A 72,089-nucleotide genomic window follows, 5' to 3' on the forward strand; every position below is an offset into this window, starting at 1 on the left:
CTAATACAATACGTTACACCTAAGATAATCTTCAATTGAATGAATGTGTACAGTAGCTACTGAGCTTGTGGGCCAAGCAGAGAAGCTTGATTTTGTGAATGCCTCGTTCTAAAAACAGTCAATCTCAATATCTGAAGAATACCTCCATGCTCAAACTCTATTTATCAATTCACTAATAAAGCGTCAGATGGGTTTTATTGAGAATGCAAGTGGGAACGAACTTCAAGTTTTTAAAAATACGCCAATAATTGTTGTACTCACTTGCGACTCTAGTAACAAGGTCAACTTCGTTCTGACGTTTTTGATCATGCATTAATTAATGACATCATAAATAAATTTTGTTTAACTTTCTATAAATTTTATTTTTATGCTATTTTTAATCCATTTTATAAGCTTACAAAATATCATTTGCATCATATTTTTTTACTCCACTTTATTACATATTGCTATGCCTAATAAAAAATATCGATCTATGAAAATCTGCATGATCCTATTGGGCTGAACGATAAAATAAATAGTTATTGGATGTGGGGCTATATCGGTCACAGGGGCCTTTAGTGGACCTTCATTGATTGGTGAAAATGATCACGTTAATATTCTCATCATTCTCATCATTCTACCTCATCAATGATTAGCGGGCGATTAACTTCAGATTATAAAGGTTTATCAACTCACCATGTGCATTAATTCGATCGGCTCACATATGAAAAAAAAATGAAAAGATAAAAATAAAATATACAGTATACTGTATATGTACAAAATAATATATTATGATTATTATTTATATAAAATTAATTAATTTTTACTTTTTTATTTTGTTGGAACGAATAATAGATTTATATTAATAATTTCTTTGTCTTTAAAAATAATTATTCAAATGTATACAAGTCTAAAGAATTACATATCCAATTATTAATGTTTTCGTAAACAAATATATATATATATATTAAAGGTTAATCCAAATCTTAAAGAAGCATACAATCTCAACGATACAGTAAACACTATACTAAAAACGTAATGACAATGGATCGATATCTGAAACTTCAAATGATGATAACTCACTTGCAAATGATTCGAACCTGAAACAGCAAAAGTGAGGAAGATCGATGATATCAAAACATGACAAACTGAAACTGCAAGTGAAAAAATCCCACTTGTAAATGGTTCAAACCAGAAGGAAACTGAAACTACAAGTCAGGAGAAATGCAATCAAATTATTGAAAGAGTTATTTGCAATTAGGATCAACTCTAATATTTTTACTAAATTTAATTTTATGATATGAATTATATAACATTTAAATAATAGAATTTTATCATCGTTTATATGCATATGATGTTTCAAAGCATATTTATTTTTTGTTTATTTTTACTAAAAGGATTGTTGTTGATCGACATCCAGTAATTTACACACGCTAAAGAAATTTCTCTGCAACTTGTAGATTAAGTATCAAAAACGGAAAATTTTATTTATAGATGATCTGCAAAAGAGGTTTAACATGATAAGATTTAGAAAATGATTATAAGCCGATTTATTAAATGATATACAATCATGTTTCGAAATTTAACAACGTCAAAAAAAAGATTCCTTTGAACGATTATTTGTCTTCAAATCTTTTTAATTGAAAGGTAATTCCGTTATTTATCCATATATGTCCTGTGTCCTGTTTCAACTACTTTTACCCCTTTAACTCTTCATTAATTATAAAAAGGCCATAATCTGGCTTCGAGTAAATTATTAACAATGTAAGAACAAAAATTTTCAAAAATTATGCGTAAGAAGTTGTTTATTACGACTTTCTTTTAATCTCCTCTCCAGAAAAAAAAAAAAAAAAAAAAAAAAGGTTTGCTAAAATAAATATATTAAATTACATTAAGTTACAATTCATAACAAACATCAACTAAATAATCCTTTATTTTGTAACTTCTATTGTATCAAATAGTCGAAATTCGCGCCAAACTCTAATCCTTTTCACGCCAAACTTTTAATTCATTTCATAGACGAAATTCGCGTCAAACTTCAAATGCCAAAATTCAATCCTTTTTAAAGACGAAATTCCCGCCAAACTTCAATCCACTTCACCTCGTTTCAATAGATCCACCTCTCAGCTAACATGCTAACATTTCACTGTTATCGCCTTGATCATAATGATAAAATATAAATACTTATTGGTCAATGATAAAATGGGTCTATTTAAACCTTTTCGTTTATATCATTTTTATGATAACATTTATTTTTTCGAATAACTTCGTATTTTTTATATTCCTTTTATCGTTTAATATTTTATGCCGGCCGGCTTAAACATAATTTTCCACAATCTACGTTTTTTTTAATCATCGAAGAAGAAGTTAAATTTTTTCCACCATTTACGTTTTTTAAAAATGAAACAAATCATCGAAGAAGAATTTTTATATATTTTTTTTTTTATTACTTATAGTTTATATATATTTTTGCATATACATATCTTTTATTTTATTTTATTTTTTTCTTTTTCTTTTATAATTATTATCGTTTTTGCTATCATAAAATAAATATCAAATAATGGATTAAATAGTACTCCAATTTTTACGTGAAATTTTTTATAAAAAAACTACTAAATATAAATGAAATCACTAACACGATTTGAACTTTACAGTTTATAGTAATTTTAGAGAATTTTCATGACGTTTTGCGCCCAAATTCGATAATATTAAAAGACTTATAAATATAGATCATTTAAATTTATTTTTATTAACATAAAGAAAAAATTTGGAAATTTTTTTTTTTCTTTTTTTGCTTTAAATGGAAGTCGCCCACCAACATAAAGATTTGATGATAATAAATTGTTTTATATATAATTGTGAAAGAATAAATGAATCTTACGGAGATGAGATTCCTCAATTATAATTAATTCATTTTGTGCGAAAATATGAAAATATGGGAAATGAGCGTTCGTGTATTGCGTGTATTGTATACATCAAACGTGATTTGTCTCATGAAAACCTTTTTATCTTTGTCATCTCATTTATTTCCATTATTCTTGTCTACTTTCATAGAATTTAAAATTTTTTTTTGTATTCTTTGGTTTGAATATTCGAAGTAAAATGAACTCAAGTCGTCAAATCATATATACGTAAGGATCATCTAAGGTCAAAACCATGTAGTACATACCACTGCCAGCATATCAGTATATCAGTATATCAGCATATCAGCATATCGGCATATCACAAATCAAGTATATCAGCATATCAACATATCGGCATATAATAACAAACACGTTACGTACAGTACGTTACACTTGTTCATTTGATTTCATGTCACTACATGATTTGCCATTCGATCTAAATAATGAGTTAGTGCATTTTCAATGACTAACCTTAATTATAATCTCTTTTTAAAACCTTTTCGGGTTAAATAAAATTCCGTCAATTCCGTCAAAAAAAAAAAAAATGTTTTCGCTACAAAATCAAGAATCATGGCTTATTGTGCAGAATAATTGATGTCGTACAACAAGGAGGAATTTTCTATCTATCGAGATGTCTATCGAGATGTTGTGGCTTATTTCTTGTTATATGTATCAAAAAAGATTACCGCATCTTCCGTAGAAAATTCATAACTTTAAACGATCCATTTTTTTTTGTACCTTTGAAATTAATAAATACTTGATAAACGGATAATACACAAAAAAAAAATGGATTATTTTTATTCTTGTCTTTTATTCCTTTTACAGAATTTCACTAAACTGAAAAAAGTTTCATTTATAAAGTGTACTTTCGAAGATCCTACTGTTTTATCGGTTCGGATGTTACGTTTTTAATACGTACCCATAAATAAAAAGGTCATTTGCCCCGATTTATATCCATAATCAGTATCTATTTGCCATAAATGTAGAACAAGATGAGAAAATCATATTTTGAAATGAAATTTTGTAATTTATAATATTCTTAATTAATAAAATATTTTATTCTTTTCTTTGTATCGAAAAAAAAAATACAAGTATTCTTTTCTTTGTATCGAAAAAAAATACAACAGATATTCTTTTCTTTGTATCGAAAAAAAAAATACAAGTAAACTACTGCACATTGGGAACTTCTGATAAATAGTTTATTATTGCTTCTTCAACTTTGACACTTCGTACTATATACAGTATATTTATATTACCAAAATTGGAAACAATTACTAAGCCTACTAAGCCATTACTTGGATCGAGTACAGATGAGTATTACACCAATTACCTCTATCCGTGAATGTGGCTTATTATTTGTGTGAAAATTTCATATGAGTAACAAAATATTATGAAAGTAATTCCTGAACCAGAAGGAAATAAGCCCATCAAATAAATCTTTATTTTTACAAACCAAACCATATATGATAATCTATATCTGAACATCCATTCTTCATAATAAATATTCAAGTCGCCAAGCCTTAAAACCCTAATAAGATAAATTATTGTTTTTGATCACCAAACACGTTGCAAATTTTTTAAATTTTTTTCTTATATAAATTTCCGTTTTAACGGTGAATTTATTCTTTTCTTTTCTTTATTATTATTCTTTTACATTCCTTTTAATAAAAAATAACTTAATTCTTAAATGATTAAGCTCCACTTTCTATTACAACCAACAATATAAATCCACAAAACTTTTTTCATGATTATCAAACCAATGAATTATTGATATCAAAATTTTACACGTGATTTAAAATTAATTGGTATTGAAAAAGTTGTTGATTGTTATAAACCATTGAATTATTAGAAAATGTTCTACCTTACAAGAATTTGAGATGATGAACCAAATAGTCGATCTTCCATGAGTGAATGTTCGATGTTTAGCCGGGCAAAGACTTTTACGTGCTTGTACCGGCTACAAGCTGGGGTTTCAAACCCTTCTTATACCTTGGGTTAAATTGGTGATAGAATTATTATGGATTAGTATACTACTAGATGGTGAACCAAATAATGTAGCCGGGCTAAAAGACTTTTACGTGCTTGTGCCGGCTACATTACGCTGGGAGTTCAACAAGCTCTTCTTATACTTCAGTTAAATTGATGAAAATTATAGAATTAATGATTAATAATTATATGAGAGTGTAGATTATGAGATAGTGAACCAAATAATGTAGCCGGTTAAAGACTTTTACGTGCTTGTGCCGGCTACATTAACGCAGGAGTTCAACAGTAGTTCAACCCTTAAACAAATACCCGGTACAACATTCCCGAAATCTTGAATTTTTAATCAAAGATACCCGTGAATTTGATGCATCACATCAGCCACAGATTGACAACAAATATAAATAAAACCCGTATTGTTCTAGAAAGAGAATTTCTTATACCCTTAGTTAAATTGGTGAAAATTATAGAATTAATATTTAAAATAGGAAAAGTTTTTTAATAAAAATTTTTGAATCAAAGAACACTTTGTAATGGCAACAAATTTTTAAATCTATTGAATTGTATATTTTGAATAAAGATACTTATTATTTTTTTCTATAAAAAAGAATTCCATAAGTTAGATGTTGAAAAATTATTATTTTTTAAAATAATATCATACGTAATAAAATAAATTTCATTTTAATAAATTTATCATTACATAAATTACGAGTTATTCATGTGAAAATTACGGTCAAACAAAAAAATAAAAAGAATTCTTCAATAAAAATATTTCATTGTATAAGGTTTATTGTAAAATTTTTCTGATATGATCCTTCCTATATCTTCCAAGTTCCAATAAAAGAATATAACTATAATTCTCATTACAATCATGTGCTTTCTTCTCTGTTCAGGCTCGAAAAAGTTCGCAAGTGATAGTTAGAAACAAATGATTTCAACAACTTTTGATTTGTTGGATTTGTTGCTGAAATAGATAAATTTTTTAATTACTGATCTGATGGATACCGAGAATTTTACGAAAATTAAACCTACATTAATTCTCTGAATTTTTACTGTAATACGAAATCTTTTAAATCCCACGTCCTCAACTTCTGAATTTCGGCGGACGCGTAATTTCCAAAGAAATAGTCATAAATGTATCGATTAGTCTAACCGATTAACCGATGGAATTAATAAGATAATATATTAATTAAACAAATCACGATAAATGATAAAACTGATAAAACTGCACAATAAAGCCATCGATGAGCAATTACTCACAATGTAACTCAAGCTCTCGTTTGGCTAATTATATCAAGTCTTATAGCAAATCATATTATGATTGTTTTCCGTATTCACTAAATATAAACATTTGATAAATAATAAAAAAAATAAAAATAAAAATTAGTAATTTAAAAAAAGATCTCTCGCGTAATTCTTATATGAATATTAATACCACGTAACTACTTACTACTAATAATTCTTTTTAAAAAATTATTTTCTAATTTCTATAAAGAAATTACCAAAAGATGGTACTATTATTTACGAATTAAAAAAATGGAAATGGAATAGTTAGAGTTTACTTTGTACAAAATTATTCTGTTCCTGATTAAATGCGTTAAGAAATAAAATATAATGATATATACCTTCAAATTTGTATATATTTATTTAAGCAACCTAAAAAAAAAATTCAGAATTTTTTTTTAAAAAATTTTTTTTAAAAAAAAAAGAAAAAGAATTTAAGAATTATTACTTACATACCGAAATCAGTCTATTTGTCCCTCTAATCAGATTACAACCTTCTCCTTTTATCTTTATCTATAGTTCATAGTTATGTTATAATTAACGTTAAAAATTATGATTCCTTACTTTCTTTTCCTTTTTTTTTATAAAAAAAAAAAAATTTTTTTATTATTAAACTTACTGATTATAAAATTTTAAGAATTTTTGGTATCCTACTTCTATTGATAGTATTTTGTGTGTAATAAGACAGGATTATTATTTGACGTTTTCTTTTGTGTAATTAATGGAGATGGCGAAGATATACAGTATGAGTTGAAGGGATCTACTTCTTTATTTGCTTTTGACTCTTAGCTTCTTAGTTAGTAGAAGAAATATGCTTTACTGATAATTTTTGAATCGAAAGAGATATAGAATCTACTCAATAACTTCGTGCTATATTCCCATAGAAAAGAAATTGAAAAAATCTATTATTAATAAAATAATTGATCCGATTAAATTAATAATATTATATAAGAATGCAACTTTTTGAAAAGAATACCAAGTGTTGATTAAATATTAAATTAAAAACTTACTGATAACAGTTCAATTAACAATATCATCTATTTTACGTGTTGAACTAAAAGATTATGTATGCCATACCGTCATCTCATCATTTTGTAAAAGCTAATATTTAATTGTATCTAACAATAACTTTATCTAGTACTGAAAACATGCCTCGCTATATCTAACATTTTCTTGGATTCGATCGAACATTGATCTACTATTATTTAATAGACGCTAAATGTAAAATTCATCAAAAAATCTCATTATAAACCAACTCCCATTCAGTGTGTTGATGCTGCATCTGAGTAATTAAATCACACGTTATCTTAAAATGTAACCTTCCCACTTGAGATAGCTTGAGGTTTAAATAAAGAAATGAAAAAAAAATCACCCACCGTAATTATACCTTTTAACTAGAAAACATGATGCGGTAAATTGTCCGATACAGACCAATGACTACTAAGTGCGTGAGAATTTTGTTGTGTTTTAGGCATATTAAAGTAACCATCTAATAGAGAAGATTTGTTGTGGCAAACAAATGACTCCAAAAGGGAAACAGATCTTTTATATGATCGATTACTTAACTTGCTAGTGACTTCTTATCCAATCATTTGATCCTGTAGCCCAACGATATATTATATTATAAATTTTATCTTTCAAATCAAGTAACGAAATAATATTGTATGCGTTTTATTTCCTAATTACAGTATATTGGAACATTCTGTAGTTCTTAAATAGGTAATTACAATAGCATTATCTTATCTTTATGATCGCTAGTCTTGATTTTGTCATACAATTAAAAAACAGTATTAAACTAGGAGAGATTTTCTAATCTACTAAACGCTAAAAATTCGTTGATAAAAAAAAAGTACAACTTAGACATTATACAATTTTTAATATCAAAAATCCACTAACATATTTGGCTGATCATATCTTCGGCGCTTGTTCTTAAATATTGAGTATTGCGGTTCGTTCACTAACCTAAAAGTCATGAGCAGATATACAGAGTACGTTAAATAATTTATGTTTAACTTAATAGATTTTTAATTTCCTTTAAAAATTTTAAATTTTAAATTTATCTTATTTTATTCTATTTGCTGTCTTTGGGTTTACCGTTTACAAGTCTTAAATTGGAGAAATTAGAATTCTGCAAAAATAATAAAAATATTGCGAAATTGTATTAATTTAAATTTGATCCTATTATAGAAGATTATGTGGTAGATGTTGATGATCGAAGAATAGAGGATTTTATGATAGATGTGTTGGGGGACTATATATAGATGTTGAATATATGATAGATGTTGTCATGTTTGATGATCAGATCCCTTTTCTTTAATTAAAAAAGTACAATATTTTAATCGATATTCGTATTCATTCGATATACTGTATGTGATAAAAAGGTTTAGTTGAAGCAGTTGTTGAAGCAGTTGTTGAAGCAGATGGGTTATTCAGATAAACTTATAATTAAGAATGTGGAAAATTTGGCTTCAAATCTTATTCTTTCCCGTAGATCTAGCGTAACTTTAATTATCAACTACGACAAATTTCTCATTTGTACTGTCGTATTATAAAATCCTCTTCGCAATGGATCGAAAATTTTATGTCAGTTGTCAGATTGTTGGTAAACGAAACATAACGCGCGTATATATATAATAATAAATTCTTCTTATGTATATTAAAAAATTATGTTTTTAAATAAAGGAATAAAAACAATTCCAATTTCAACCTAGCGATGTGAAAAATATGTTCATGATTTACATTCAAAACACAAAGCTTAAACTTTTTATAAATTATTTGTCGTACTAGTATGACGTGTCAAATTATTAATCGTTCTCTATCAATAATAAAATAGAAAGGATCCTCAGAAAATTCGGAATAAGATAAATTTTTTTAGTAATTTATTTCTTTTTCCGTGAATTAAAGAAAACTTTAAGATTCTACAGTAAGAATTGTTGAGTAGCATTTTGATCACAACTTTCTCTAAACATTGTTGTTATCATCATATGAAACATATGCAGAATCTTAAACTATTAAATAATATCCGATGTGCATATATGTACTGTAATCAGTCACGCGGCATTGGCATCGGTGTTTTATCTCCGACGCATTGTTTAAATTTAGTTATTTATTTAAAACCATAATTACTCCCCCTTTTTTTTCTCGTCTTTTTCTTTTCTCGTCTTTTTTTTCTTTTCTCGTCTTTTTCTTTTCTTGTCTTTTTCTTTTTCTCGTCTTTTTCTTTTCTCGTCTTTTCTTTTTCTCGTCTTTTTCTTTTCTCGTCTCGTCTCGTCTTTTCTTTTTCTTTTCGAAAATAAATATTTCATTACGGAAAATTATCAAAGAAATTTTCGGTTGTAAAAAGATTATTATTTCTTTGAAAATGAATAAAATTAACAAGGATATTCTTTTTTTGATATTTAATGAAATACAAAATGATTCAAAATTTCTATTTTCCTGTTTAATGGTCAATAAACTTTGGTGTGAAACTGCGATTCCAATTTTATGGAGAAACCCTTGGAATTATGATATTAATTATCACAAAAAAAGTTCGTTATACGATATTATTGTTTCTTATTTACCTGATGATTTTACAAAATACCTAGAAAAATCACAAGAAATTAAAATTTCACATCAACAACTCTCATTTGATTATTTGTCTTATTGTAATAGTGTTAGTTCAAACGCTATATATAAGATTCTTTCTGCTGGTACCTCTTTAGGATATAATAAATTTATTTTACAAGAGGAATTTTATAATATCTTAATTGGAAAATGTTTGAAGTTCAAATATTTGGATATGGAAACAATTAAACACCAAATATTTTATTTTTCATTGGCTAGATCTCGTCTTGAATCACTTTGTGAATTAAGATGTGATTCATCTATAGAATCTTCTTACTTTTATGGGTTGGCTCGTATCAGTTCAAATATACAGAGGCTTATCGTTATTAATAAGGACATGGACGTTAATCATGGAATTGTTAAATTAATCGATTATCAGAATAATCTAAGGTATTTTGAATGGAAAGATAATTCTAACGATGTTTATATTGCAGAAGATCCATATGAAGAGTTGCTTCATACGTTAGAACGAAAAGTAAATACTCTTAGCCATTTAATAATGTCCATTCGTTTTGATGACGATTATCAGCACTTATATCTTCAAGAGGTACTCCCAAAATTTACTAAGCTAAAAACATTAGTAATTAATAATATTCTTGGTTATAATGATGTTAATTCCGAGCTTGTGTATGGTGATCTAGAGGTTTTTAAAACAAATTATATATCATTACAAAAGGCTTCAAGCATAATTAAAAATAGTGGGGGTCATCTTAAAGATATTTTATTAAAATATGATTATTATGATTATTATTACGAAAATTATTTTGATGATTCTCTAATTTTTATTAAAAAAGTTTATGAAAATTGTCCTTTGGTTGAACGTCTATCAATTTTAGTTTCTTACTCGGATCAACATCTATTAGAATTGGAAAATTTATTAAAATCTAGTAAAAATTTGAAATCATTACTAGTTATATTAGGAGTAGAAAGAACCTCTTATGAACAAATGTTAGAAAAAGGTGATGCTTTGTTAAAAATATTATTAAAATATGCACCAACCAATTTAAGGGAAATTAGATTCTTTGATAGTTATAAATTTTCTTTGGAAAACTTGGAGAAATTCTTCGGAGGATGGAAACGCAGGCCTGCGCTTACTATAATTACGTCTGATCCTATTTATAGAATGGAGGGTTATTCGAGACTTGTTAGTAAATACAAAAATTTAGGAGTAATTAAAGAATTTAGATGTGATTCTGATAATGCAATATATTTTTGATTAGTGTAATATATTTTTGATTAGTGCAATATATTTTTGATTAGTACAATATATTTTTGATTAGTGCAATATATTTTTTGATTAGTGCAATATATTTTTGGTTATTAAATAAAGATCTATTACTACTCTCTCGTGATTAAATTTTTTTTTTTTTTTTTTTTTGACGAGAAAAAATTCATACATTTTAAATAACCAATCAAAAAAAGTCACTGACGCAATTCTTCCTTCGGGGAAAGAATCAATATTGTACGATCAACTGCATAAGGATATGACGGTTTAATATTTTTTTTTTTTTGATCACAACCTATAATGTCAATCGGTTTGAGCCGTTCGTATCAAAAATACCTAGAAGCGAATTGGACTAACGAACCGAAATAATCGATTCTGCTCCGAGTTACTCCCATCCTACCACAAGAGATTATATATATATATATTATTGTGAGGAACTGATCTAAAGGCCATAAACCCAACAGATTCGTTAATTTCACTAATTTTATTATTTTAATAGTTTGATTCACAAAAATTTATTTAATAACATTGGATTGATCTAATTAATACATTATTAGAAAAATTACAAAAAAAAAAGATAAGAAAAAAAATAATTTCTAATTTGCAAGGAGTACGTTTACACAAAAAGATCAACCCCGATTCTCGTTAATTATTTCATTAATAGAATAAGTAATAGGCATTACAGGTTGTGAATCGTACTCTTTTGTTTGATCTTTTGAAATCTTGAGTTGTTGAAGCTCTTTTATGAGGCCTTGGCGTCAATTGAAGGACTTCTTCTCTTTTTTTTGTATCATCATCATTTGTCTAATAACGAGAAAAAAATGGTATTGAATAATTTTTTTTTTGCCAGATATTTATCATAAATTACCTCGAAATTTTGACTCGAGTCGCTATTTGAAAAGGAGACCAATTTTGTTTTTCGCGTATTTATATAAAAGCTATCGAATGAAACAGGTGTACCATAACTTGGAGAGGAATTAAAGATCATTTTAATATTATTATCTTTCGAAGTAAAAAAAAAAAAAGGTAATGTAATATGATTTTTCGTAATTCGTATGTATTAATATGATTTTTTTGTATTGAACGAAGAATGAAAAAATTAAGAACAAAAGTTTCAATTTATAGATTTATCCAAAATGATTACGCATATGATATTTTACTAAATTAGATTTACGCGTTTAATTAAAGACGTGTTTAAATTGTTTACAATGATGCATTTTGATGCATTTATCGCATTCGTCAAGAAGATTACAAGATTACCAGGATAATCTTTGCGTTCGCGTTATTTATATTCATCATTCATTTCAGAGCTCTATTTGTCACTTGCATATGTCACGTCCCACCCTTTTACTAACCCATGATAATTGTGCTACCCGAGATGGTGTGATAAGACTACCCAGATTACACATTGATTCATTAAAAGAATCCTTAATAAGGATAATAAAGGTCATATGCAAAAAAAGTATTTTTTTTTTAATGGAAAGGTATTTTAAATAAAAGTCATATGTAAAAATAGTATATCATAAAATTAGGTTACAATAAAAAAAGTATATAATTTCATAAGGTTACATATTATAAAATGTATATTTTTGGAAAAAGAAATTTAATTTTACATTAAACAGATTTATACAATATAATAAATATTTACTAAAATTCACTTTATATTATACTTGTAGATTTATATTACTAAAATTTAGATAATTTATCAAAAGTTCAATATAATTACTTTTAAAATATATACACATTTTAACTTTTAACTTTAATGTTATATTGTCAAATCCAAATTCTATTAAAAAGAGCATTTAAATTTTAAATATAAGAAAAATAAAAAAAAATAAATGCTCAGAAGTAATAATACCCTTTAATTTATTATTACAGCCTAAAAGTTCTGTTTTTTATAAAATAAAAAAAAAAGAAATATGATTAGTAACATTTCTTTAATTTATTTTCAATATACCAATATATTTATAATTCTGTAGAAATAGATTCTTATAGAAAAATAAAAAAAAGAATATTAGTTATTTTTAATAAAATTAAAAATAAAAAAACTGAGATAAAAAATATTGACTTATTTATTTATATATTTCTAAGAAACAACTTGAAATCATTTTTAAATAAAAAGAAATAATTAATATTCATCTTTTTCTTTAAGAAAGTTTACACATATTATATAATTATCAAAGGGGAAAGGGGTAACCAAAATCTTACGTTATACTTAATAAAATATATAATTTATAAATATTATAATTTAATTGGTTATTAAATCTGACAAGGGAAGGAGGAAGTAAGTTTATATTAAACTAAATATTACATAATATATGTAACTTCCCTTAAAATAAAACTAATAATTTTAGAAAATTATATATATATAATTCTTTGCAGATCCTATTATAAAAGGAAATTTTATGTTACATTATTATGATTTTTTTCCTTTTTAGCTAATTAACCAATAGAATTTAAGAAAAAAGTAAGATAAAAACTATTAGTAAAGGGCTAATTTTCTACAGTGACCTTTATTATAAGTAAGCGAGTTCTAATTTACCACTCTGATTTTTACCTTCTATTATTGCAATGATGAAAGAATCAGGAACACCAAATATTTCTAATGGGTCAATTACATATACAAATGAGATTTCAGGATACGAATTTCTAATAGCAATATCTAAAACTATTGAAAATGAAATTTGAAAAGAATTATCTGATGTTGTAGCATTTGGAATAATGATTGATGAGAGTACAGATATTACGACAACCAAACATTTAGATATATATATTTCATATGTAGCTAAACGAGGAATAGTCAAAACCCATTTTTTATGTCTTATACCTTTAACTGAATGTGATGCAGAAAGTATTATTTGTGCAATAATTGATATTTTTGAAAGAAAAGGAGTTTTATCTAAGCTTGTAGCATTTGCTTCGGATAGTGCATCAGTTATATTAGGAAAAAATGAAGGTGTAGCAGCAAAACTTTCCAAAATATGCACTTATCCTTTAATTATTAATCATTGCGTAGCTTATAGATTAGTTTTAATATGTAAAGATGCAAGAAAAGAAATTGAGTTTTATAAGAAAGCTGAATTATTAGTTAAAAAAATTTATGGTTATTTCAAAAATTCATGCTCACGTATTCAACAATTAAAAGAAATTCAAGATTTTTTAGATTGTTCTATTTTAAAAATAAAGAGATTATATGAAATATGTTGGCTTGCATAGTATGAAGCTATTAAAAGTATTTGGAAGAAGCAAAGAATGATGGAGGGCTAAAATTAGTATATAATAAATTAACATCTTAGAGAATGTTGGCATTTTTATATTTTTTATGATATTTTAGAACATGTAATGCAATTGAGTAAATTTTTACAAAAAAAAATTTGCGATTTTCGGATATAGATTTAATGATATAAGTCACAATTAATTCTATTTAAAAAGAATATTCAATAAATGATCAATCACAAAAATTCGGATATAATGTTCAAAGATTTATTGATAAAACTAACCCATTTGGAAATAGCTCAATTGAATATATGGGATATAATATTTCTTTTAATGGGCGGGATTATGATAAATTCTTAATGGATATATATAGTTATTCAACAAGCATTATTTCTGAATTACAATAACGGTTTCCTAATAGATCATTATTTGTTTCTATGAAAATATTGAATTCACAAGAATGGTACAAAAACTTTCAAGATTTATTATTCTTTAGAGATAATGAATTAGAAGACTTATTAAAATATTATGAGTGTCCAAATATTCATAATAATATTCAATCATCAGCACTCTTTAATATTAATAAATGTAGACAAGAATGGACGGGATTTAATAAAATGATTGTTAGCAATAATCTTTCTTCTAAAGATATAGATACAATTCTTTCCTTACTAATTCAAGATTATAATGATATTTTTCTAAATATTATCAAATTAATTCAATTAATATATTGTATACCCTTTTCAAGTATAGAATATGAATGTGGTTTTAGTAGACAGAATTAAATTAAAACCAAAAACAGAAATTTATTAACGACAAATACATTAGATATGATGATGCGTGTCTCTTTAGAAGGACCAGAAAGTTCCAAGTTTGACTATAATCGTGTATTTACTATTTAAAATAATCAAAAAAGACATTGGTATTAAAAAATAATCTTATATTCCATTTTGTCAAATTTATTACTGAAATAAAAAGAATATTAGATCATTAAAACAATTTACCATAATACTTTCATAATGTGTCCATTAAGCAGCTGCAATATATTCACCATTTTCTTTAAATTGAAATTACCCCAGAAAATGTACTGTTCCTATAAAAAAATTTTAAAAAAGGTATATTATAAAATAAATACAACTATACAAGAGAAAAGAATACAAAATTTTGAAAATAAAGTTAAACATACCGTATTTTTAAAAATTCAAAATAATTGTTCTGTTATAATATATTGTGGAGACTTACTTTTTTCGAAATTGCTTTTGCAGTTCTGCTTTTCGCAATTATGTGGCTTAGGGAGTAAAAAATATATACAGTAACACCTTCATACTAAGTGCACGTGTGTGCACTTAAAGAACAACCAATAAAAAAATAAATCATATTACACAATTAAAAAATTTTATTTATTTAATATTATTTTCTGATTTAAACATTTTGCGAAAAATATATTTATTTAATGAAAATATGCATTAAGGTCAGTTTGCCGCATTAAGTTTGTTTTTTGACCTTAAAAATTTTTTCAATCTTTTCCACCAACTTTATATACTCTTCCGCATTGTCTTGCTGAAGCAGAAATATACATACAGTTTCTAAACTATTAATTGCAATATTAACGCTAATAATAGAACTTTTATTGCTATCATCCATTTCTTCTAATTCTATATCCTCCTTGTTAGCATTTTTAAAAAGATATACGAGTTCTTCAATAATTTGATCATCTTTGGGAACTTTGTAAATAACATTTTCTTCAGATATGTTAAGAAACTTTTCTGCCTGCATTGGATAGGGGAGATTAAGGCCTTGAAGAGCATCTGCAAGATCATTAAGTACTAAATCTTCACATTGGCGAATATCTTCTGAAATATTTCTTAAATCTACATTTGCATCAGGTAGGATTTTTGTGTGGCACCAGCAGTTACAAATTATCTCAGCATTAACCTCATCCCAGACTTGAATGATATAACGAATAGTCTGCAGAACATCCATGCGTAAATCTTCTGTATGCCCACCTGCTTCTACATATCGCAGCATCCAACTTTAAAAATAAGCAATTAGATTTGATGTTGTAATAATTAGCAGATCTAACAATATACCTTACCGCATATAAAAATGATGATAATATTGTTTGAATGATATGATTATTCCAGCATCCATTGGCTGGATTTTTGAAGTTGTGTTTGGAAGCAAAAAATAAATATCAGTGTATCGTAAGGTAAGGCCAGATATTTTGTGACTGGAACAGTTGTCAAGAAGAAATAACACGTGCTGGCCTTGATGCTTTAGATCAACTTGACAATCAAATTCTTTAATCCACTCTTGGAAGAGTGTTGTGATCATCCAGGCTTTGGTATTGTTATGGTATGTCATGGGCATGTTTTGAATATTTATGTTTTTAAAACAGCAAGGCTTTTTAAAATTTCCAATGATTAAAGGTTTTAATTTGTGTGATCCATCAGCATTTGCATATAATGCAATTGAAAGGCATTCTTTGTTCACTTTACGTCTAGAAAATCGTTTTGTTGCAAGTGTTTGATCAGGTTCTAGCCTACAAATTATCAATAATCGTGTACAATGAATTTTATGTTTTAAAATTTTTTTTTAATTAATTTAGTAAATTTACCTATAGAAAAGTCCCGTTTCATTCATGTTATAGATTCTTTCAGGAGGGTAATTGGAACAAAGTTTTTTAATAAAGGCAAGGCATTAGCGATAGCTGCTTCATCAGCAGATGAAGCTTCTCCTTCAAGTTTTTGTTGGCGAATTCCATTGTGATCCTTAAATTTATGAAGCCATCCCAGAGAAAATTATAATGCATCTTGAGGAATACCTAAGCCATTTGCAATCATTTTGGCTTTTTCAATAAGGATCGCATCACTTAATACCGTTCAATGCTGGTAGTTTAATACGAACTTCTTAAGTGCAAGCTCGACTTCTGGATAGGTAACTGGTTTATGCCATTTTGTATTTGAACTGATAGTTTCTGAATTAAAACATTTATCTGATGTTTGTAGAATACAAGTAATGGTGCTCTCATTAACTCTGACGCTCCATTTTTCTTCAATCCAATCAACATACTGAGCTCAGATTTTTTTATTATTATGAGTGTAAATACAAAGTTCTCGCTTTTATATCTCAGTAAGGGTGGTTTTTTTGACAGACATTTTTAGAGACATATGGAACATATGGCTGATTTTAATGTTATTATATAATGATGAAATCATCATCTTTTTTCGTTAATTTAGATATATGACAGGAATCCAATAATCTACTTTTTATTCTATGGGGTTTGCATCATGCACTATTTTCTTGTAAATATAATCTCCTTAAAAAATCTTCCCCAACTATACTAATTTAGGATTATTGACTAAACAAATGTTCACATGCTTTTAACTGATTTAACTTATCTTAAATGCATTAATGTATTTAATTAAGTGTAATAAAAGCGAAACAAGAGCATTACATTTGAATTTATTGTAATTATAGTTCGTAGCAATCACTTATACAAAATAATTTGATTTTTTTAATAGAATTATTAGAAATCAAATAATGTTATTTTCAGAAATGTATAAAAACACCATAATATATACAAATAATAAATTAATCTATCTATTTTAATAATTAACCGTTTTATTGTTATTGGTCAATAGTCACATGAATGCACTTATGAAGGGTATTCCAATATACCCGAGACTCAGAATTGCTTGCACATGCAGAATATAGAAGGAGTGCACTTAGCTTTAAGTTCCAAGCTTGGGACCGGACTATGATGTGCATATAAAGAGGGAGTGCACTTATAGAGGATGCTATTATGGAGGTGTTACTGTATATATAAATTCCGGCATTTGTAAAATTTACCAGAAATCTGTTATGTCATGTCCAAAAAATTTCTGAATTTAAAAAAATAACTGGATTTATTAGAAATTTTTCAGAAAATCTGGCAAATTTTGAATAGATTTTGTACAATGACTCTACGCTATACCTTCAAGTACTAAACAAAATTTAAAAATTCTGTTTTTTGTAAATATCTTATGATTTACCAATTCAATTTGAGCAATCATTTTTTTTTTTTATTTTGAAGAGCTCAATGAGAACTATCAAATAAAAAAAAGATTACTCAAATCTGATCACTAAATCACAAAATAATTGCAAAATATTCTTCTAAATACTATACAATTCTATGAAATTTTTCAAGAAGGATACCATATATAGGGGGGTATAAAGATGTTAGCTATAATTCAAAAAAGTATCATAATATAAAATTTTTATATGCTATAATTAATTAAGGCTATAAAAATCTTATAGCCATAATTTAAAATTTTTTAAAAAATAATTAAGGCTAATATCTTTAAAGGGTACTATAACCCACGATATATGATATATTTTTATTTTTTTTTTATTTTTTTTTATTAATTATACTTAAAGGAATCACAATAATATATTAATACAAAGGAGAGATCAGATCTTTAAAAAATCCTAAACGATCGAAAAAATTGCTTACCCGCTGCTGACGTGCAATGGTAAATATATCCCATGAGTATTACACCATACTAAAAAAAGGAATCAGTAGTTAAGGACTCTGAACAATATATATAAAGGTAGGTTTTGAGTTTGTTTAGCCAACATATAAAAATTTTTCCTATGTGAGATTTATTATTGCTTATTTGATAACATAATTTTTAAATAGTCAGATATAATTATATGTAGCAAAGTATTAAATTATTAATAGTCAGATATATATTTGCATAGCAGGATAGAATTTTTTAATATATGGCATAATTTCAGCCAGAATTAAAAGATTTGCAAAGAATTTCCTTTTTTGGAAATTTGAGCAATACAATTTTTTTAATTTCTCTAAAAAGTAACAGAAGATAAAATTTCCTTTTTTTAGTTTTGTGTAATATTGGTGACGAATAGGAGTAGGGTTACACAATTCAAATGACTTATTTATATGGTTAATCTAAACATAACGCCTACGTGATTGCAGTATTTTTTAATATATAGATAGATATATAGATATATAATATAATATATCAGATATATTTACATTTTTCACATTAAAAAAAATTAATAAAATATGTAAACAAAGTTATAAATATGTTTGAGTAGAAAAAATTTACTATTTTTAATACGAAAGAATAAGTTAATTGTATACGTAATACAGGAAACATTTTTAGACGTGATTGTGTAATGTGTTTTTGATAAAACAAATATGCGTCCATATAACATTAAAATTATAAATCATATACGCATTTAAAAAATATATATTAAAAATGAGAGCAACAGGTGGGTGTGAAAGGAAAAATAAGTGGTTTTCTGTTTTTTTATAATTTTACACTATAATTTTAATTTTGTAATAATCAATAAAAGTTATTTCATTTTTACTTAGAAAATTTTTTAAAAATATTTTTTTTGACAAATTTTACAGTAAATTTTAAAAATAAAAATTTCGCGTATTGGTGGCGTTACAAAAACATGAATAAATCCATAAATATCTATTCAATCATGATAAAAATTTATATGTAAGTAGATTCGAACCTGCTGAACAACTTTACTTAAGAAGAAGGTTTTGGATGTTTTCTTTGACTAAAGTGCCTAAATTACGCTCTGAAGTTACAGAACAGATATACGAAATATTTATAAGAAACATTTATAAGTTGTAATATTACAAAAAAATAATAATAGCTTTATCCATACATTATTTCAAAAATTTTTGTTTTTTTAGTTTTTTTTATATACATATTTTATAGAAAAGATTATATATAAATATAAATATGTCATAAAATAAATTGCTTAGCAGTATAAAAAATTTATAGCACTGGTCAAAATCGAGATTATCGGGTACATATCGGGTGTGCAATATGTGCCCGATATGTACAAGAAAGGAGGGTAATATACAACGTATACATACGTATCGGGTATCTGATACGTGTGGTGTTTATGCGTAAATTTGGAGATATAGTAGAATATCGGACATACAGTATATGATACACTTATCAGATAACCGATATTCTTTCTATAATAAATATCAGATAGATACCAGTCAGTGCTGATAGGTACCAAATACATGTCAGAAATGTGTCTGATAAATATCCGTATGTCAGTATTCGACATGTATAAAATATATAATATATCAATGACGGTCATTGTATCCACACACCTAATTTAATATATAATAATATATCAATGACAATTATCGTTTAATACAGGATTTTATGATATTTATCATAGTATTTTAGCAGTTCATTGTATATGGAATCAAATTAAATATAATATTTATTTATTAAAAAAATATTTTTTAAAATGTAAAAATTAATAGTCATTTTTCATTATAGGTAGTTTTAATTTTTCTAGCGAATACCACTTTAAAACAATTTAATTTTTGCATCTTGTCGGGATCGAAACTGTTTTAGAAAAATTATTAAATATATATTAAATATATAAAAATTTATTATTAATTTTCTTAAAATTAAAAAAAGCTTACCTTTTAGGAAGTTGATAGAAATTTTTTACTCTTCATTTTTTGAAATAATACTAGGGAAATGGTAAGTCTGAAGCGATAAGCCACGTGATCAGTATCTAGAACCCGTTCTCCAAAAGTAAATTTGCAAAGAAACTTTGATTCTGACACCCAAGATCTATAAAAAAAATGTAATTTGGTATCCATTATCAATCACCAGAGGCCAGAATCTATTTGTTATAGAGAAAATAAATAAACTGTTAACAAAATCATTTTTTAGAAGCTCCCAAAAATACATTCAAAACTTACCCAGGTTCAAAATTCAGAATTCCGGGATCTATAAAAAAAATTGAAACGTTGTAAACGGTCGAATATCAAGCATGAAAAGATGATAAAATTCAATCACCAAATGCAATTGCCAAATATTAAGAACAAACAAATTGATTATGAATTGGCGTAGATGGATAAATAATTAGCCGAAAAGGATAAACATTTAGGAAGAGTAATGATCTACATGATGTAATATTTATCAAATGATTGACAAAGAACCAATAGGATAAATAGAGTCGATCAATTGCGGCTTAGCAATCTTTAACAATAAGAACGATTAGAAAGAATAATTATAAGCCACAAAAGATGGATTATAAGCAAAACACATGAAGCGGATTGAAAGAACATATAAAATAATGTTGGAAAGATTAAAGAACATAAAATAATATAAAAGATAATATAAAAAGATAATACAAAGATGCTATAAAAGATAATATATATATATATATAAGATAGCATATTAAAAGACAGTGTATTTAAAATATAGATAGTATATTAGAAAGATAGTTCAAAGATAATATGTAAAAAGAACATAAAAGATAGTATATAGATAGAATAGAAAGTAGCATAAAATTTGTATAAAAAGAGAACGGAATTCAAAATAATTCCACAGTTCTCATCCACAGAACTCAATAAAAATATAAGTTAAATTTAATTATTTGTTAATGAAGTATATTATTAATTAAAGGTAATAGGTTCGCCCTAAACTTTAATTAATGTTCGCTTAATTAATTTTAATTGAATAACATGGAAATTTAAGATGAATTAAATATACACTTTTGAAAAGTAATAATTCGTAGCAAGAGCTATCGAAGTTTGAAATTAAAGGTAAAAGTGGATATAATTTGGGGAAAATTTAGAGAAGTTAATTTTATTTTATATCGTTTGATGTTTTATATTACTAACGCTATTTATGTCGTGAACCAAGAATGTTGTTGTATATTGTTCGTTGATTATGTTGTTTGTTAATTATGTTGTTGATTAATCGCTCGTTCGTTTAATTGTTCGTTCGTTCGTTCATTTGTTCGTTCGACCATGAGAATGCCCGTTCGATGTGGCAACTCTGTAAATTGATGACAGAGGGAATTGGGAGATCTCAACGTTAATAAAGCAATTCTTTAATAAATATGCAGTTCTTTAATAAAATATAAAGCTTTAAAGTTTCAAAATATCGAAACTTACCATAATGCTATCTGTCACCCAAGGATAGAAGGCCAAAACCTACAAAAAAAAAGGAAATATTAGTAAAACGCTTCCTATAAGAAGTTCTGAAATATCGAAACTTACATATCGTTCGCCAAAAAATGAAGTCTGGAATCTACAAAAGTCAAAAAAAGAAATGTCAGCACATCTCTTAAAGTAAATTCCGAAACCTCAACTCAAAAAAATCAATGTACCATCATTATCCTAAAAGCTGTAACCTACAAAATCAAAATCAAAAAAAGGAGTCAGCACATTTCTTAAATTCAATTCCAAAATTTCACTCAAAAACAATAGCTTACCGCGTTTTAAAGGAGTTCAAAAATATGGAACCTGCATAAATTAAAAAAAATGACAGTGCATTTCTTAAAGTCAGTACGTTTCTTGTAAGTAATGGCAAAATCATTCCCAACTTACCTCCAAAAGTCCTCGCCAGAACATAAAAAACAAAAAAGTACGCTCCTAGCTAACACTAGTGAATTCTCCAAATAAAACTAACTTCTGTTTTTTTTCTAACTCAGCCTTTCCAGTCTTGTTACTTCTGTAAAAAGAAAAAAAAAGGAACGTTAAGAACCATTCATTAAAATAAAAAAAAAATTAAAGAAAAAAAAGAAAAGAAAAACCTACCAAAATAGCTTTTTTTTTCTTTGTACAACTTATTTGTTTTGATTATCAATGTGATAACGTGACGCTGGAGCTTATCAGTATACAGGTAAATCATCACATCTCAATTAACCGATCGAGATAATTACGTATAATATAAGAACCAATTAAACTTCGACTCAAAGAACAACCACTGGTCAAAAACCAATATATCGGGTAGCAGATATGTATCAGATATATACCCAATATGTGTAGTATTAATGCAGAAAATCGGGTACCCGATATGTGTAAGATATGTGTAAATATATATATTGTCTACATATCATTTACATATCATATACATATCAGTACCCGATATGTATATGATATATATATTTACATATATCTTACACATATCGGGTACCCGATTTTCTGCATTAATACTACACATATCGGGTACATATCTGATACATATCTGCTACCCGATATATTGATTTTTGACCAGTGAACGGGAAATTTTATACCACTACGGTAGAATCCTTCGCTACGCTCCGGACTAATTAAATTCCTTTGTAAACATTTACCCTCAGTTTCAATGAACTTGTGGTCGTAACTGAATTTGACATTTATATAGTCCACGTCAAATGGGCTTCAAGTGTATTTCTGTCAATACCAATTAATTGAAGATAAACTGATAAATTACTAACTTGTCACTTGATTAAGAAAGAATGTTAACTATTAAATAAAACTCTAAATATATATATCAATAAAATAATTTTAATTTAACCTTAATTCAAAAATGTTATATATAGTGGTGACTGTGATGGATTTGATTGCAATGGCGACGGCGGATTTATAAGCGTTTGTCGCTCCCTAATCAAAATAATATTAATTAACACAGTAAACATTAAAAATTATAAAATAACTTACATCATAATCATGAAATCATCTCTTTCATGAATAATTCTTACTTTAAAAGCTTAATTAAAATTTAATATTTTGTTTCGTGGTCCTATCAAAGTTTTTTATCTTTTACATAATTATAAAACCTATCTCTATCTGTTTTGTCCTCAAAAATGTATAAAACCAAACCTTTAAATAATAATATAATTAGAATTACTATAAAATTAAATGATTTACATGTACTATTTATTTTTTTTACTTAACCCCCATTCTTCTTAAGTTTGTTTAAATGAAAAATTCAGAATATTTCTAAGAAGAAATAAGGTAGTCTCCTGTGAAGGAAGGAAAAAAATAAGGTTGCTTCTTTTGAAGGAAGGAAAAATAGAAGGGAAAAATAAACTATATATATATATGTGTGACAAATCTATGTAACTTATAATTTTGAATCTTTTTCAAATAAAACCTAAAGTCCTTACATGTACCAAAAAATCATATGATTAATCCATATGGTGACATTTTTTATTCTAAAATGAAAATATGTGTAAAAGTTAATAATAACTTTTGAAATATTATGCCTGTAAAGTTCTATATACCCATTTTGCTATGTGCGTGAAATTATGAAAAGGCTTAGTTAGTCCTTAAAAGAACCAGAAGAAAAATCAAAAACTGAAAAGGTTGCGATGTAACTTATTCTTCTTCTAATGGCTTACGGTAGCTATATATATGTTGATAGTAAAAGCACGTGTTTTTGCAAATAAACAGAAAAACATCAAGTGTATGGGCGCATTGTCTAGGGCTTTCCTTTTTTGGTATAAATACATGTGTCCAAAAAATGCGATTTGCTAATAAAAATGAATCACGCTAAGAAAAGAAGCCAAACTAAAATAAAAAGTCACGCTAGCTTGATATTGTTACCGATTACTCAAATAATCAGTGCGCAGTTTAATGCCTATTGTGCTAAATAACCAGTGCTTTGGTGGCAATGATTATTACGAATTTTACAGTGCTTTTTTAATGCATTGATTTAACTTACTGATGAATTTAGAATTGAGCACGAAGCACGAATTCAACATGAACGAAACGAGCAAAAGAACGAATTCAACACGAACAAAACGAGCAAAAGAAACTTAGAAATCAAATAATCAAACAAATTTTTTTGCCCATGAGGTACAATCAGGGTGAAATAATCTTAAGAATATAAATTTAAAGCAAAAAATCTTCCTAATGATCCCAACCAAAAATGAATATACATTGCAAGTGTTTTTTCTATTTGTTTTTTATATCTTTTGAGCTAAAATTTTATATAATATTTATTCAGAAAATTTATTTCTTTATAAGGGCAGTGACATACGTTAGTTTTTTACATTCCTTCCCACCCCTTAAAATATTAGATAATATATGTCACTATTATAAATCAAAAAAAAATATATCATTTTGATTTTTTTGATTTACGTTTTTTTGATTCTTTTTTATGATATTTTCTTTTCTTTCTCTTATGTTTTTTGGAACTTTCTACCCTGTTATTGTTGTTGTTATCAATATCAGGAGGATTGTTGTAATCATCATCATCATCCCCATTATAGCTATCATTTTCAGAATCCCAGTCATAAATCGGTACTTCAGTCGAGCGATTAAGCCTTTCAAGTGCTGCTTTATTTAGACACCAACTAGGTGCTCCATTTGGTGGCGTGCCAGTTTCTTGTACATTACCATCAATCCTTTTGTACTTTAAAGTTGTTTGCTTCGTTCTTAACAAATTGACCGTTGGATCGATTCTTTTATGTAATAAAAGACGAAGCTTAAAATATAAAATAAATAAAGAAATTATAAATTAAATTAATAATAATATCCGTTTTTGATAAATGTGTGTGATAATTATATACACATTAAAAATTAGTAAAATAATGTAATATACATACTTCTGGGGAGCGCCACCATTTATCATATATATATATAGACGTTGTTTTGGTTTTGACCGCTTCTTTTACAATTAACTCTTTTTCCAGCCACAACTCCAGATTATTAATGTCTATTTCGTCTGGATCATCGCAAGGATCAAGTGGTTCTTTAATTTTTTCAACTACCGCCGGTATTGTGACTGGCCATTCGCCCTCGGGGTCTGTCTCTTCCCATTCTTCCAAATGGTATGATGTTTCTTTCAATATGTTAATTAAATCTTTTTTAGGATACCTATTAATATAATTGTCATTGTTTTGAATAAGATAATTCGCTGCAACAACTCTTCTTTTCTTTTTCTATAATAACATTACAAATGTAAAAAAAAATATTATTAGTTATCTAATTATTGTTATCTAATTATTATTCCTTTTTTTTTGCTACTTACATCCTGCATCTTTGAGTTTTTCGCAGTTCTTCTTTTGTTATTCTTTATTTTTTCTTCGCCTTGGATTCTAATATTATATTCTCGATGGCGGGAGTGCCAACGTCTATAAAGCATATCTAATAGTTCTTTATTTGTTACTTTATATCTTTTATCAACCAGTTTGCGAAGTGCTGGAAGTAGCTTCGTAACTATCTCATCTTTCTGTTCTGCCCAAGTAATCTTAATATCTATTTCAAATATGTCTTTTAAGTTAGAATCAACCCAAATAAACACCTCTTTCTATAAAATATATGTAAAAACAAATAAATACACTAATAATAAAAAAAAATATTTATTCTAACAAATAAATATATAAATACTTGCTTTAAGTCTTTTGTAGGATCTTGAGTCTAAATACTTAACAACTTTTTCTGAAGATGATGAACTTGCAGACTCTTCTTCAGAAGATGATGAACTTGCAGACTCTTCTTCGGAAGATGATGATGAGCTTACAAATTCATCATCTTCAGATGATGAAGAATCAGTTCCACTGGTTGTATTTCTGTGCACGTTCTTTTTCGCCATTACTATCGATCCTACTAATTTATATAGGAATAATATAGGAATAAAAAGTTTTTACATAAAATGACTTAACTAATAGCTGTTATATTTAGCGCATATATAAAATGTTTTTTTACCTGGCACTTATTTGATTGTTATATAGGTTTGACTATATTTTGTACTCGATAAAAGTTTCGCTTCCTCCCAAAAAAGACGTACCCTTTTTAAATAAAAAAATGTGATCACATAAAACGCGTAAAAAATAAATGCAAGATCTTCAAAGCGCATTCGTGCGATTAGCAATAACTTTCAAAGCGCGTTTGTACGATTAACAAGATCTTTTAGAGCGCGTGTTAAAAAATAAGCAAGATCTTAAAAGCGCGTATGACTAAAAAGGTAATTATATCGATTTCTTTCAACTCGCGTTTCTCTCTTTAAATAATTAGCTATTTTTAATAACACATAATTAGCAAACAAATGAGTAATAATAATAATACCAAAAACTCTATAACTGATTTAATAAAGCCCAAAAAGAAGTATGTATATCCATGTCATTGTGTTCTTTGTAAAGGCGCAGAAGTTGATCCTCATACACAAGAGAAACATACAAGAGATAAAATTTTGTGGAGATCAGATGATGATGATTTAAGAAGAAATCAAATAAATGCTATTGCAGCAAGAAAACAAAATAAACCTCATATTATCTTAGTTGAAAAAAACCTTGCGGGAGCCAGCTCAACTAAGAAACGCAAAAGAGACGACAACCAGCAAATATCGCCCATTGAAAACTCAGCCGATTTAAGTATACCAAATGCATTTTTAAGTCCCATTATGTCATCATGTTTGGTTACACTAAAAAATCCACAACCGGATACTACATTAGATAACATGGTAAATGATGCATCAAAGTCCAAATCCTCATATTTTCATGATCTAGAACCTAACAATGAAAATAATAATGAGTATGATGATAATATTTGGGAAATGGAGTATGATGATGATATTAATAATATACTTTACAGAAACCTTGAAAATTTGAGCGATGTTGAATTGATATGGATACGATATAAATTTCATGTCATAATGGTATCAATTTCCGTGATGATATTGTTATAATGTTGATTCGATATCGTTACTTCATCACCATAATTTATCGCGAAAATATCGTGGCGATATCTATTTAAAAGAATATCAAATCGGCACAGTCTTGATATCATTACGATGTCAGTAATTTCAAAAAAAAAAGATGTAGTATTTTCGATATTGATTTGATATCGTCACTTCATCACCATAATTTATCACGAAAATATCGGGACAACATTTATTTAAAAGAATATCTGATCGGTATAGTCTTGATATCGTTACGATATTGTTAATTTCAGGGGAGAAAAAAGATGTATTTACGATATTGATATGATATCGTCACATTATCACCATAATTTATCGCGAAAATATCGTGACGATATCTATTCAAAAGAATATCAAATCGGCACAGTCTTGATATCATTACGATATCAGTAATTTCAAAAAAAAAAGATGTAGTATTTGCGATATTGATTTGATATCGTCACTTCATCCCCAATTTATCACCAAGATATCATGACAATATCTATTCAAAAATATCTAATCGGCACAGTCTTGATATCATTACGATGTCGGTAATTTCAAATAAAAAAAAAAGTATTTACGATATTGATTTGATATTGTCACTTCATTGCCGCAACTCATTTGTGGTATCGCAACTCATCCGCAATACCGTAAATATTAAACTTTATTTTTTTATAAATTAATAAAAAACTTTTAAATGTATAACGTGCTGTCATATTAATAAAATAAAATTCTGATATTTTATGCGATTTTGAGAAGCTATTACTGATAGAGTTGCGTTTTACCTTCTAATTTTAACATTGCATCCTTAAAACATACGAATATCGTCAAAAAATCCATGATTTCTCAATATTGATTTTATTTGTGATTATCTAGAATTCAATTAAGTAATATTTTTAAGTAATATACATTAGTTATCTCAAAAAGTAACTTCTTCTTAATAGACTTAGAGAATACAATGTTGCAAAGCATCTTTTAACGCCAGATTGAGCTTGTGCATTCATACACCGTCATCCACCTTGTCTCCACGTACGATTTTAGACCTCCTCCTTGTATATTTTTTAATTGAATAGCGCTTTAAGTAATGCCGCGCCTATAGCCGAATTTTTGAAAAATCTTGTGAGATTACATTTGCGCATTTAATCATGTCAGAACTGATTAAATTAACGCAGCGCGCAATGCACCGTATATCGAGAATTGATGGATGATTTTGAGAGATAATTCGGCGGTGTGGTCCCATAGAGCTGATAAAATGATCATGTGAATCTTAGAATAGATAACAAATAGAAGAAACAAAATTAAAATCAGAATATTAATAAAGAAATAATAATGAAATTTACCAATCGTACAATTAGTTTCCTTAGCTAATTCATTATAGATTCGTAAATTTACACGAGCCAATTCAGCTTGTAATAACGTTCCACTTAAAATTTGTCGAGTTGGTAGTAGGTTGTACGCTGGTTGTAAAGTTTTAATCATATCAATAAACCAAGGTTTTCAATAACACTAAATGGGATGCTACTCAATACTCATATCAAAAGCTTTAGTAACCGAACGGTCAATAGCATCAAAATATCTCTTTTCCAATTTGTTGTTTTTTTTGTTAAAATTTTGAATTGATGTATGTTCGTAATTTTGTCTTTGCTTTTATTTGGTGATTACCTCCAGTTTAATTAATCACGATATTGCAAATTAACTGTGATTAATTATGGTATTGCAGAATAATTGTAACGTTGCAGAATAAATGCGGTTGCGAAATTGCGAAAATTTAGACATCATAATTCGTAATGTTCGCAATATCATAACCGTCATCCTTAATTATAACAAAAAAAAAATTAATTTGCAAAAAATTAGACTTTTGTTTATTTTATTACTAAAAGCATCATGTGGTATATTACAAAATTTCCTTGAATATTGAACTTCACGTGATATAAACCTACAATTAATCAAAAAAAATCTTGATATCGCTAATATCGAAGCGGTATATCATGAAGACATCCCCATGGTTTTTTTTTTTGCTTTCCCTCCTACGTTCAAAAAAGATTTTTCAGAAAAATTATAGATATTAAAAAATTGTTACGATGTGAAAACTGATAATTCCACGTGTATAAATATATATAATAATAAAAACATATAATACACAATATACCTTATTTCGCAATCGTGATTTTCTTTCATCATTACTACTCTCTTCATTATCAATGGAACGTCAGCGCCTATGTAATAGCGAGATAAGTCCAATGATCTTGCAACATTTATTTTTTCAGCTACGAGCTGTCTTATCGTCTTTTTTTTAATTAAACATATAATCCAACAACATTTCGAAGAGCTTTTTTCATTTCTTCAGGTAATTCATTTGAAACACACGTTAACCACTGACGAAATATAGCCAAAACTTCAAGGGGAAGATTGCGAAAATTAGCGCCAATACTACTACTATTTTGATACGCGCTACCTATATTCAGCCACAATTCACTCCTCTTAAATTCCTAGCAGAATGGTCAAGATGCTGTACGAAGAAATAATGCTCTTAATTCAACGTATATGATGTTTGATCCCCATTTGGGAGGGAACTATAACGTTGCTTTCTAATAATTCGCTCATCTATTTCTGACTTTATTCACTAGATCTTTGCTCTTGGGAAGGACTTCTGGGTAGTGACGGTCTTTAACAAAGTAACTCCAATTATTAATTAATAGTAGTTGTTCAAATTCGTCTCTATAATAAAAATTAAAATAGGTTCAAAATATATGAATTATAAATATTACAGATTTATTATAATGATACGTAAATATATTTACCTTGGGAGTACGTGTTTGTGCATTTTCCAAACGCGGAGAACAATATGGAGAACTAGCCGGAGAAGATTCCATCGGAGTTGTTGATAATATAGGACTTTGGCTTTTCTTATATTGCCTTCCGGCAACCATATTGACGTATTCAGGAAAACAAGCCCAAACCGACTACTTAATTGCAAGATGATCTGACGCTTTACTCGTTATGTTCTCAATTCTTTCTTTTTTAACATTTCGTCTACAATTATTAGATAGATATCAAGGTAAGTGAATTATTCATATCATAAAAAGAAAGAATACTGAATATCAACTATAAGTCACCTATTTCTTTCTTGACCAATTTGAGGCGATGATAGATGATAGAGCGATGATTGAGGTAGCGGCGACGATTGATACTCTTATAGCTATTGAGGTGTTGCGACCATTAAGGTTGAGATTGTTGAAGTTGTTGCGACCATTGAAGGTTGTTGAGGTTGTTGAGGTTGTTGAGGCCATTGAGATTGAGGTGGTTGCGGCCATTGAAATTGTTGAGGTTGAGATTGTTGAAATTGTTGAGGTTGTCGCGGCCACTGAAATAGAGTTTGGGGTTGAGATTGTTGCGGTTGTTGAGACTGAGGTTGTTGATATTGCGGTTGCGATGGCTGCCAATGTTTAATAAGCGAGCCTTTTTTACGAATTCCTTGTTCTTTATCAAAATCTTGAGAAGACATTTTAATGATAGTTAAAAAATGCAAGTCAAAAAAAAAACAAATATCTAAATATAAAAAAAAAAAGAAATAATTAATTGAATAAAAAAAAAAAATTTTTTTTATCCCTTTTTTTTTGCGTTGATCTTACCACATCATGATCGAAAAAAATTAATTATTAGTTTTTAAATTATAAATTAAATTACAATTTTACTAATTTAATATATAAACTTGCCTTTTGGGTAATTCCAGATTTAGAATAACTTCCTTGTCCGGAAAAACTGCTTCTCTTAATAGGCAATTGGATCCCTCAGGATCTTTTGGCAAATCGTACTCAAATTTGACAAATATGAGTTTCGTATTATTAATATTTACATCAACAGAGAGATTTTTCACATTAAAAATAAAAATATCTACAATTAAACAGCTTTACCAAAAAAAAAGTAAATAAAATATTAATAAAAACAATTAATATTAATATAAATAAACTAATATTAATACCTATTAATTTCGACTTCAAAAATATTGTAAGCTGGTAATTGTGATATTAATTTCGACTTCAAAAATATTGTAAGCTGGTAATTGTGATTGTGATGGTTGTGGTGATTGTGGTGGTGGGAGTTGTACCGGTGATGATTGTGGTGATTGTGGTGGTGGGAGTTGTAACGGTGATGATTGTGGTGATGGTTGTGATAGGGGCGGCTGTACCGGGGATTGTAGTGATTGGTTTTGTGTATTCTAATTTTTTATAAAAAATTTTAATAAGTAATAATTCCTTCATTAATTTATATTTCATTAATGTAATAATAGTGCTTACAGATCGTCCATCATCATCGTCGTCATCATCATCATCATCATCATCATAATCATCATCATCTCCTCCTTTTGGACGTGCTTCTGCGAACATGATTGTTTTACTTAGAGGTCCGATAAATTTTTTGTTTCTCACATAATTGTAAAATCTAGTTTTATCATCATCATTTTCGAAGTGCACAAATCCATGCCTAAATATAACAAATGTTCATTTAATTAAATTATTAATTAAAAATTGTATATATTAATTATTTTATTTCATTACCCCCAATCAGGATCCTTTCTGATATGTACAAAATTGTAAGAAAATCTATTCTTTAACCATCCCTTAACGTCTTTCGATTTTATCCCTTTTAACTCTTTCGTGTTCTTACCACCGAAGAAAACTGATAATTTATGATCACGACAACATTCATGTCTTTTCTTACCTATATTATTATTAAATAAAATTAAAAATAATAAATTAATACTTTATATTAAAAAAAAGAAAAATGATTCATTCTTGATATATACTTTTTCATATAATATATTTGATTTCAATAAAGGAATATTAAATATCATATTTTAACAAAGGAATGGGAATGTTAAAGATGAAAGGAAACATATTTTAGCCTTTCGGGACGAAAGGAATCTTATTTTAGCCTTTCGTGACAAAAGGAATCTTATTTTAGCCTTTTCGTGACAAAAGGAATATCGATTATTTTAACCAAGGATTTAGCCTTTCATGACGAAAGGAATATTTTAATTCAGCCTTTGTGACAAAGGAATAGCAAGCAAATTTACTTACCCATTTTTCTTTGTTTACTAAATCTTACGAAACCCACATTCTTATTGTAATTCGAATGCAAAATTCGATAGATTTTATTGGTCAGTTAATGTTAATCATCATGTGAAATCAAATATTTTTTTTTTAGTCATACTCAAGTTTCACAAACCCAATTATATTGCACTATACGTCATAATTACACATCTTAATTACAAAAAAACTTTTCGTGTCACTTATCAGTCCAATCAAAAATAAATAAACCGGATTTTGAACAGGCGTAACACGAGATTATATTTAAACGTAGGGATGTTAACGGTTCGGTCCATCTGGTTTTCGGTCCAAAAACTGGTGGTTTGAGTACAAAACCGAACCGTTATAGGTTTAGAACCGGAGTTTGAACCGAAGTTTGGACTGAAGTTTAGACCGAAGTTTAGACCGGATATTTATAGTATTTTATACAAAATTGTGTAATGCAGATCATGAATTTAAATATATCGTATATCGTCAAAAAATTTTTTATTATAAGAAAAAAAATTACCAACAAAATTTCACATAATGTAAAAAAAAAGGAAAAAAAAAAGACATATTGCAAGTATTGATTCAATTTTCCATTCTTTCTTTTTCTGATATCCAATTTTTCATGCATATAATTGCCCTTGCCGTTTCAGGATCTAACCTATTTCTAGTTTTTGAAATAGTTAATCCCGAAATTGAAAATGCCCTTTCTGATGAAACCGACGTTGCTTGGATTGTTAAATAATCCTTAGCTATTTGAGATAGTACTGGGTAATCCTTTTCATAAGTTTTCCACCAAATTAAAGAACCTGTATTACTATCTACTGGAGAATTTAAGTATCGATCTAATTCATCATGCGATACTTCTTGACGAATATTATTTGGATTAAGTAAATTAAGAAAATAATCACGAGATGATCATGCTGGTGCTGATGGTATGGTTTGATTATTTAAGGGTAAATATGACAAATATAATTCTTGTAATTTACTAATAATTTCAGTTATATCATTATGACTAAATAATGTGGTTTTGTAGCGTGGATCTAATATTGAAGAAGTAATGGAAGATTGATTCAAATATTTGTCCCAATAGGCTTTCAATTTATTACAAATTGCTGATGCTATTGCCTTTTGTGTATGGTGATTTCCTCTTTGATAATGATCCAATTTTTTAAACATTCCATTAAAAACCAATCTTATATCACCTTGTGTAGGATTTTTTGATGATGATAATAAATTGGTTGCTTCATACATAGGTTCTAATACCTTTGCTAATTCCTGTAAAAAAAAATAATAATTAATAAATATATAATTATAAAATAAAATAAATAATAATTTATAAAATAAAAAATACCTTAATATATCGCCATTCAGATATTGTTGGAAATAAATCTCCAAGTTCTTCAACATTTGTTGTTGCAAGTAATTCTGAAACACCCTGCATTAAGATTTGTCTATTAATCATAAAATATGTGGAATTCCAGCGAATGTCTATATCTAAAATTGGTTTAAGAAATTTAACTTTTTTAAGGGTACAAATTTCTGATAATTTATCCAAAAATAATGGTGAATTCTTGATTTTAACAACAAATTGACGAAGTTTTTTGATTTCATTTCCAACATGACTCATTCCTGCTTTTACTGCTAAATTTATAATATGTGCAGCACATCTGTAATGAGTAAAAGCCATATTATTAAACTCCTGATCTAATTCAGTTGCTAGTTGATTACCACATGCTATCATGTTGCTTCCATTGTCTGTAGTTAATGCAAGAATATTATTACTGATACTAAACTCTTCAAGAATTTGTAAAAGCTTGCTAGTAATTAACCCAGCTGTATGAGAACCATTTACAGGAATTAAATCAAGTAAGAGATTTTTTAATTCCCAATTGTTGTTAATATAATGCATTGTTACTCCAAGATAACAATCTTTTGAGATTTCTGAAGTCCAAATATCAGTAGTAAGAGAGATTTTTGAGTTAATTTGTGAGACTTCATTAATTAACACATTTTTTCTCATTTTATAATTTTCTATGAATTTTTCCTTTAAGGTTTGTCTGCAAGGTAAAATATAGTGGGGATTCAATTTATTAATTAATAATTTGAATTCAGGATTTTCAACAATGGTAAAAGGTTGCAAATCAGTTGCAACAAAATCAACCAAAGAATCTGTGATAGGTTTAGATTTTGATGGAGAGTAAGGTTTAAAACGTAAAGTAGTTTGGCGGGTTTCAGGTTTTTTATAATGTGATGGATGTTTTTTAGTTAAATGACGTCGAAGTGTAGATGTTGGATTACCAGGTGAATAAAGTTTTGCACACAAAATACACTTATAGTTTGTAATTAACCAACTTTCCTCATCTTGAATTTTTTGAAAAAACTCCCAAACATCTGCTGACAATTTCTTATTTATAATTCTTTCATCATCAGATGCTAAGGAATCATCTGATAAATTATTATCGTCATTTTCAAAAACTCCCGACATAGTTGTAATAATGCAAGGTGATATAAAAAAATGTAAGAATGTAAAATCCGTTATTCTTTTATTGTAAAAAGTTACGCGTGCAGATACACGTAACCGTTAATTGAACCGATCTAAAACCGGTTCACTAAACCGGTTTCTATCGGTTCAGTCTCGGTTTGGTTTGACGTTTGAACTGAACTGAAACCGGTCCTATGATCAAACTGCGGTTCGAACCATCCAATCATAAACTGTTAACATCCCTATTTAAACGGTACGGTAACACTATTGGCTTTAGCCTTTAAGCAATGTGACGAAAATTATACCCTACCTCCCGCTGTCAACACCTTCTTCACCAAGAATATTATATTCTTCGAGAGATGTGTTAATATCTATGACGAACAACAACTGGCTAATTCCTTACAACCATCCAGTATAAAGAGGCCTGTAAAATTTGTAAGTATTTTGGCCATTCTGTAAAAAGTTGCCCCAATTTAAAATCGCAGTTTTGATGGGGTAATTATTGTATACGCTGCTGGAAAGCTGGGCACAACAGTAGTGAATGTAAAAATGAACTGGAGGTCGTGCCGTTCAACGAAGAGTTTCGTTCTCCAGAAGAAATTGTAAATTTTTTGATTTATAAATAGTTTATTTTTTTTAAAAAAAAATTTTGAAATTTTTTTTTTTCTTACAAAATTTACCATGAGTTGCTGGTAGCAGTGGCAAATTTCGAAAGTTTATCTGGGCCGTGGTGGCAGGGTGAACTTTTTTTTTTATACTTTTATTGTATGAAATATTTTTCAATTTTTACAACCTAATAAAGAGTTAACGGACATTTTTTGAATATCATCTTGAATGCCAAATTGATATGGTGATAATGTTAAATTCATATTGCAGAAAATATAAAAAAAAATTGTTCAATATGGAAGTCAGTAATTTGATGGATCAGTGATGTCAGAATCAACATCGGAAGTACATATTGAAAGATCACGTCGTATTTTGATAAATTTATTGATGTCGCGACGTTATAACCAGAAGTACTTGGAAAATCACAGTTAACTGTGTAGAGGCTTCCATTAAACGAGAAAAATTTTTCATGTGCTGCGTCATTGCTCCTCTTCCAAATTAATGATTTCTGCTTGTCTGGTTGATTGAGATTGTTGTCTCCTCTTCAAAATGTGGACACCTGGGCAATATTGTAAACGAGGTAGTTGTTCATCCTCATAAGGATATTGCAATCGAAATGGTCTGTAATTACGTCCAAATTCAGGATAATATTGTGATTGAGGTTTATAAATGGATTGTTGTTGCCGTTGATATTGCTGATGATGTTGTTGTAGATGTTGTTGGTGAAGTTGATGTTGATGTTGCTGTTGCTGTTTTTAAAAATAACCTTCACGATTAACTCAATTTAATATTTTATTATTGTATTATAAAATCCAATATACTAATAAAAATGATTTGATTTATTTTAAAAAAACACTGCATGATATCTTCGTGATATCGGTTTGTAATTGTAAAAAAATTATCTAAATGATATCGTCGTGATGTTTCATAATTGTACCAAAAAAAATCTAAATGATATCGCCGTGTTCGATTCAGTTAAAGAATGTGAATGAATGTTCGTTAATTTTGGTTGCAAATTTGAAGTTTTATTTTGGCAATAATGTTATACAATAGAAATAAAAATGATAAAAAATATACTATCTACCCGTCTTCTTTTAGATTGTGAAAGTAAAAATATATATATATATATATATATATAGATACAAAGAAAAAAATTATTGTTGTAGTAACAATGATAATTATAATCATTTGACCTGGTTTTTAAAATGATGGTTTTTTACATAGAATTTTTTTTTTAAAAAAAAAAGAAAAATTTGTTTTATAAATTTACATACGAACCTCTCATCAAACTTCAACACACGACCAGATACTTTACTTTTCTACGCTAAAAATTTAAATTGAAAAAAATCTACATAATATATATTATTTTTTTCGCTTTTTAGTAGATTTCTTTGATTTCGGCTTTGGTTCATCCTCAGAGCTGGAATTTGAATCATCATCATCATTATTTTCAATTTCATACTTTGATAAATCAATCAAAGAACCAATATTATATCCAGATAAATTGTTAAAAATATTATTAACCGTATAAAGGTTTCCGGTGTGAGTAAAAAAACGGTCACGTGCATCACTGTTATAAATTTCTAAACAGTGGAATCCAACATGAATTAAATTTTTAAGCGAATTTTCATTTTCTTGAGATATCGGCTTGTCCGAAAATTTCAACCAAAGGTTGAATATTTCTTCAATATGACGACCTTTTAAGTACGGCTTGAAATCAAGACTTTCGTCTTTTTCTTTACGTTTTTGATAAGTTTCGTATCTAAGCTTGATGTTATCCCATAATGTATTTCTCCAGTACGACCAGGTTTTACGAAAACTTTTTGCTACATTATGTAATATGTCAGGATGATCGTTCATAAAAGTTGGTAACAATGACGCTAAGAAATCTTCTATAATTTGATTATTGTTGCTTTTATCTAAGTTTCTTGTTCTTAGGAATAATGATTTTAATTCGTTAATCACTATTATTCTTAACCACTTTGGGATAGAGTTTTGCAACGATATAATATTAGAAATTCTCTTCTGGTTATATGATATATTTGTATCACGATCTGTGAACTTTTCAGGAGAATTTGCATAAGGGCAAATCGATGTTGGATATCTTCGATTCTTGAGATAGAATTTTGGCAGCTGTAAGCCTGAGCTTAAGAGTTCTTCTTCCATATCATCCCTAATTTTTAAAGAAAACATTGTTATATGAAGATTACAAGATGATAAATATGAAAAAAATATATTTGTTACATTGGATTCATCCGAGGGAGAGTTGAAGATGTAACAGAAGGTATAGCAATACCAAGAGAAGAAGTACTAGTACTACTTTGAGTTATAAGAGGAATTTCTTCCAAGGTATCCCTAATTTTAAAAAACATTATGTTAATATGAAGATTATAAGATTATAAATATGAAAAAATCATATTCGTTACATTGAATCCGTCCGTGTGAGAGTTGGGGTTGTCATAATAGGTGTAGACGATGAGGAAGTGCGGCTTCGTTCTTCACTAGAACGCTTGCCTCTGTGGATCATCTGCTCGATTTGATCATGTAAATGTTCGAGGAGCGTCATGGCAAAGCGTTCTGCAATAGATTGTCGGACATAAACAGGATTAACGGCTCTGGACATGATGTCCTCGATTTGTAGAAATAGTGTAGCGAGTAAATTATCTATATGATAGAAATAACGTTACAAGTTATTGTTCTGTTATTGAAGATTTCTTCAAATACCGAATATTATAATAATACAGACCAATTTCTTCATCAGAAAGTAATTGTGTTGAAGGATGCTGCAAGTGTTGTGAGGAATACGAGGGGTATGGAAGCTGTTGTTGTGACGAGGGGTATGGAGACTGTTGTTGTGACGAGGGGTATGGAAGCTGTTGTTGTGACGAGGGGTATGGGTACAAGGGGTATGGAGAATGTTGCCGTGACGAAAAACGTTGAGAGGGATATGGATACTGTTGCTGTGACGAACGTAAGGAAGGTAAAAGTTGAGATGATTGAGATAAATATTGTTGTGACCATTGAGGTTGAGATTGCGATTGCGAAGGCGATTGCGAAGGCGATTGCGAAGGCGGTTGCGAAGGTTCCCAATGCTTAATAAGAGAGCTCCGTCTATGACTTTCTTTTTCTTGTACAGGCTTATTACGATCTTGAGAAGACATTTTTTGATAATGGTTTCTATGAGTTAAAAAATGTGGGTCAAAAAATTTTTTTTCAATTGAATTTTTTTTTATTTAAATAATTTTAATCTTACCACATCATGATCGAGTAAAAATACGGTTAATTTCGAAAATAAAAATTATTTTTTGCCATTGATCTATTACATCGTGTAATACAGATTTTTTTAAGGGAAAAAAAATCTGATTAATTATTTAATATAATGATGGATATTGTGATTAAATCATGAACAAGTAATTTTTTCATATCGTGATTATATTACTTTTTTTCCTTAAAAAAATCATACGGTACAATAAAAACAATGGAAAAAAGAATTTTTTTTTCTTTTTCGAAATTAAATAGATTAGATTGAGTCAATAATTAGACTTTTCTTTTTTTCGAAATTAATCTCATCATATGATTACGGATATTGTAATTAAATCATGATCGAGTAGAATCTTTTTTCAATTTTTCTTTTTTTTTCTTTGTGATCGAATAAAATTCCATATCGTGTTTATACACCTATTAGCAAAAAAACTTTTTTTTGCAAAAAAAAATTGTATTAATATTGGTTTCCTAATAACACTACGGGTTCCTTGAACCCTCTCAAGCATCTAAAGTTAAACTCTCTCATAAACACAGAGAGCGCAACTTACCTTAATATGACATGAATACTAAATATGCTTAGTAGTGAGAACGAAAAATTAAATTTTGGGGATCAACAAACTGAAATGGATTTTAACACATGAATCCTTCAGATGAAATTACTATGTTAGTAGAAAATTCAGGAGGTGGAAATAAACAGTATAATTATAATTTTGCTTCGCCACAATAACTTTTTATGATGGTAACAATCGTTATATAATTTTGATTATTTTCTACGTGACCAAAATAAGTATATTGTCTTTTTAACAAAATTTTTTAAGATCATCAAAATATTATTTTGATATTAGCAACTGAATGTTGGAACACATGATCGGAAATCTGATTCTTCAATAATTTAAGTATAATACTTATACGAAAATTTATAGCATATTTTTTTTATTTTATATTATAGTGTATTATAAGTTTATTATATTATTATTATCATAAAAAAAAATTGTGACCCGTCTTGCATAATTGCGCTTCTTCACTCCAATGTAAATAAAATGTGATAAAAGATAATTTTTTTATTATAGTACCTAATATCATAAAAACGCTAACATTTTATTTATTAGGGATGATATTGAAAAAAGCTTGTTGAAGCTGGATTATCGTTACCATTAAAATATCTGGAAATTTGATCATTTTTCAAAATTTGATTTGACGAATCGTTCAAGTACATCGTTCCTAAATAATGGCTTCAATTCGCCGAAAATTATCTTTCTAATCCACTTCGGTAGTGATTTGTACGACTCAAAAAGCAAACGTGCCATTTGAGCTTGAGTAATGCTGCCTGAATTGTGTGGATCGATGAATTCTTTTTAAGGATACGCTGACGTGTTACAAATTTATAATAATTTGCATAACGTCCTTTGGAAGAAATTAGTAGAAAGGTACATTAAATATAAAAATAGTAAAGAGAAGATTAAGCCGAATGTAAATCTAAAGAATCGACAAATTAAGGAAAATACTAACGGAGGAGAATGAGAGCGCACTTAAAATCTCATCATCTTTGGGTTTTATTGTATTGAGAATTTATAAGATGCGCACGACAAATTTTTCTCATTTTACGGAAGCCTTTTCACAGTTACTTGTGATTTTCCAAGCTCTTCGAGATATAATATTGCGGCTTCTATGGATTTATCAAATTTTTATGTAGTCTTTAAATAATAATAATCATACACGTGATAATACAGTGGCCATAAGTCACACGCTCCTGGGTATAATTTCATGGGATGGTTTTTTCCCGAAGGGAAAAAACCCTGAACTACTGTAGTTACTGAAACAGGAATTATACACGAGATCTTTACGTTGTACTAAACTAATTTTGACGACAGTACAATTGGACAATTTCCAAAATTGTTGAATCCCAATAATAAATAACATCTTTTTTCGATAAAAAAAAAAGGTAATTTTCTTTTCATTTAATAATGGGAAAACCATCATTACATTCTAGGAAAACGGCCTGGCGTAGACAAAAAAAACGACAATATAAAAAATTTAAACAAAAAGAAATTGAAATATCTGATCTCCAGATACAGCTCCAGGATTTCCAAAAAGCTGTTGAGACAGCTGGTGAACAAGTGATTTCCAAGCTAGACAAAACTGAGCGTGAAAACGCAAATCTATTGAAGTGGATCGATATTTTTTCAAATCAAATCTCAAGTCAGGAAGAAGAGATATATAAGCTTGAATTAAAGAGTTATTTAGCACAATCATCATCGTCTCTGTCATCTCCACCACAGCCACCATCATCATCATCATCATCACAATTGTCACCGACATCTTTTAAAAGCATGGATGAGTACTTTAAACATAATCAAGTTAGTAATTTTTTAGGTATTGTGCAATTTTTAATGATTTTTATTTTTATAATTAATGAATTGTTCTCATTTTTTAGTAAAAGAAATCTAGTAGTTCATTATTTTTTTTTACTATTCTCATTTTTTTTAAATAAAAGAAATTTTTGTAATATTGAAATAAATACATAAAATAATCAAATTCGTATTAATAATATATCGTGTAAAATATGTTTTATTTGCCAGTAAATAATAAAAAAAAATATTTGTAAAGGTTTAACTGGGAAATTTTCGCCTATCAGGAGGATATGGGGAAATTTTCGCCCGCTAGAACTTTACGATAATAATCGCCATAAGGTATACATAGTAATCGAACCAGAGACCCGCTGCGATGCGGATTTCCTATCTCAAACTACTCTACCACATGCGATTATCTGTTTAAGGGATATTTATTGATTACTCTTTATTACTAAATTACTGGATTATTGATTGTGCTATTCCCTAATAAGGTTTGTACGATCACTGTAAGACCTGTTATGTATGTATATATACATGTTAATTGTTACTGCGTTAAGAGATTGTTAATTTTTTTTTTATCAAAAATTAAATGAGAAAACGATTACAGTTATGATAATTGATGATTATAAGGTCAAGGTTACGATAAAAAAATAATTTTTAGAGAATGACATAAATAACAGATTAATAGTTATATTTTAGCGTCAAATTGTGTTAGTGAAGTTATTACGACATTAACTTATTAACTTGTGAAGTCACATTCTATAAACTTTTAAAACAATATGATATATTGTAATCTTTATTATAATAAAGGAATAAAAAACATATCAATGTTATCACGGTCTTTTATGTGATATGTACTGTATTTATGAAAAAAGATGGAGTTTTAAAGAGCTAGCAATGTTTCTTCCGCTACAGGAAGGAATTTCTAGATCTTCTGTAATAACATCTAACTCCTTAACCTTTTCTTTGATATTTGCGCTTTCAGTTTCAACCCAGACTATTTTGAAGCATTTTCTGGAGAATTCTATTAATTTATCTAGTGAAGTTTCCGATAATTTTGTAAAATCGATGGCTGAAACGTATCGGCTTAAGATTCTCTTTAAAACCACCTCACGTGATATGAAGTTGTTTACTTCCTCGTCGGTAGGATCTGAACTTTCCGTATATTCACTTTAATAGAAAAAAATTTTAAATCATTAAATCATTGTAGTAAAAACAACATAACGATATGAACGTATCGATCACCTTTCTACAATTTGTCAAAATTCTTTTACTAATGTTGAAAGTACATTTTTCAATTGATATCGATAGTCGGAAAATGATTTACGATATCGTTCGTTAATTGACTTCGCCACGCTTTGATAAGCATCATGCCCAAAAATTTTTTGTGTTATTTTATCAAACGCATGATCGGGCAGATTTCTAGTTCGCAAAAAAAGACATTTCATTTCTTCGTCAATAACACGATAATTATCCTAAATAGTAATAATATCAATAATACATAATACATCAGTAATTCTGCTGTGTAATAACGATTGTTCTTAATTGGTAAGAATGTAACAACCAAAATAAGAAATGGACTTTACGTTGTCAGATGATGACGAAGTCGAGGTGGTTAGTGGCAAATTTGTTGATGGCTGCTTCGTCGAGGCATCAAGCATTTTGTTTGCCAAATGTAGCACACTTGGATGTAAGACCAACCAATTGCAAATTTGCAATTGATTGGTCATTGCGCCAAACTGAACCGGAATTTCTTCTTCACTCTCTAGAAGTAATATTAAATGAGAATAAAATTATATTCATTAATTATGTTCAGATTTTATGTTTTACCGCTTTCATCATTTTCATTTTCTTCTTGTTCTTTATCTTGCTCTCTCCTATCCCTCTCTCTCCTATCCCTCTCTCTCTCTCTCTTCTCTCTTTCTTTTTCTTTTTCTTCTTTCTTTCTTTTTCTTCTTTCTTTTCTTTTTCTTCTCTCTTTATCTCTCCTCTCCATCTCTTTCTTCTCATTTTCTCTTCTTTCTTTTTCAATATTTCTTTCTTCTTGCTCTGAAAGCATATCTTCATTATAACGAAGTAAATTTATTTTTAAATAAATTCGCAGAAATATCATTTCAATTGAATAATAAAACAATTATTATAAGGTATTTACCCAAAATAATTCTTTCAATATCATCATCTTGTCTATTATTACCTTCTCCAATATCTACATCTTGTCCATGTAAATTATCTTGTTCATGTTCACTTCCTTCCTCTCTCCTTTCATCTCTTTCCTTATTATAATCACGTGAAGAGTTGGCAACATATGTACGAATAGTTTTTGTAGTCTTTGCAGCTTTTGTTGCCTTGTCTTTTAGGTATCATTATAATAGTATTAGGCGCAATTACTATATAAAATTTCAAATCAAAAATATAATTTTATTACCTTTTCCTGTTACTCCTCTGCGTTTAGTCATGATAAACAAACAAGATGGTACTTATTGGTATTGTGCTAGTAGCAACGTAAAGAAATAGGTGATTCCTGACGAAACGAATACAGCATTATCTTTATTTATTTATAGAGATTTCTCCTAATATTAAGAAAAAATTACATCGTGACCGCAGCACATAAAAGGAAATTGGGTTAGCATTCTCGAAAAAAACGTTCATGGTTACATTAAATCTTGGATAGTTGATCGGAAGAATTTGTTAATGGTTACATCGATTCTTTATGAAGAAAATTTTGGGAAAATTTGATGTCTTAACGGTTACATGTAAAGAAATTATATATGAGTATCGTAACCGTAGGACATAAACGGAAATTTGGCCAACAAAATTTTCAAATTATTGGAATAATTGATCGGGAAAATCCTTAATGGGTATATTAGCTCTTTGTCCGCAGAACATTAATGGTAATTTCGAGCAATATTAACGGTTACAAGTAAAGAAGCTATATATGAATATCGTGATCGCAGGACATAAACGGATTTTCGGGATAATTGATCAGGAGAAAAAATTTGTTAATGGTTACATAATCAGGGTTGAAGAATTATACTGTACGTACTATATTATGCTGTCCTAATACTTAAATAGAGTACATTTTTTATATGTTTAATATATTATATATTTATTTTAATAATTAGGATTGATAATAAATTATTAACTATTCTTTTAATCTTAATAGAAAAAATATTATATTAAATATTTAACAGTGCAATATTAATGGGCAATGGAAAAATTGCGGTTACATGTAAGGTGATCGCAGGACATAAAAGGAAATTTAGATTCAGATTTGGGGATAATAAAAATTATTAATGGTTACACATTGATTTTTTATCTGCAGCGCATTGATAGAATTCAGGGGTAATCTGAAAAATTTGACAGAAATATCGTGATCGCAGGACATAAACAGAAATTTAGATCAAAAAATTGATCGGAAAAATATTTGTCAACAGTTCTGTTGATTCTTTATCTGCAAAAGATCTTTATCTGCAGCACATTGGTGGAATCTAGGGTAATGATCTGAAAAATTTGACATGAATATCGTAGTCGCAATAAATAAATAGAACTTTAGGTCAATAATTGATCGGAAAAAATTATTAATGGTTACATTGATTTTTTATCTGCAGCGCATTGATAGAATTCAGGGTAATCTGAAAAATTTGACAGAAATATCGTGATCGCAGGACATAAACGGATTTTCGGGATAATTGATCAGGAGAAAAAATTTGTTAATGGTTACATAATCAGGGTTGAAGAATTATACTGTACGTACTATATTATGCTGTCCTAATACTTAAATAGAGTACATTTTTTATATGTTTAATATATTATATATTTATTTTAATAATTAGGATTGATAATAAATTATTAACTATTCTTTTAATCTTAATAGAAAAAATATTATATTAAATATTTAACAGTGCAATATTAGTGCAATGTATACAGTAAATTGATGAATTTTGGGCAATGGAAAAATTGCGGTTACATGTAAGGTGATTGCAGGACATGAACAGAAATTTAGATCAAAAAACTGATCGGAAAAAAATTTTGTCAACAGTTCTGTTGATTCTTTATCTGCAAAAGATCTTTATCTGCAGCACATTGGTGGAATCTAGGTAATGATCTGAAAAATTTGGCATGAATATCGTGGTCGCAATAAATAAATAGAAATTTAGATCAATAATTGATCGGAAAAAATTGTTAATGATTACATTGATTTTTATCTGCAGCGCATTGACAGAATTTGTTACATTAATTCTCTATCTCGGAATTATTTTAAAAAAAAACTTTTACAAGTTGTTGACCCAAATTTCCTTTTATGTAGTGCAGTCAGCGATATCACAGTCGTAATATTATAAAAAAAATTACTTTGTACTTTTTTCCCAAAGAATTCAATTGATATTTTTTTAAAGTTTGACTGTCCATATCTTATCAGTTACATATAAAAATACCACATCTCAGATCAGAGTTTTTAGATTTCTAATAAAAAAAAGTTAGAAAGAAAATGTCCTCTCCCAAACCTAGTAGAGAAGAAACAGGTATAAAAAAAAAATACCTCATATTAATTCATTAAATAACGTATGATAATATTCATATAATTTCTTTCATATATAGATAATACGATATTGATCTCGCTAGACGATCTAATAAAAGAACAAACCCGATTGAACGATCTTCGCCAAACCAACATTAAAAAGAAACGGCAACGTCCGTCTCGTAACAACCGAACGAAGACCATGGGAGACTGGGCTCAGATGGTGAAAAAAGTATGATCATTTGATTCTTTAATATTTTGTGATAATTTGAAATATTTAACACTTTAAAATTATTTGTTAGAATTGATATTGCCATTATATGAAGTTATATCTCATTACAATACCGCACAATATTACTATATTCACCTTCTTTTCAATTTATTTCAATAAAAAAATAAATCTTATGTAATTTTATAATTGTATATATCCGTAAAGCTCACCACTAGTGATTTTATCATAATAATTGATCGTAATAATTTAAAATCATAAAAATCAAAATTTCATATAAACCAGAACACGAATTGCTAACAATTTTTTTCTGATCATTTGTCTTGTCTAAATGTGCTGCGATCACGATATTCTTAAAATGTAATGTCAATTTTTCAGAAAAGCTTTGTTAACCCAATTTCCGTTATGTCCAGCAGCCTATATAAATTTCTTTACATGTAATCGTCAAAACATTAATCAAGAGCTTTGTTAACCCAAATTTCTATAGTTACGATGTTGTTCATTATATAATTCATTAACAATTAATGTAACTAACTATTAACGAATTTTTTTTCTGATCAATTATCCCAAAATTTGATGATCTAAATTTCCGCTTATATCTTGCGGTCACAATATTCATATAAATTCCTTTATATATAACCGTTAAAGAAGTCAACTCATCAGATCATTGCCTCAAAATTTCGTCAATGCATTGTAAGTAAAGAACCAATGTAGCCATTAAGAAAATTTCCCGATCAATTCAAATTTCCGTTTATGTCCCGCGGTCACAATATTCATACAAAATTTCTTTGCACGTCAATTTTAGATCATTTTACCAAAATGTACTGTGGACAAAGAACTAACGAATGTAACCATTGACATTTTTTTCTGATCGATTTTCCCAAAATTTAAGAAATTAGTAATCTAAATTTCCGTTTATGTTCTGCAGTCACGCACGATATTCATACAAAATTTCTTTGCATGTAACTGTTGTTAACACGTCAATTTTAGATCATTTTCCCCAAGATTTCCATTAATGTACTGTGATCCAAGAACTAATGTAACCATTGACATTTTTTTTTCTCGAAATTTCGTGAAATTCGTAATATAAATTTCCGTTTATGTCCTGCAGTCACGATTTCATACAAAATTTCTTTACATGTAACCAGATCATTGCCCAAAATTTCCGTTAATGCACCACGGACAAGGAACTAATGTAACCGTTAAGAAATTTGTTAACCCAAAATTTCCGTTTATGTGCTGCGGTCACGATACTATGATATCCAATTGAAAATATTATAAAAGCAGTTAATGAATTAAATACACAAACGCGCATGGACATTTTTTAAATTTATGATTTTATTTCATTTTATTATTCCTTATTATAATTATTGTCATAGCCATGTTACGAAATAAACCTCGAAAAGCGAATATTGCTGCAATACCTTTTCGTATCCGTAATAATTTTAGAAGGTTGCCCAACAGATTTTTATTATCGGATAATGATGACAATGAAAAAATGGTACAAAAAGATTTTGAAGATGATAATATTAGTGGCGAAGAGTATAATGAATATGGCGACGGAGATGATGATTTAGAACAACGAAGTGATGATGATCATATAGAACAGCGAAGCGATAATGGTGATGATTTAGAACAACGAAGCAATGATGATCATTTAGAACAACGAAGCGATAATGATCATTTAGAACAACGAAACGATAATGATGATGATTTAGAACAACAAGCAATAATGAAGAAGGTGATACCAACATGATTTCAACATCATCAGAGAATGAAACAGAAAGCGATTATATAATGTCCTTAGAAAGTGATGAAGATTATGAAACAATGTCGTCAGATAATGAAGAAAGACATGATTCTGATATCTCAGAAGAAAAGCTATTCGTTGATGAAGCATTGGCTAAAGATAAGTTACCATCTTTTGATGGTGATTTTGCTCCATATTTTCAAAATTTAACTACTGCTGCCTTATTTTGTTGGATTTATAAACATAATATTTCAACAAATGCATATGAAGATCTTGTTGACATTATCATGAGACCAGAATTTAATAGAGATCATATTGTAAAGAATATTCGGAGATTTCGATCATGGAGGGAGCGTCTTCCTCTTCCCTCAATATCAGCAAAATCTATCTCAATTTCATCAAAAAAAACACCATCAACTTTAAAGGATTCAAAGATGGCATATCAACTTTCAATAAGTGATATCATTTGGAATGTTCTTAACAACCCATCACTATTAAAGGAAATGTATTTTGGTGCTGGTGTCGATTCAAAAACAAAATCCGAGTACTGGCATGGTACCTTATGGGTAGAGTCACCTCTTTTCGGTCAAGAACAATTAATGATATCAGGGGGTAATTATTTATTAAATGCAAGCTGATGGTAGAGAGGTGAAGCAATAAAGTACAAGAGACTAACACTTTTTTCATATGTATATAATAGAGATATACCAATGCGGCGATTTTGTTTACTATTACGATAATGAGCGAAAACTTGGCAGATTGAGAGCGATATTATTAAATGAAGAGAACCAACAGTATCGGCTGAGAATCCAAAAAGTTCTAGATTATAGTGACTTGCCTGGAAATTTTAAGGGAGAATTAAGACAAAATCGCTCTCTTTCCGGAGAAGTTTGGTTACAAGATGAACCATTCTTGACAATAACAACATCACAAATTTCCGAAAAGGTTGCTGCAGATACACTACGAATTACTGAAATACTTTATAAACATCATACACACTGGCGCATTCGTGATGCAACGTTCTCTTATCAACATCCTTCAGAATATATTTCCATAAGGCAGCCACCATCTCCAACAATTCCGGTTTATAAGCTGTTTTTGGACATATACTACGATGATTTTGGAACATTTAGGAATGTTTATCATTCGTTAGGAGGTGTTTATGTGCAGTTTGGAAATATGCCTGCCCGTCAAAGAAAGTTGCTCAAAAATCACTTTGTTCTCGGGTTTGTTCCTTTCGGTGGTAATTTCAATGAATTCATGTTGCCATTCATTTCTGAAATGAAAGAATTCGAACAAGGAAAATTAATGGAAGTGAATGGCCAAGATGCTTGGGTGATAGCCGGTTTAGGTGTCGTAACTGCTGATTTACCACAAGGGAATGACATGTGTGGTGTATTACGACATAATGCCAATAAAGGTTGCCGCACTTGTACAGCCTCTCGAGAATCACTTACCAACTTCTCTCAGGATGTACCAGCAACATCAAGATATCATCACATCACTGACGATCAATTTAAAGAGATATTTGATGAACCTGCTACCACAAGGCAAAGACGACTTTGTACTGAGTTCGGACTAAGAACAAGGCCTAGCATTTTGGATAGGCTGCTAAGAGAAAGGCATCTACAGACACCTCAAGATGTATATCATGCAACTGCTGGGAAGATTGGACGACTTCTTAAATTAACGTATGATCTTAGAATTTAATTAACTTTAGCTAGATATGTAACGAACAAAATCTTTTAATAAAGCTTTTTGATTTCCACAGGTGCGAATTATTTTCACAAAAAGGAGAGGACGAGTTTATCAAAGCCTGGAAGAACTTAGAGAAACCAAAAAAATGGTCTCGTTTGCCAAATCCAATTAGCCACAATGCTAGTTTCATGATGTCTGACTATCTTAGGCTCGCTATGATAATGCCTTTTATACTTAATAGTTTTTTAGAATCATCAAGCTTAAAGGAAAATGAATCCAGAAGCATTCTGCGACGAATTCAAGAATCACGCATTAACATGGCGAAAAATGTAATAATTGCTTGTTGGGTATATGTAGCAAAAACAATGAGGATAGTTTTTGAAAGCAAGTTTACATTAGATTCGTATGACGAATTACAAAAATGCCTTGAAGAAGAAATGAAAATTCTTCCAAAGGTACAATTATTCATAATTCTTATATAATTTTTTATTTTTTATTTATCAATATATAAAATATTATTTAATAATGTGGCTTTAGGTTTTCCCTGAATTTGCTAACTTACCAAACCTGCATATCAATATCCACTTGCTGGTGCATGCAAGGACTTATGGTACTCTTATAAACACTCAAGTTGGTATCAAAGAGATGGTGCATCGGATCTTTAAAGCAATGGTACTACGAACAAATTGCAAGAATGTCGAGCTAGACTTGTTAAAGCGGTATACTACGCTCTTTGCAATTCGTCATTTAGTAGATGGAGGCGCAGATCAAAGATTATCACAACCTTGTAGAGGTTTCGCTACTATGTCCTCAAATTTTAGAAATTTATTGACTAATTGGTATATTACTGAAGACAAGGTATCAAATGAACAAGAACTGGAAGGAAATGAAGAAGGTTTGTATTACAATTTTATAATAATAATATTTCCGCAATTATTAACGTATTTTTATTTTATATAGCGATTTCATCTCCAGTGGATTTTATTACAAATATTATCTTAAAGAGGAGCTTATCCCGTCAGGATCGCGAAAATATCATGAAAAATTTGCCAAATTTCAAATCTGAGCTGCTTCTTTCATTTATGGACATTGGACAAAAGTCAGCTCTTATATATTCTCAAATGAGCTGGTATGAATTGGCGACATACACTATGGAAGAAAGCGATGGCGTATTTTCCAAAGTACATCTTCATATTGGTGACGTCGTAACAATACACGAGGAAGACAGTGGTGAATGTTATGCGATTATAAAAGGGATCTTCAAATACAAAGGCAATGATGATAAATATTATGCCTTTATTACTATTGATTGGTTTGACAATATTAACAGAATTCACAACGTATTGAAATGTCCTCTTTTTCGCATTCAGACAAGCCAAGACATTCGCTGGAGAAGAATCTTCCCGATATCAATAATTGACCACGTACAGAAAGTTCACTTTGTCTATGATACGAAAATTGATTTGTGGATAAAAAATAATTATTATTTTACGGCTATATAGCTTTATTATGCAGTACAATGATTCTTTTCGGTATATTTATTTATGATAACGTGATTTATTAAATAAATAAAGATAACGATATCGTTACGATATCGTTTGATATCGTATTCATGAATTTATTAGGCACGTGACTTTGCAATTTTTATCCAATCAAATCATTGTTTGTTAGACATGTTAAACATTCGCACGATTATGTTTACGTCTACATCTCTCTATTCAATTTTTTTAAATTTTTTTTTAATACCGAAAAACATTTTGACAGTTTTTGTTATCAACAGTATAATTTATTCAAAAAAATATATTCATATTAACAATTACAGTCAGACCACTGTATATGCGCGTCTATTTTTATTCCGGCGTACGACAGGTACATATTCTGCTCTCGCTGGGTTATGTTAAACTATCTTTGACATTTATATAACGCGTCAAAAATAATTACGCGTTCAGTTTTAATAGTTTTTACCTTTTTATAATAATTTTTTTTTCATATCAATACCCAAAGAAAAAGAATAAAGGGAAAGAAGAAGAAAAAAGAAAAAAACCATTGTGAAAAAACGAAAAAGAGAAAACAAAGGAACGAAAAGAAAGAGAGATTATCCTGAAATTTTTTCACAAAAGGTACTACTGTACTTGGGGATCATTCGAGGGTTTTTTTTTGGCCGCTGATGAAATGCACCATTTTTAAGACCTCTATATGGTAGGCCGTATCATGGAGGCAGGGTATGCACATAGCGAAAGCGCCGTACTCCTATGTAATACTTGGGATCTTGTGGTATCAGAAGGTAGTGGTGATGTATCATTGGTCATAGGCAGTTGGGTACTAATGGCTGACGACCTAAGGGACACTCTAATGAGGTAGGCCCCGCCGGATGAGCTCAACCCACTTATTGCATTTTTTGATTCTTAAGGTTGAAAATCTTGGTCAAGTGTTCTGAGACCAATTTTTATTTTAAAAAAAAATTTCGTTTGATTTCTATAAATGCAGTACTTTAATTTATGCATCTTTTTTAGGATTAACAACCAGCATTTGCAATGACTTTAATAAATCTTAAGAACTATCATTTAATTAGGTTGGTTTGTATCTTCAACTCCTGTATTTTCTCATGGACAACTATATGTTGCATGTTCAAGAATAACATCAAGAAAAAATTTAAATAATTAAATTTTTACTTTATTTCAAGTTTAGGTTTTAACCATTAACTGCTAATGTAGTTAACAGGTGAATCCTAGTAGTATTTAATATTTGTGACGAAATCCGATAATGTTGTGCGTAACTACTCCATTATGTTATAACGATATCGTCACGTTGGTTTATATTAACCATCCGGGGAGAGAGAGATGTGTCTAATTTACCAGGTACGATCGTATCTTTAATTTCGCAGAAACTTGCACCATAATCCGTGTACTTATTAATTTAACAATTGTCACAAAGTTTCGATACAATATTAGTGTCATAACAGTTAACCATCTGGAGAGAGAGAGATGTCTAATTTACCAGGTACTTATCTTTAATTTCGCAGAAACTTGCGTTGTATGTAATACAGACTCTTGTCAATTCAGTATTTGGTATAATATTAGTGTCTTATGTTAACCGTCGGAGAGAGAAGTAATTTACCAGGTGCGTCGTAATCAGGAAACTTACATCAATTCAACATTTATAATATTATTGTCATACCGATATTGTCGCATTGTTTTATGTTACTAGAGAGGGATGCGCCTACATAATTTACCAAGTACGATTAAACTTCGCAATACTTATCAATTCAACAATTGTGAATCAATAATGACGGAACGTGACTACTTCAAGCTGTAATAACAATGATATCGATACGTTGTTTTTATTTTTCATTTTGACCATCATAATTGCATATTAATAATATATACGGCATTATCAATTAATAAAAATTATTGAATGTACTAGTACCTACGGTTCACAATTTTTTCATGACCCAAAATTCTTGTCAAATATCATCTTGATACTGTGTAAATGTCGTCCTGATATCTTAATAATATTTTTAAATGAAATAATATTTTTAAATGATATCGTAACAGTACGGTTTGATAATTATATCGATACATTTTCAACATCATCGCAACATCTTCACGATAACATCACGATTTTTAAATGATATCGTAACAGTACGGTTTGATAATTATATCGATACATTTTCAACATCATCGCAACATCTTCACGATAACATCACGATTTTTAAATGATATCGTAACAATACGGTTTGATAATTATATCGATACATTTTCAACATCATCGCAACATCTTCACGATAACATCACGATTTTTAAATGATATCGTAACAATACGGTTTGATAATCATAACGATACATTTTCAACATCATCGTAACATTTTCACGACGACATCATGATTTTTTTGAAGATATCGCGACGATATAGTTATGATAGTCTTAACGATACCTTTCCAACATCTTCGCGATATTAAATTACGAAATCAATATGATATCGTTCTGATATCAAAATGTTACCGATTTTAATATCGCGAAGATGTTGGAAAGGTATCGTTAAGACTATCATAACTATATCGTCACGATATCTTCAAAAAAATCATGATGTCGTCGTGAAGATGTTGAAAATGTATCATTAAAATATTGTGGCAAATTTGAAGATTTCAGCAAAGTACTTTACGTTTTAAACCTTACTCTCCATCAAAATCTAAACCTATCACAGATTCTTTGGTTGATTTTGTTGCAACTGATTTGCAACCTTTTACCATTGTTGAAAATCCTGAATTCAAATTATTAATTAATAAATTGAATCCCCACTATATTTTACCTTGCAGACAAACCTTAAAGGAAAAATTCATAGAAAATTATAAAATGAGAAAAAATGTGTTAATTAATGAAGTCTCACAAATTAACTCAAAAATCTCTCTTACTACTGATATTTGGACTTCAGAAATCTCAAAAGATTGTTATCTTGGAGTAACAATGCATTATATTAACAACAATTGGGAATTAAAAAATCTCTTACTTGATTTAATTCCTGTAAATGGTTCTCATACAGCTGGGTTAATTACTAGCAAGCTTTTACAAATTCTTGAAGAGTTTAGTATCAGTAATAATATTCTTGCATTAACTACAGACAATGGAAGCAACATGATAGCATGTGGTAATCAACTAGCAACTGAATTAGATCAGGAGTTTAATAATATGGCTTTTACTCATTACAGATGTGCTGCACATATTATAAATTTAGCAGTAAAAGCAGGAATGAGTCATGTTGGAAATGAAATCAAAAAACTTCGTCAATTTGTTGTTAAAATCAAGAATTCACCATTATTTTTGGATAAATTATCAGAAATTTGTACCCTTAAAAAAGTTAAATTTCTTAAACCAATTTTAGATATAGACATTCGCTGGAATTCCACATATTTTATGATTAATAGACAAATCTTAATGCAGGGTGTTTCAGAATTACTTGCAACAACAAATGTTGAAGAACTTGGAGATTTATTTCCAACAATATCTGAATGGCGATATATTAAGGTATTTTTTATTTTATAAATTATTATTTATTTTATTTTATAATTATATATTTATTAATTATTATTTTTTTTTTACAGGAATTAGCAAAGGTATTAGAACCTATGTATGAAGCAACCAATTTATTATCATCATCAAAAAATCCTACACAAGGTGATATAAGATTGGTTTTTAATGGAATGTTTAAAAAATTGGATCATTATCAAAGAGGAAATCACCATACACAAAAGGCAATAGCATCAGCAATTTGTAATAAATTGAAAGCCTATTGGGACAAATATTTGAATCAATCTTCCATTACTTCTTCAATATTAGATCCACGCTACAAAACCACATTATTTAGTCATAATGATATAACTGAAATTATTAGTAAATTACAAGAATTATATTTGTCATATTTACCCTTAAATAATCAAACCATACCATCAGCACCAGCATGATCATCTCGTGATTATTTTCTTAATTTACTTAATCCAAATAATATTCGTCAAGAAGTATCGCATGATGAATTAGATCGATACTTAAATTCTCCAGTAGATAGTAATACAGGTTCTTTAATTTGGTGGAAAACTTATGAAAAGGATTACCCAGTACTATCTCAAATAGCTAAGGATTATTTAACAATCCAAGCAACGTCGGTTTCATCAGAAAGGGCATTTTCAATTTCGGGATTAACTATTTCAAAAACTAGAAATAGGTTAGATCCTGAAACGGCAAGGGCAATTATATGCATGAAAAATTGGATATCAGAAAAAGAAAGAATGGAAAATTGAATCAATACTTGCAATATGTCTTTTTTTTTTCCTTTTTTTTTACATTATGTGAAATTTTGTTGGTAATTTTTTTTCTTATAATAAAAAATTTTTTGACGATATACGATATATTTAAATTCATGATCTGCATTACACAATTTTGTATAAAATACTATAAATATCCGGTCTAAACTTCGGTCTAAACTTCAGTCCAAACTTCGGTTCAAACTCTGGTTCTAAACCTATAACGGTTCGGTTTTGTACTCAAACCACCAGTTTTTGGACCGAAAACCAGATGGACCGAACCGTTAACATCCCTACGTTTAAATATAATCTCGTGTTACGCCTGTTCAAAATCCGGTTTATTTATTTTTGATTGGACTGATAAGTGACACGAAAAGTTTTTTTGTAATTAAGATGTGTAATTATGACGTATAGTGCAATATAATTGGGTTTGTGAAACTTGAGTATGACTAAAAAAAAAATATTTGATTTCACATGATGATTAACATTAACTGACCAATAAAATCTATCGAATTTTGCATTCGAATTACAATAAGAATGTGGGTTTCGTAAGATTTAGTAAACAAAGAAAAATGGGTAAGTAAATTTGCTTGCTATTCCTTTGTCACAAAGGCTGAATTAAAATATTCCTTTCGTCATGAAAGGCTAAATCCTTGGTTAAAATAATCGATATTCCTTTTGTCACGAAAGGCTAAAATAAGATTCCTTTTGTCACGAAAGGCTAAAATAAGATTCCTTTCGTCCCGAAAGGCTAAAATATGTTTCCTTTCATCTTTAACATTCCCATTCCTTTGTTAAAATATGATATTTAATATTCCTTTATTGAAATCAAATATATTATATGAAAAAGTATATATCAAGAATGAATCATTTTTCTTTTTTTTAATATAAAGTATTAATTTATTATTTTTAATTTTATTTAATAATAATATAGGTAAGAAAAGACATGAATGTTGTCGTGATCATAAATTATCAGTTTTCTTCGGTGGTAAGAACACGAAAGAGTTAAAAGGGATAAAATCGAAAGACGTTAAGGGATGGTTAAAGAATAGATTTTCTTACAATTTTGTACATATCAGAAAGGATCCTGATTGGGGGTAATGAAATAAAATAATTAATATATACAATTTTTAATTAATAATTTAATTAAATGAACATTTGTTATATTTAGGCATGGATTTGTGCACTTCGAAAATGATGATGATAAAACTAGATTTTACAATTATGTGAGAAACAAAAAATTTATCGGACCTCTAAGTAAAACAATCATGTTCGCAGAAGCACGTCCAAAAGGAGGAGATGATGATGATTATGATGATGATGATGATGATGATGACGACGATGATGATGGACGATCTGTAAGCACTATTATTACATTAATGAAATATAAATTAATGAAGGAATTATTACTTATTAAAATTTTTTATAAAAAATTAGAATACACAAAACCAATCACTACAATCCCCGGTACAGCCGCCCCTATCACAACCATCACCACAATCATCACCGTTACAACTCCCACCACCACAATCACCACAATCATCACCGGTACAACTCCCACCACCACAATCACCACAACCATCACAATCACAATTACCAGCTTACAATATTTTTGAAGTCGAAATTAATATCACAATTACCAGCTTACAATATTTTTGAAGTCGAAATTAATAGGTATTAATATTAGTTTATTTATATTAATATTAATTGTTTTTATTAATATTTTATTTACTTTTTTTTTGGTAAAGCTGTTTAATTGTAGATATTTTTATTTTTAATGTGAAAAATCTCTCTGTTGATGTAAATATTAATAATACGAAACTCATATTTGTCAAATTTGAGTACGATTTGCCAAAAGATCCTGAGGGATCCAATTGCCTATTAAGAGAAGCAGTTTTTCCGGACAAGGAAGTTATTCTAAATCTGGAATTACCCAAAAGGCAAGTTTATATATTAAATTAGTAAAATTGTAATTTAATTTATAATTTAAAAACTAATAATTAATTTTTTTCGATCATGATGTGGTAAGATCAACGCAAAAAAAAGGGATAAAAAAAATTTTTTTTTTTTATTCAATTAATTATTTCTTTTTTTTTTTATATTTAGATATTTGTTTTTTTTTTGACTTGCATTTTTTAACTATCATTAAAATGTCTTCTCAAGATTTTGATAAAGAACAAGGAATTCGTAAAAAAGGCTCGCTTATTAAACATTGGCAGCCATCGCAACCGCAATATCAACAACCTCAGTCTCAACAACCGCAACAATCTCAACCCCAAACTCTATTTCAGTGGCCGCGACAACCTCAACAATTTCAACAATCTCAACCTCAACAATTTCAATGGCCGCAACCACCTCAATCTCAATGGCCTCAACAACCTCAACAACCTCAACAACCTTCAATGGTCGCAACAACTTCAACAATCTCAACCTTAATGGTCGCAACACCTCAATAGCTATAAGAGTATCAATCGTCGCCGCTACCTCAATCATCGCTCTATCATCTATCATCGCCTCAAATTGGTCAAGAAGAAATAGGTGACTTATAGTTGATATTCAGTATTCTTTCTTTTTATGATATGAATAATTCACTTACCTTGATATCTATCTAATAATTGTAGACGAAATGTTAAAAAAGAAAGAATTGAGAACATAACGAGTAAAGCGTCAGATCATCTTGCAATTAAGTAGTCGGTTTGGGCTTGTTTTCCTGAATACGTCAATATGGTTGCCGGAAGGCAATATAAGAAAAGCCAAAGTCCTATATTATCAACAACTCCGATGGAATCTTCTCCGGCTAGTTCTCCATATTGTTCTCCGCGTTTGGAAAATGCACAAACACGTACTCCCAAGGTAAATATATTTACGTATCATTATAATAAATCTGTAATATTTATAATTCATATATTTTGAACCTATTTTAATTTTTATTATAGAGACGAATTTGAACAACTACTATTAATTAATAATTGGAGTTACTTTGTTAAAGACCGTCACTACCCAGAAGTCCTTCCCAAGAGCAAAGATCTAGTGAATAAAGTCAGAAATAGATGAGCGAATTATTAGAAAGCAACGTTATAGTTCCCTCCCAAATGGGGATCAAACATCATATACGTTGAATTAAGAGCATTATTTCTTCGTACAGCATCTTGACCATTCTGCTAGGAATTTAAGAGGAGTGAATTGTGGCTGAATATAGGTAGCGCGTATCAAAATAGTAGTAGTATTGGCGCTAATTTTCGCAATCTTCCCCTTGAAGTTTTGGCTATATTTCGTCAGTGGTTAACGTGTGTTTCAAATGAATTACCTGAAGAAATGAAAAAAGCTCTTCGAAATGTTGTTGGATTATATGTTTAATTAAAAAAAAGACGATAAGACAGCTCGTAGCTGAAAAAATAAATGTTGCAAGATCATTGGACTTATCTCGCTATTACATAGGCGCTGACGTTCCATTGATAATGAAGAGAGTAGTAATGATGAAAGAAAATCACGATTGCGAAATAAGGTATATTGTGTATTATATGTTTTTATTATTATATATATTTATACACGTGGAATTATCAGTTTTCACATCGTAACAATTTTTTAATATCTATAATTTTTCTGAAAAATCTTTTTTGAACGTAGGAGGGAAAGCAAAAAAAAAAACCATGGGGATGTCTTCATGATATACCGCTTCGATATTAGCGATATCAAGATTTTTTTTGATTAATTGTAGGTTTATATCACGTGAAGTTCAATATTCAAGGAAATTTTGTAATATACCACATGATGCTTTTAGTAATAAAATAAACAAAAGTCTAATTTTTTGCAAATTAATTTTTTTTTGTTATAATTAAGGATGACGGTTATGATATTGCGAACATTACGAATTATGATGTCTAAATTTTCGCAATTTCGCAACCGCATTTATTCTGCAACGTTACAATTATTCTGCAATACCATAATTAATCACAGTTAATTTGCAATATCGTGATTAATTAAACTGGAGGTAATCACCAAATAAAAGCAAAGACAAAATTACGAACATACATCAATTCAAAATTTTAACAAAAAAAACAACAAATTGGAAAAGAGATATTTTGATGCTATTGACCGTTCGGTTACTAAAGCTTTTGATATGAGTATTGAGTAGCATCCCATTTAGTGTTATTGAAAACCTTGGTTTATTGATATGATTAAAACTTTACAACCAGCGTACAACCTACTACCAACTCGACAAATTTTAAGTGGAACGTTATTACAAGCTGAATTGGCTCGTGTAAATTTACGAATCTATAATGAATTAGCTAAGGAAACTAATTGTACGATTGGTAAATTTCATTATTATTTCTTTATTAATATTCTGATTTTAATTTTGTTTCTTCTATTTGTTATCTATTCTAAGATTCACATGATCATTTTATCAGCTTTATGGGACCACACCGCCGAATTATCTCTCAAAATCATCCATCAATTCTTGATATACGGTGCATTGCGCGCTGCGTTAATTTAATCAGTTCTGACATGATTAAATGCGCAAATGTAATCTCACAAGATTTTTCAAAAATTCGGCTATAGGCGCGGCATTACTTAAAGCGCTATTCAATTAAAAAATATACAAGGAGGAGGTCTAAAATCGTACGTGGAGACAAGGTGGATGACGGTGTATGAATGCACAAGCTCAATCTGGCGTTAAAAGATGCTTTGCAACATTGTATTCTCTAAGTCTATTAAGAAGAAGTTACTTTTTGAGATAACTAATGTATATTACTTAAAAATATTACTTAATTGAATTCTAGATAATCACAAATAAAATCAATATTGAGAAATCATGGATTTTTTGACGATATTCGTATGTTTTAAGGATGCAATGTTAAAATTAGAAGGTAAAACGCAACTCTATCAGTAATAGCTTCTCAAAATCGCATAAAATATCAGAATTTTATTTTATTAATATGACAGCACGTTATACATTTAAAAGTTTTTTATTAATTTGTAAAAAAATAAAGTTTAATATTTACGGTATTGCGGATGAGTTGCAATACCACAAATGAGTTGCGGCAATGAAGTGACAATATCAAATCAATATCGTAAATACTTTTTTTTTTATTTGAAATTACCGACATCGTAATGATATCAAGACTGTGCCGATTAGATATTTTTGAATAGATATTGTCATGATATCTCGGCGATAAATTGGGGATGAAGTGACGATATCAAATCAATATCGCAAATACTACATCTTTTTTTTTGAAATTACTGACATCGTAATGATATCAAGACTGTGCCGATTTGATATTCTTTTGAATAGATATCATCACGATATTTTCGCGATAAATTATGGTGATAATGTGACGATATCATATCAATATCGTAAATACATCTTTTTTCTCCCTGAAATTAACAATATCGTAACGATATCAAGACTATACCGATCAGATATTCTTTTAAATAAATGTTGTCCCGATATTTTCGCGATAAATTATGGTGATGAAGTGACGATATCAAATCAATATCGAAAATACTACATCTTTTTTTTTGAAATTACTGACATCGTAATGATATCAAGACTGTGCCGATTTGATATTCTTTTAAATAGATATCGCCACGATATTTTCGCGATAAATTATGGTGATGAAGTAACGATATCGAATCAACATTATAACAATATCATCACGGAAATTGATACCATTATGACATGAAATTTATATCGTATCCATATCAATTCAACATCGCTCAAATTTTCAAGGTTTCTGTAAAGTATATTCTCCCGATTGGCTTTGTCCACAATGCAACTCAGCTCCTGAAGATTTGAATCATCTTTGGACTTGTCCTTATATTCTTCCAGATTTAAATCCGTGTTTGACACATCGTTCTGAAATTATCAAATTCAGAGATTCCTGTTTATCTTCGTTCTCATCTCTGAAACCTCTGGATATTACCTTCCAAACTGGATTCTCTGCTCTAGATTGTTGGAACTATGAATCTCCTTCTCCGTCCTGTCTTTGGCTTACTAGAGGATTATTACCTGCGCATTTAACAGCATTTTTACATCAACAATTTCCTCTCTTTGTCATATATAAGATTATTTCTCCTCTTCTTAATGACTTCCAAGTCGCACTTTATGGTGAGATTTGGTTGTGTTGGAATGTTCTTTTCCATGCTTGGGAGGAGTCACAGGGTATCTCGGCTGCTTCCAAATTACGTGGCCTGTCTATAAATTTCTCTTCTTTTGCTACTTCTTCTTCACAAAAACACAACTCTTCTTTGGCGACAGTTTCTCAGGATTCCTGGATTTCTTGGATATCCTCTTCTATAATTCGGAGTGGATCATGGATCTCGCACTTGGATTTTCTGCGCCGCTTAACAGTTCAACCTCTTAGGATTTCTTTCTGGTAACGGACTGGATTTTTGGATGTTGAATAGTTGACTCACACTGGCCTTCGGGTAAAGTTGGGGTATGCGATTCTGTAATAGTTTAGTTTTTCTTTGCTTTAATTTTATTTTAGTTTAGATTTCTTTACTTGTATGAGTCGTAAAGCTACTCTTTTTATTTTTTATTAGTTTATTTTCTTATTTTTGTAATATTGTTCGATTACGTTTTCAAAATTTAAAATATGAATAAAAGATAAAGTCATAAGACTGTTTGCACAGAAAAAGGATAAAACTAAGGGTTGGTCACCCTATCTCGGTGGTTAGTCACTGAGACCCTCATTAAGCCTGAGTATGGTGAGGTCACAGGTTCGATTCCCATGACCACAGAAATAAAAAGAATTTTACTGCAGACGCTACAACCAATAGCGTGAAGGTACAGGGATTAGTGTAGTTAGACTGCATCATGGTGAATTAGTGTGTACGGTTAGGCCGCACATTTCAACTAAGGGTCATGGTGTCCTTCTAACGTTCCCTATGAGGCCATTGGCATGTGCGCAGTCCTGTCCTTGAGGTCACTACTATACCTTGGGGGGCTTCCTGTCCGGGTGGTCACTCTATGATACCGCTTGGAGTCAGTAATGGCTAGATAGTCATCCTAGATGGTAAAGCTGAGGGTGCAATGTCTTAGTGGTAGTTAGACCTTCTGTTAGGTCTTAGACCAACCAAGGTGTTCGTGCACAGAACAGGTAGCACGGCTATGGGGTTCAATTCCCACTCTCCTTGGGTCCTGGTTGGTGATCCCTGGTGGTTGATACCCACCATAAGGGGTGATCCTGGACAGATGCCTGCTACTTCCTGTCCGAGTGGTCACTACAAAGTATACCACTTTGGGGTAAACAACTGTACTATCGGTGCTAGGTAATCGCAGGCTGTAGTGGCGCTTTGAGTGAGACTTAGTACCTAAAATGGTAGTATGGAAGGGTACTAGATGGTTGATGTTACCTGTCGAAAGTCCTCCATGAAAGTAGATGCTCTCTAAAGGTCGTTAAATAAATTGAGTATCAGTATCATGCAATGGGTATAGGATGAGTAGGCGATGTGTACCTAGCTTCAGATCAGCCTAAAATGGCCCGATGGGAGATGTCTTCTATAGTGGTGCTGTTACCTGAGGAATTAAATACTCGGTATAATGGTTGCCCATTGAAGATGATAGGACACAGACCCGAGATTAGTCTCATAAGAGGCAATGGGTGGTCTGGCCGTAAATACTTGCAAAGGAAAAGGATAAAACTACCACCATTCGATTCGTCTCAGTGAGACGATTCTAATAAGCTATGATATATCTTTGTACGATTATTAGATGCCAAGTTATTTAATATATTCTTTATATAACTGTGATTATAAATGGTTTTTTTTAATATAAGATTTTTGAGGATAGGTGTGATAGTGACTATAGATAGATTGTGACTATATAGGATAGATTTTAATAATAAAGTGTTTTGAACATTCAACTGGTGTGACTATATAGTAGAATGTGACTATAACGGGAGTGACTATAGAGGGAGTTGACTGTATAGCAGTACCAATCTAGAGTTTTGCCATCAATATTGTAAATTTTACCTATAAGATTGTTAAGATCGTCCCATTTTTCTAGGTAAATTACAAGTTTGCACTTTCTCTCTTCTGTTGTTATAACTTTAAAAGCTTTAAACCAGAAATCGCTATTAAAGTCCGATGGATTTGGTTTTGAAAAAACAGTATTGCAGCTGTCATTGAATCTGGGATATCATAGAGAACTGCTTGAAATCTCTCTCTTTCTTTTCTTTCATAGAGAAACCAGGTGGCAGGGAACCACCTCATTGGAATGTTCCTTAATGGTACTGTCCAGGCTCCACTATTTCATGTTTGCTTGCAAAGTTGGTTCATCTTCAATTTAAATCTAATGGTACTATATTTCTTTTACTAAGTAATCTTAATATTAATGGAGATAATTTTACTCCAGGCTTCCAGGTGATGTAATAACTCTATATTTTTCAGGTTGAAGGAATATTGTATAGAATGATATCATTAATATTGGCTAACGCTAGTCCTGTTGGTTGATATCCTGTTATTATATACATCGCCTCTTCTTCTGTACCTTTACCATTTTTGGTTTTTTTCTCCTTTATAATACTGAAGTATTAGTTTTAGCTTAGATATAGATCTGCTCGCCTCTAAGTCCTCAAGGTTGCTTTATAAGAAAAGCTTTTTCTGTTCTAGGAAGGCTTTATTGATAAAAAAATCAGCTGTCTCAGCTTTTTGTTTAAGCTTTTTGTCCTTCTTACCATCTTACGTTTTCGTCTAGAAGGCATTTGAGGTGGTGTGGTTATTTTCTTTGTGAGAGGTAATACAAGTTGTGATTAGTGCGATGTATTGTCAGAAATTACTATATCTATAAAGTCTGAGTCTTCATCAGCTGAATCTGTGTCATTATGATCGAGTTCAAAACTCATATCATTCTTTTCTTGTTGATCCTGTTCTATCTGGAAACTTCCAGCAATTTTCAAGTAAACATGTTGAAAGGCTGTAATTCCAGCACTAATAGAGAAGTTTTTGAAGAACATGAGTACACGATAAAAAATATTATTTTTTATATTGTCATCAGTGTTTGAGCTAGAGGTACTAGGCTCTTCTATAAAGGTCTTTAGTATAGTACTAAAGTCTTCTTGTAAAATGTCTAGCGTTACTTGTTTATATAGAAGTTTTTTTACTTCTTTTTCAACTTTGTCAGTATTGTTATCCTGTCAACGATTAAAGCCGACTGAAAAACTTTAACGCTTTAACAGGTTAACTGGAGTTTAACTTAATAGGAGAGTCTTAAGTTGATCACAAATAATCACGTGAAATAACGTTGGATGTTCAGTTAAAGAAAATAGGTTTTTATTAAAATAATGTGAGATTTTGAATACAACGAAAAATATAGATAATCTCTTAGTTGCGAAATTAACTATCTTGAATTATACTACTGGGAATAATACTCTTTTCGTATAACTCGAAAACTACAATACAATTTTTAACTAACTAACTGACCTCCCCTTCTACTTGGTAAAATCCTATTACTATTTATAATAAAATAAAAATCAAGAATATTTGATAAAATAAATAAAACAAATATAATAAATAAATAAAATAAATAAAATAAAATAAATATATCAAATAAATAAAATATAACAAATAAAATAAATAAAATAAATAAATCAAATATATCAAGAAAATCGAAAAAATCAAGGGATCTACGAAATGATCTACAAAATTGATCTACATAAAATTACTGCGCCACATTTCTATTTTAACAGTATAAATATCAACAGCTATGTCTATTACTGATATGGTTGTGAAGCTAAAATGTTGAACTCTTTAAAAATGTTGTTTGTTTCTTACTTGTGTCAACTTTTCCTAAGTGCTTTTGTCGAAAAACTATTTCTGCTTTCTATGTAAAATTTTAAAAATGAGATCTATAAGAAAAAGTTCTTTCCTATATGATATATTAATAAAATTATATATATTAATTATAAATTAAAATTTTGAACTAATAAATTTGAATTAAAATCTTTTTTTTTATTTAGTTTTTAAATAAAATTATCAAGTCTAATTACTTATTCATTAACCATTTATTATATTATTTAATTATCTTTAAACATTAATTTAAAGTAATATCAGAAAAATTACTCTTTTTATAAAAAAATAAGTGATAATTATATTGTTGTGATTTTCAAATTGGTGTGATCGGCAAATTTTTTTAATAAATATATATCAGCTGTGGAATTATTACGAAAAATGATCATGTGGACATATAAACTATAAATGTTATTTGATCTACACAATACTAAGCTAACACTGTATTATGTTTAAAAGATTTTTTACTGTTGTAAGCAGCCAAATACTAAGCATAGATAAATAATATACCAAATAGATTAGATCACGTGATAAAAGTCATATGATAAAAGTCATGTGATATAGGGGAATGATAGTAAGTCACGTTGTAGCCATAGATACTGGAGTAATCGCATAATATGGAGGAATAATATGGAATAAAAGATCAAACGATAGAAAGTCACATGATGGGATAAAATTAACCGGAAAGGATAAACTTTTAGGAGAAGGAATGATCTACATGATGTAATGTTTATTAAATGATTAACGGAGAACCAATAGATCAAGTGGGGAGTTGATCGATGTGGCTTAGCAACCAGTTTATCAAGTTCAACAATAGGAACAATTAGGAGGAGTAATCATAAGCCACAAATGGTAAATCATATAAAAAGGAAGGATAGCGAATTAAAGGAACAAAAAAAATAGGAACATGTAAAATATTGATGAACTGCAGCCGCAGTAGAAGAATAGCTGACGAGACGCAGTAGAAAAGATAAACAGCCACAAAAGATGGATCTTTACAATATAATATTTGAAAGATTATTTTATTTTAAAGAAAAGATAGCACAGCCACAAAAGATGGATCTTTACAATATAATATTTGAAAGATTATTTTATTTTAAAGAAAAGATAGCACAGCCATAAAAGATGGATCTTTACGATATAATATTTGAAAGATTACTTTATTTTAAAGAAAAGATAGCACAGCCACAAAAGATGGATTATATCTTTACAACATAATATGCGAAAGATTATTTTAAAGAAAAGATAGCATATTAAAATAGTATAACATATTAGAAAAGATAACATATAAAATAGCATATAAGATAGCGCATAAAAGATAACATATAAAATATTAGAAAGAAATAAGAAGTAGGAAAAGAAAGAATAAGAAAGTTGGTTTAAATAGGAGCGGAATGGGAAGTGAATTCCACAGTCGTTAGATACGATGTAAAACTTTAAGTAAATTAGTTAATTGTGAATTTTATGAAGAAATAAAATACCCTTTGATATGAAAATTAATTGTTTCGATTGTTTTTGTTACTATTTTCTTATGATGAAAAAGTAATTTTGTTTAATTAATTGTTAGTAAAGCGTAATGTTATTTTAAAGGTAATAGGTTCGCCCTAAACTTTACTGTAATGTTCGCTTAATTAATTTTAATTGGACAAATTCATGGTGAATTTAATGTCATAACAAGAATTATGAAATGAATAAAATATAAACTTTTGTAAAGAGAACTATCGTATTTTGAAAGAAGATAATGGATGAAATATCATGGCGAGAGCTATCGCAATTTGAAAGTCAAGTAGTAATAAAACTAAACCAAGCAAGAATATTAATGTTTCGTGGAATACATAACAGAAGCAGGGAACGTTGTTTACCGCCGGGTGGCAGACGGGGGTGACAACGTGATAATAGGTCACATAATATAATGTAATATTTAGATATAATATCTATTTATAGATTAAAGATGATGTAATATTTATCAAAAGAAAAAATAAAAGAAAAGAAAAGACATAAGAAAGGAAAAGATAAAAGAAAAGAAAAGAATATTTTTAGAGTACTTTTATAATTTTAGGGTAGTAAAATTAAATTTCAAAATATATAAATATAAGTGGAATTCAATAGGGATTCTGCAGTTCAGTGTAACTCAATAAAATATTAATTATTAAAAGTTATTTTGAATATACTTATAGTTTACCTAAGTTTTAATTAATGTTTAATTCCATAATAATAATCACAAGAAGAAATAAATATACACTTTGTAAGAAGAATTATCAAAGGTTAGAAGTTGAAATAAATATATACTTCGTAATGAGAGCTATTGAAGTTTGAAAATTATTAATAAAAAAGATAAAATATGGGGAAAAATTCAGAGAAGTTAATTTGTTTTATATCTCTTGATGTTTTGTATTACTAATGTAATTTATTTTATGTGAAATGTTGTTATTTGTTGATCAAAATTGATCGTTTGATCGTTTATTCATTTGATCATTTATTTATGAGAATACCGATTTGATGTGATAACTCTTTATATTGATGAAAGAGGAAATCAGGAGATCTCACTGTTTATTTCATATTTTCGCTAGCGATATAACTTGGTAGTTTTGATTCCTACGATTTCTATAATTGATTTCTATAATTAATTTCCAACTTTATTTCATGTAATTCTTATTATTACATTAGTGGTTACTACAGTCTACCCTTGATATAGCGAAAAAACCGTTCTGCACCTCAAATTCGTTATAGCAAGTTAACGAAGAATTTGAAGAATTTGATTGGTTACTTCGTTATAGCGAGGGAAAATTGACATATTTTATTGGCTAAGCATCATGTGATTCGTTATATAAAAATTCGCTATAGGAAGGGTAAACTGTATATTAAAAAGTGATCAAAACAAAAAATAATTGACCATTAATTATTAGAAATAACTTTTTGAATATAATTTGTATGAGGGTTTTGGTTATTTTCAGTTATTTTCAGTTTTTTCATTATAAATGATTAACAAATTACCTGATCACACTAATTTGAAAATCACAATAATGTTAATCCAATTAATTGCATTATAAATGAATATGCAATATTGTAAAATTCCTTAGCACTTTTTTAAAAAAAAATGGCAGGTATTCTATAAAAGAAGTAGGATTATTCTTCAATTAAAGATATGGTATAATATATAACTAATCCATTATAGCAATAGATAGCTTCAGATTCTGAAAAGAGCAAGGATACCCACCATTAATTCAGAATGATTAATTACTAAATGAATATTTTAAGATGATAAAAATAGAATTAGAAAAATGACAAGCTTAGAAAAGACTTCTTTAATAGTTTCTCTAGGTTAAGGTAATAATTTAATGATGGATTATTATACAAGGCTTAAATGTATTGTGATGATTTAAAAAATAAGTTTATTCATGGATTGCCACATGCTTTATATCACCTTCCGATTATTTGCCAATCATATAGTAATTTAGTGATATGTGACTTTAAAGCTCTAGCTAAAATCATAGAAGTTAGACCAAAACTTGAAACTTTTATAGGTTATAGTTTAACTGTTTTAAAACTAATGGCCAAAATAATCTGAACTAATTTTAGGTAATCCACGAGTTATGGCCAAATTAATATTTGCAATTATATTAATTAAATTGATATAATTTATGTAATAAATATAAATTTTCAAAGCATCATTTTTCAATCCATTTTGCATGAGCATGGTTAAAGAAAAATTATTTTGGTTTTATACATAGTGGAATTTGCAAGAAAGTAGCTCAATAATCATGTTTTTTATGAGATAATATCGAATAGATAATTGAAATGATCGGCAAAATGATCGGCAATAATGTGATAATATGAGTAGTGTTTGGATCCGAAGCGGTTTTATCCGGTTTTTATCCGGTATCCGTTTCGGTTAAGTCAGGATGGAACTATCAGAATTACCAATTTTTTGATTCATAATATATTAAATATTCTGGTCGAAATTATAGTCTATTCAGAACTGAGATTTACAATCTTTTTTCGGCAATAATCTCATTTAAAATATTTAAGATTTTATCCGGATCAAAACACTAAATATGAGGATGTCCGCCCTGCTAACAATAAAATGGAAGCTAGATTATGTGGCATAGACCTTCTATTAGATGAATTACTGGAAGACTCAATGCCACTGGAAAAACTTGCCGGATAATTTATTTTTTGTTCGAAGCAAGATATAGCATATAGAATATATTACTAAAATAAATGGTAACCGATCAAAAGTATTCATCTGATAGCAGGAAATTATCAGATATACGGAGAAATTGGCCCGGATATTTGGATAGATGGCAAAATGCAGAAGTGTTTAGCGTGCTTTCCGGGAAAAAATAGGGTGCCAGAGAAAATTTGAATAATTATTATTCCCAACATAAAAAGCTTAAGAGAAGATAATATGATGAAAGAAAATTCTGTAGATGAATTGAATGTTGTCATTGTAACGAAGAACCCATAAATAGTTACATATTATTTAGTCTTGTACGGGTGCTTTGAATTTGAAGTTCTTAATCTCATGATGTTCATAATCTATCTTTCTATCTTGCACTAATTGTGCAGTATCTGGATACTTCGGACGAATTCTGGATGTCCAGTATACCAGAACCCTAAAGTGTAACCCACGATTTCACGCTGCAGAGATTGTCTTTTTGTGAACCAAAGGTGTAAAAGATGCCCATAGGTCGACAAACATGCTACAAAGGTTATATTACATAATTTTTTAACAAAACTATTAAAATCGATCAGTTCTAGGTAAAATGTTACAGTTCTGATCCAAATTTATCTGTTATGCTAAGATTCTATGCAAGTCACATTTTACGAAATAAGGCACGTTATACGTGACTAATCAAACATCATAAATTAAAAAAAAAAATAGCTTATATAATTCGAGTTTTATTTATATGAGGAATAATATATTTATAATTCTGACTGAAAGAAAAATAAAAAAAAAATTCACGAAATAAATCTTAAGTGTTGCCAACCTTTGTTCTGAGTATGCTAATGATGTTATGATAATTTAAGTTTATGCAACAATTACGCCTCAATTCATCATAAGTTGCTGGTTTTTTATCCTTAATTTTTGCCAGATCTACATGCAATTTTTCAAAAAACCAGCACATTAAGTCATTAAAATAATGTATGCAGTGAGATTCAAATCTCCAATCTGAAAGATCAGCTTTCACTTGAGTCCATGTTTGCTCGGTCGTCTCACCACGACGAAAAAGATCATCCTCCTTCCAGTTATGACATTGCACTGCAACAAGATTATGCGAAGAATAATAATACATTCCTGTAAGACCTTCTGGTTGATGACTAGTATGATGTATTTTCGTTACGCCACTATTTATATGATGATCCCGAGAACCCCAGCAAAGGGCCCCGCATCTATAACATGCTTCCGTACACCCAAGCCTTTCCATTACTGATTTATCTCCGGACGGTTTTTGAAAAGGCTCTGATTTCGGATAGCGGCCATTCCCTTTGGTTCTAAGCTCCTCCTCGATAGTGCGATGAAATATTTTAAAATTTTCCTTTGTGAATGAGCTTTGAAGATTCAACTTGTAGTCTATCTTATCAACTTTTGTCATATATTCATTTACAAATCTTTTGATTTCATCAAAACTTTTACAGTTACGAATATCTTGAAGAACTCGATCGAATTCTCCATTAAAAGTTTCATCGAATTTTTGTTTTGGATTTCCTACCACATAGCCATCAACTATACGTCTAAACCAGTCTTCTATACGTCGTTTTGGGCTTAAAAAATATTGTATAGCCTCTTCTTTATCACCGGTTTGAACTTGTTCAGCTAATTTCTCAAAGTATTTGAGTCTAACTAACTCAGAGCTATTCAACCAATAAATATCACGTATCGCTTTTACTCGTTCTTCATTACCTGCTTTCATTGCCTTTTTATTAATAACCCTCAATAAATAATCCCCAGCGATATGGCCTTCAGAAATTAGTGTATGCCCGTATTGAAGCCGAGTATCAATTACTTTAAAATATTCCTCCTTCTTCTGGTCAAACATTCCAAGCGGAGTATTTTCTTTATTCCACTTTTCCTGTAAACTCTCAATTACTGGTTTAAAATTTAATAAAGCGTATAAGTGAACATTCCACTTGAAATCTGGCAAAAAAGTTACAGAAAGTTTCCTTGAAAAATCGGAGAGGATTTTGTCTACGTTCGCCTTGGCATCACGTATAATTCCGGTGTAATGTCGAGAATCTCTATTTACAAAGATCAAATCTGCTAAATTATCGAGTGTTCCCTGAAGTGAAAGGATATGCACTTCCTCTGGATATCGTGAAATCATCATAAGTGTTTTATATGCATAACATTTGGATAAATCCGGAATAATTCCAGATTTGTAATCTTGACGAAGATTTGCCGGCATAAACCCATATTCTCTTTCAAACTCCTCATTTATATATTCCGTTACAGGTATAACCTTATTTTTTAATACTATACGGCTCCTCAATAAGTTCCATATTTCTTTAACTTTTTCCTCACGTTGATGGCTAGACAGTCCTTCACTCGGAATGTTTCTTAGGATCACTTCTAATTGACTGTTGATGATTTCAAAAGAATCAGATGAAATTCCTTTTCGGATAAAGCCGGCCTCGAGCATTTGATTAAGTTTTGTGGATGAAGATTTACGATTAAGTTCGATATAATTCTCAATCGTTTGCTTAGTTTCCATTTCACATTTATCGTTATTTTTATCTTTAAGATAATTTTCCAATGCAGTTCTTTCCTTTTTCGTTTTTTCGCATTCTACACAGTTAGCATTTTCGCAATCTGTAACATCTTTTACCCCTTTTTCGATCAGTTCCAAACATTCATTTCGGATTCGCGAATTTACG

At 29.1% G+C, this 72,089-nt stretch overlaps 19 protein-coding genes across 20 annotated transcripts in view; 9 read left to right on the plus strand and 10 right to left on the minus strand.

Moving 5' to 3' along the window:
* The first annotated feature begins 9,273 nt into the window (after positions 1–9,273).
* On the plus strand, positions 9,274–11,108 carry OCT59_001228 (uncharacterized protein). The gene has a single exon (XM_066139408.1). It carries the CDS (start codon positions 9,511–9,513, stop codon positions 10,966–10,968), a length of 1,458 nt encoding a protein of 485 aa, XP_065988814.1. The 5' UTR covers positions 9,274–9,510; the 3' UTR covers positions 10,969–11,108.
* A 105-nt stretch (positions 11,109–11,213) lies between these two features.
* Positions 11,214–12,229, minus strand: OCT59_001229 (uncharacterized protein). Its single transcript, XM_066139409.1, has 2 exons — positions 11,846–12,229; positions 11,214–11,781 (listed from the first exon to the last, which is right to left on the minus strand). Exons 1-2 carry the CDS (start codon positions 11,963–11,965, stop codon positions 11,635–11,637), a joined length of 267 nt encoding a protein of 88 aa, XP_065988815.1. The 5' UTR covers positions 11,966–12,229; the 3' UTR covers positions 11,214–11,634.
* Positions 12,230–14,630: 2,401 nt separating this feature from the next.
* OCT59_001230 (uncharacterized protein) lies at positions 14,631–14,978 on the plus strand (the record flags this gene model as incomplete). Its single annotated transcript, XM_066139410.1, has 1 exon — positions 14,631–14,978. One exon carries the CDS (start codon positions 14,631–14,633, stop codon positions 14,976–14,978), a length of 348 nt encoding a protein of 115 aa, XP_065988816.1.
* An 11,284-nt stretch (positions 14,979–26,262) lies between these two features.
* OCT59_001231 (uncharacterized protein) lies at positions 26,263–26,570 on the minus strand (the record flags this gene model as incomplete). The annotated part of the gene is made up of 2 exons (XM_066139411.1): positions 26,263–26,285; positions 26,366–26,570. The coding sequence occupies 2 exons, from the start codon at positions 26,568–26,570 to the stop codon at positions 26,263–26,265; spliced, it is 228 nt and encodes a 75-aa protein (XP_065988817.1).
* Positions 26,571–27,377: 807 nt separating this feature from the next.
* Positions 27,378–27,662, plus strand: OCT59_001232 (uncharacterized protein; the record flags this gene model as incomplete). The annotated part of the gene is made up of 1 exon (XM_025326228.2): positions 27,378–27,662. One exon carries the CDS (start codon positions 27,378–27,380, stop codon positions 27,660–27,662), a length of 285 nt encoding a protein of 94 aa, XP_025177043.2.
* A 2,288-nt stretch (positions 27,663–29,950) lies between these two features.
* Positions 29,951–30,583, minus strand: OCT59_001233 (uncharacterized protein; the record flags this gene model as incomplete). The annotated part of the gene is made up of 2 exons (XM_066139412.1): positions 29,951–30,142; positions 30,455–30,583. The coding sequence occupies 2 exons, from the start codon at positions 30,581–30,583 to the stop codon at positions 29,951–29,953; spliced, it is 321 nt and encodes a 106-aa protein (XP_065988818.1).
* Positions 30,584–30,852: 269 nt separating this feature from the next.
* Positions 30,853–31,158, minus strand: OCT59_001234 (uncharacterized protein; the record flags this gene model as incomplete). Its single annotated transcript, XM_066139413.1, has 1 exon — positions 30,853–31,158. One exon carries the CDS (start codon positions 31,156–31,158, stop codon positions 30,853–30,855), a length of 306 nt encoding a protein of 101 aa, XP_065988819.1.
* A 492-nt stretch (positions 31,159–31,650) lies between these two features.
* Positions 31,651–32,738, minus strand: OCT59_001235 (uncharacterized protein; the record flags this gene model as incomplete). Its single annotated transcript, XM_066139414.1, has 4 exons — positions 31,651–31,872; positions 31,952–32,138; positions 32,213–32,375; positions 32,735–32,738. The coding sequence occupies 4 exons, from the start codon at positions 32,736–32,738 to the stop codon at positions 31,651–31,653; spliced, it is 576 nt and encodes a 191-aa protein (XP_065988820.1).
* Positions 32,739–36,298: 3,560 nt separating this feature from the next.
* Positions 36,299–37,104, minus strand: OCT59_001236 (uncharacterized protein; the record flags this gene model as incomplete). The annotated part of the gene is made up of 2 exons (XM_066139415.1): positions 36,299–36,568; positions 37,090–37,104. The coding sequence occupies 2 exons, from the start codon at positions 37,102–37,104 to the stop codon at positions 36,299–36,301; spliced, it is 285 nt and encodes a 94-aa protein (XP_065988821.1).
* Positions 37,105–37,181: 77 nt separating this feature from the next.
* On the minus strand, positions 37,182–38,980 carry OCT59_001237 (uncharacterized protein; the record flags this gene model as incomplete). Its single annotated transcript, XM_066139417.1, has 4 exons — positions 37,182–37,992; positions 38,064–38,174; positions 38,246–38,483; positions 38,566–38,980. 4 exons carry the CDS (start codon positions 38,978–38,980, stop codon positions 37,182–37,184), a joined length of 1,575 nt encoding a protein of 524 aa, XP_065988822.1.
* Positions 38,981–41,047: 2,067 nt separating this feature from the next.
* OCT59_001238 (uncharacterized protein) lies at positions 41,048–41,520 on the plus strand (the record flags this gene model as incomplete). The annotated part of the gene is made up of 2 exons (XM_066139418.1): positions 41,048–41,440; positions 41,518–41,520. The coding sequence occupies 2 exons, from the start codon at positions 41,048–41,050 to the stop codon at positions 41,518–41,520; spliced, it is 396 nt and encodes a 131-aa protein (XP_065988823.1).
* Positions 41,521–42,297: 777 nt separating this feature from the next.
* Positions 42,298–43,890, minus strand: OCT59_001239 (uncharacterized protein; the record flags this gene model as incomplete). Its single annotated transcript, XM_066139419.1, has 6 exons — positions 42,298–42,604; positions 42,782–42,909; positions 43,021–43,199; positions 43,265–43,495; positions 43,587–43,784; positions 43,860–43,890. The coding sequence occupies 6 exons, from the start codon at positions 43,888–43,890 to the stop codon at positions 42,298–42,300; spliced, it is 1,074 nt and encodes a 357-aa protein (XP_065988824.1).
* A 3,670-nt stretch (positions 43,891–47,560) lies between these two features.
* On the plus strand, positions 47,561–47,935 carry OCT59_001240 (uncharacterized protein; the record flags this gene model as incomplete). Its single annotated transcript, XM_066139420.1, has 1 exon — positions 47,561–47,935. The coding sequence occupies one exon, from the start codon at positions 47,561–47,563 to the stop codon at positions 47,933–47,935; it is 375 nt and encodes a 124-aa protein (XP_065988825.1).
* Positions 47,936–47,976: 41 nt separating this feature from the next.
* Positions 47,977–50,109, plus strand: OCT59_001241 (uncharacterized protein; the record flags this gene model as incomplete). 2 transcript variants are annotated; one of them, XM_066139422.1, is made up of 3 exons in its annotated part: positions 47,977–48,541; positions 48,630–49,620; positions 49,701–50,109. In XM_066139422.1, 3 exons carry the CDS (start codon positions 47,977–47,979, stop codon positions 50,107–50,109), a joined length of 1,965 nt encoding a protein of 654 aa, XP_065988827.1. The 2 variants fall into 2 exon arrangements, with proteins under 2 accessions (XP_065988827.1, XP_065988826.1); XM_066139421.1 differs by lacking the exon at positions 47,977–48,541 and having other exon boundaries at positions 49,211–49,620.
* A 5,884-nt stretch (positions 50,110–55,993) lies between these two features.
* Positions 55,994–57,080, plus strand: OCT59_001242 (uncharacterized protein; the record flags this gene model as incomplete). The annotated part of the gene is made up of 4 exons (XM_066139423.1): positions 55,994–55,997; positions 56,356–56,518; positions 56,593–56,779; positions 56,859–57,080. 4 exons carry the CDS (start codon positions 55,994–55,996, stop codon positions 57,078–57,080), a joined length of 576 nt encoding a protein of 191 aa, XP_065988828.1.
* A 491-nt stretch (positions 57,081–57,571) lies between these two features.
* Positions 57,572–57,877, plus strand: OCT59_001243 (uncharacterized protein; the record flags this gene model as incomplete). The annotated part of the gene is made up of 1 exon (XM_025327533.2): positions 57,572–57,877. One exon carries the CDS (start codon positions 57,572–57,574, stop codon positions 57,875–57,877), a length of 306 nt encoding a protein of 101 aa, XP_025170786.2.
* A 268-nt stretch (positions 57,878–58,145) lies between these two features.
* Positions 58,146–58,778, plus strand: OCT59_001244 (uncharacterized protein; the record flags this gene model as incomplete). Its single annotated transcript, XM_066139424.1, has 2 exons — positions 58,146–58,274; positions 58,587–58,778. 2 exons carry the CDS (start codon positions 58,146–58,148, stop codon positions 58,776–58,778), a joined length of 321 nt encoding a protein of 106 aa, XP_065988829.1.
* Positions 58,779–64,177: 5,399 nt separating this feature from the next.
* Positions 64,178–64,381, minus strand: OCT59_001245 (uncharacterized protein; the record flags this gene model as incomplete). Its single annotated transcript, XM_025326674.2, has 1 exon — positions 64,178–64,381. One exon carries the CDS (start codon positions 64,379–64,381, stop codon positions 64,178–64,180), a length of 204 nt encoding a protein of 67 aa, XP_025174919.2.
* A 5,714-nt stretch (positions 64,382–70,095) lies between these two features.
* Positions 70,096–72,089, minus strand: part of OCT59_001246 (uncharacterized protein) — a 4,782-nt gene continuing 2,788 nt past the window's right edge. Inside the window, exon 1 of the mRNA XM_025318941.2 lies at positions 70,096–72,089. This exon is cut by the window's right edge and continues 2,788 nt beyond it. Within this exon, the coding sequence (XP_025174920.1) occupies positions 70,190–72,089 (1,900 nt within the window). The 3' untranslated portion in view covers positions 70,096–70,189.

The sequence above is a fragment of the Rhizophagus irregularis genome, chromosome 1, assembly GCF_026210795.1.
Source record: "Rhizophagus irregularis chromosome 1, complete sequence".
Lineage (NCBI taxonomy): Eukaryota > Fungi > Glomeromycota > Glomeromycetes > Glomerales > Glomeraceae > Rhizophagus > Rhizophagus irregularis.

Bases quoted from the DNA above. Each gene is read 5' to 3' on its own strand.
- OCT59_001228 (XM_066139408.1), top strand. From the start codon at position 9,511: ATGAATAAAATTAACAAGGATATTCTTTTTTTGATATTTAATGAAATA.
- OCT59_001229 (XM_066139409.1), bottom strand. From the start codon at position 11,965: ATGATCTTTAATTCCTCTCCAAGTTATGGTACACCTGTTTCATTCGAT. The intron at 11,782-11,845 runs GTAATTTATGAT...TCTCGTTATTAG, and splicing joins ACTCGAGTCAAAATTTCGAG to ACAAATGATGATGATACAAA.